At 30.9% G+C, this 72,089-nt stretch overlaps 1 protein-coding gene across 3 annotated transcripts; it reads left to right on the top strand.

The window, feature by feature from the left end:
• Positions 1–14,530: 14,530 nt before the first annotated feature.
• Positions 14,531–70,480, top strand: LOC103573659 (endochitinase). Of its 3 annotated transcripts, none has more exons than XM_053741934.1 (9): positions 14,531–14,718; positions 37,190–37,264; positions 37,561–37,899; positions 51,758–51,980; positions 69,080–69,203; positions 69,275–69,472; positions 69,534–69,824; positions 69,894–70,121; positions 70,199–70,480. In XM_053741934.1, the coding sequence occupies exons 2-9, from the start codon at positions 37,198–37,200 to the stop codon at positions 70,319–70,321; spliced, it is 1,593 nt and encodes a 530-aa protein (XP_053597909.1). In that variant the 5' UTR covers positions 14,531–14,718; positions 37,190–37,197; the 3' UTR covers positions 70,322–70,480. The 3 variants fall into 3 exon arrangements, with proteins under 3 accessions (XP_053597909.1, XP_053597910.1, XP_053597911.1); XM_053741935.1 differs by lacking the exon at positions 14,531–14,718 and adding an exon at positions 30,099–30,169; XM_053741936.1 differs by lacking the exons at positions 14,531–14,718; positions 37,190–37,264; positions 37,561–37,899 and adding an exon at positions 50,519–51,673.
• Positions 70,481–72,089: the final 1,609 nt, after the last annotated feature.

Raw genomic sequence — 72,089 nt, 5'->3', positions numbered from 1 at the left:
GTTTACAAAGGAAAACGCTTAGTCCAGTAGGTTGAACGATCGCTCAGCTCAGCTTCTAAGTTATAATTATTTTTCTGGCGTCTGGCGACGAGGAGTGCCTGATCGACTCCTCTGTCGTCACTCTGCGGGACTACACCTCCCGCGCGAGGGCGGATGCGCAAAATAAAAATAGCGCGAAATTTAATTTTTGCTGACCTGGCAGTCGAACACCAGGTCACCCCGTCACAGTTTAGTATTTAGATTATAGACGTACAAACATAAGTATATTGCTCAAAGCAAACGAATTTATAGAATAGTCTTAGCATTTATTGTAAAGGGACGCAGTACTCAACAAATATCATAGAAATTTAACTGAAGTCAAAAATTGACGTTGAACTTTCCAGCGGGCGAATCCAAGAGACCCCAGTGTACTAAGAAAGGTCACTGAAAGTACCCTTCCTTTGGGGGGGGGGGGGGTGCTGTTATATTCGGCTTGCCGTATATTTAAAGGGGCCTCTTTGCCGCGCTCGCTGTAAAGTGCAGCGTTAACACTTTTAGGGATAGCAACCTCGGCCAACACCTCGTTGCACGTCGTCAACGTTCCTCCAATCAGGAAATTACACTTGTCTGTATTCTGAATTCATCCAATTATGCATTCTAAATTATTCCCTCCAGAACCACGAACCGAGGTGATAAAAACAACGAACACCAAGGTGCGGCAGCCTATGACGCTTGAGAAGTTAATGTATCTTCCTTGCTGGCCCGCGTGAGTTCTAAACCGTGTTACGTTTAGGCAAACCCTTTTTCTATTTTCTAATTCTCTTAAACTGATTAGTTTCATTTTCATTCATAAAATCTAACCAGTCAAGTATACTATAAAATCCCACGGAAAGATCGTCTCGATATTGCACTCGAGGAGGAGTGGCAGGTTGCTTGTTACCGTTAAAATTTCTATTCAAAATTGTCTTTTCCAAAATATACTTTCTTATTCCAAAACCACCTCACGGAAAGTGATTTTTATAATAATTGTTAAGTGTGAAAATAGCGATTCTCGTCCGAGTGAATTGCTGGAGTCGGAGATGCAGACCGAACTCATATGAGCTAAAGACTCAATAAATTCAAAGTGTAAAAGCCGTAATTAAGTCTAATAGTTAAGTGTAAATCCAAGAGATTTAAGTTAAAGAAAGAACTTTAGTGTTAAGAACAATATAACATCTTGTGAACTGAGTACGGCGAGCCCATAGGGAAATATTTCAATAAACATCTATCATTGGGAAAACCGGCATATTAGATTATTTCTAATACTAAGAATCACATCCCTTTTCCCTGGACCAAATCACCTTTCGACCAGAGACCAACAGAAACCGTTCACGAGAGTTGCAGTCCAAAAACCAACTTGCCAGTAAGCAGCGAACGACGAAAGGTAAGTGGAAGTACCAATTTCACTAACTTAGTGCACCCAAATTCCGCATCGAAACTATTGAGAGGCCCCCACGGGGTTTATCGTTCGGTTCTCACAATAAAAAAATAAAACCTAGAGCTAATCCTCTAGGAAAATCACCCTGTTTGCCCGGTACCTCCCACTTGAGGCCCACGCGACCATTCCCAATAAATTAATTATTATTAATTAATTAAAACCGGACATAACATGGCCAAGCAACTTCTACTATATTGCGTAAAATTATTTCAAAAATGTGGTGACGACATGCGAGATACAATAAATCTCTTTGTAATTTTTGGGCTAATAAAGTGCATGTTCTGTTCTGAAGACCTACATTAAGATTAATATAAAAATTAAAAAAAATGTTTTGAAGTGGCATCATATTTTTACGAAACAACATTAATTTACAAATTTACAAACAAGTAATTCTATACCGAAAAAAAAGAATATAAACAATTTATAGAAAAAAGCAAAAAATGATATTTTTCGTCAATAATTAATAAATCTCGAAGATTAATACGAAATAGTTAGAAGCGGAATTTATCATCACTAATTAGTATTTTCATATATTCTATGCAAATTAGTTTATTCATTTTTGTGAATTTAAAATTACTACTATGAATTATCTTAAAAAGTAAATAAAAATCTTTGATTTTAGATATCAATTGATAATTAAAGTGTGAAATCTAATTAATTTATGACATACATCAATCAAATAAGTAATATTTATCAAATTAACTGTAGCGAATCATGAAGTTTGTTTTCTTATATGTTCCAAATTTTGATAAAAAGAAAATTCTATCTTTTATTAAATTATGGCCTTGTTTCAAAATTATTAGTATATAAATATGAATTCAAAGTAAAAAATATGTTGCCAAGTGATAAATTTTCGAGCCTTCTTTTTTCCTGTTCATATAATTAAATAATTTACCAGTGTTAACTCTGGGAGTGTCGAAACACATTGCTTTCACTCTATCAATAATATTCCACTCGTTCAACACCTCACGAATAACTTCAGATTGATTAAATACTGTTACATTGTCAAGTTTTGGAACGCCAAGTAGTTCAGTACCAACTCCGGAGACTACAATCGGAAGTCGTTCCATTTGTTTTTGCTTAAAACAGTGGGAAGTGATTTTCCATCCCAATGGACGACAAGACACTTAGCGATATTATGATCATTTTTTAATGCCTCCACAATATCTATTCTGAATTTATTACGAGCATTAAAAATGGTTGAATAGCTTAGATTAAAATCAACGATATCTAATCCAAGACTGCCGAGTACCGAAGCGATTATGTACATTGCTTGCCTATTGCTGGTTTGTGTACGATCTTATAACAGGGCTATGCTGTTACTCTGGTCGTCCTTAAATTACCTTTTCAAGGGCGCCACTGGAAGTGATAACGGCCTCCCAGAACCGGATCTTAAATCTTCAGGGTCGGTGTAATTTTATTTAATTGTAAGAGAAGGATGATGAAGGATAACTTATAAATAATTTACTTTTTCAATTCACAAGTTAAACCTTTTATTTTCCAATGACCTAATTAACCTTTATAATTTAACTTCACTTATGACTTTTTATAAACCTTATATTTTATAACTTTTATAAACCTTATAACTTCTTATATAAACCTTATTACATTAAACCTTAGAACCTTTATAACATTATGCCTTATAAACCTTAAATCTTAATTAACCTTATAACCTTTATTTATTTACCCGCAATAAATTTATTTAATAAAATCAGCCAACTACCTTTGGCGTTACCACACTCACACTTACAATAGTTAAAAATCGCTTAACCTTCGCGATACTTAATTACTAATATTTCTCCTTAATTTCTTATGTAATTCACTCACACACTCACTCTGTCCCCTGGACTTATTTTACACACACTTAATTTAAACTGATTTTCCCGCAATTAATAATTTAATTAATTTAGAGAATTATATAATTATTAATTAATTTATTAATTGATTTTTCTTTTATCGCTTCATTGATTACTATTTCCTTTTTCAATTTCTTATCACTTATTTTATTTCCATAATAACACGACCTTGACTCAGTAATTTAATGACACGTTTCTTTAGGTACTTTTATCACCACGATAATTATTCTTATATTATTTATGCCTTCTTTTTAATTAATTATAATTTCCTTAATTGCTTAATTTTCCTATTTAATTTTATGACGACTTCGACCGCAGACCTTTCTTATCTTTTTCGAGACAATTTTAATTGATTTTATTTATTTTATTATTTTTATTAATTTTTACTTATAATTAATTAATAATTGACTAGCGACTACGACTAAATTCGACAGTTCCGGTGCGCGAGTCACTCGACCTACCTGGAAACTTCTAAAACAATTCCGGCTACCTGCCTGGAAATATTTTATTAACGCAATGGCTCCGGCTACCTGCCTGGAGTTAATTAATTACTAAAATTTTTTTATTATGTCCGAGTTTAATTTATTAATTTTCTTTACGAAATTATTTAATTCGCGAGAATTTTGTTTAGACGCGACGATATCAAACGTATACTAAGTATTTGATAAAATTTTCCGGCTTCCTGCCTGGAATAAATTTTATAAATACCTCTCCAGTTAAAAACTCTCCAGATCTTTTCCTTGTCGTGTCTCTGTCCGGGTTTTGTCTGATTAATTGTCCTTGTTCTCGTTTTGGTCTAATCTGATTCCGTCTCTCTCTCTGTCTTCACTCTCCTCTTTCTCTCTCTCTTTACTCTCCTCTCTCTCTCTCTCCTCACTCTCCTTCAACCTGTTACAATCAGACGCAATCAGTGATGTTTATAAAAAATACCGGCTAACTGCCTGGTATTTGTTATAAATAATTGAAATTTCCATCGCTTGGTTCCACAATAAACTCAAGCTATTAATTAATTAATTACCTGTTATAATTAAATTCGGCGTCTATTTTTCGTCGGTTGTCTCGTCACTTTGTTCTCTCCACCTCTCTATTCGGACGTCCCGATGGTTAATGCCCGATTCTCGTTCCGGTCCCCGTTTATAATTGCTCGCTCACTCTTGACTATAGTTGTCCTTTTTTTTCTCCTACTTAACTCTAGGTGGGGTCGGCGGTCGAGCAAGTGAAATTTTCATTTCCGGACGACTAGTCGCTACCTACCCGGAATACCTGGAGTGGTAATATCACCTGACCGACAGTGCGCATAATAGATTTTATTTGAATTTACTTGAACGCGGTAAATATGATTTTACCCCGTTACAATCTAATGTGGAAACAAGGTCCGGTGTCATGATGTTTATTTTTTTAGTCTGAGCTGGAGGACTCTCATCCTCATAATCAGAATGAGCACGCTTAAAATTACTACATTTTGACGATTGACTACTGGCAATATCTGATATCAAAGACTGTGATAAATTTTGACTCATTTCTATGGATGAATCTTCCGGTAACTTATTTTCAATTGGTGCAGATTTATAACTCCTATTGTTTTCACGGCATTCTGTTAGATATTTACGCAAATGATCTGGCAAAATTTCAGTTTCTTTGTATTCAGCAATATCGAAAAATTGATCTAATTTTTCATTGAAACTTTTGATTATTTTTTGTTGAGTCGGTGATTTTTTTTTGTTGCGATTAACTTTTAATTCTTTATATAAGTTATAAAATTTTTTTATGTAATGTTGTATACGACCGATCGGAATACAAAATTTGTTCCATATACCGTGCACATCATTAATTACTTCAGTTGAGCTTTGTCGAATTGTAAAATTCAAATAACGATGCTTGTACATAAAAACATATATAATATCACGATAAGTCGGTAATTTATTTTCATTTAGTTTACTCGACTCGAATCCAATTAATTAATTGTATATTTTATTAATACTAATTTTTTCCGTCATAATTTAAGTATTTTTTTAACTGTATGAATGAATTATTTTAATATATTACGTAAACAAATAATATTGTTGATTTTTTAATTATTTACCTAGAGAAAATATTTATCTGCACGCACAGCAATTAACAGCAAAAAGTAACCTCAAAAACTGAATAATATAATTGAAGATATAGTCAATATAGTAAGGACCTTCAAGAAGAAATTTAATTTATTGAAAGCTCAAGTGCATAGCGATTAATCAAAAGCGCCTCTATTGTGAATAATTATAAAAAAATTCAAGGTCAAACAGCGGTGCGCTTGCAGTGCCTCCTTTCTGCAAGATTTCAATTTAGAATTTCATATCTTCTTAGACGAAAAAGGAGTTGACTTGCCAATCTCTGCACTAGCTATTATGTAGTATAGATTTTCATTGCCAAAAATAAAAGAGGAAAGTGCACACCAAAACATTCACGCAAATTATTATCTTGCTGTATATAAACATGAGAAAATAATAAAAAATGCATAATTTTTTAGTTTAAACCACATAAAATTTATTATTCTCTCAACATTTAATAAAAAAATTCTTAAATATTTTATATCTTTTAACCTATGGATTTTATGGATTTCATGAATGGGACCTTTTTTGTAGAGAATTCAACTTCCTACAAAATTTTTATTTTCTTTTTTTTCGTAACTCTAACCGTTTAGTCTTTACGTGCAAAAAATATAGTATTTTTTTTAAAATATGACTTCTATCTCGCATAAAAACTGAAATATACCAGTTATAATAAAATTGTCGTGAGCACATTTAAAGTGCAGCTAATTATCTAGAAATCACCCCTATGGGCATTATAGTGCCATGAAATGCCGCCAAGTTATAGGGAATTAAAAAAGAAAACCTAATATTCCTATGTATTTTAAATAGGAAAACTTCAAAATCAAAATAAAAGTACTTAGACGTAAGATTAAGGGCTGAAACTTTCAGGGATTTTTTTTTTATGTGTATAATGATATTCTGCTGTGGGAGCGAAAAAAAAAATGTTCGTTCAAAACGAATCACCCTAATATACATACTTGGAAATAATAATCACAAAATAATAGTTTAATACCTGTAAATTATCAGATCACTGGCACGTGATGTTCCAAAATAAAAAAAAAATATTCTTAAACTAATCTTCCAATATTCCCAGTAAATAGTTTCGTAAAATTTCCACTGGTGACTATTACGCAGTACTCATAATAATAGTACACTGAGAAAAAAAGTACTATTTTCGAAACAATAATTTCTTGGTTCAAGAAATCCGTTCAAAATATTTATTTTATTATTATTAATTATCAATTTCTTGAGAAAAGAGCATCAAATTTATTTTTGTTATTATATGAATTTGATATTATATTATGAGTAAACAAAAGAATAGCTTTACTTAAATTAAATAAAAATTATTTCCTTCAATTCTACGAATTCTTAAGACAAAATTATATATTCTTGAAAATTATCAAGAATATATGTTCTTGTATCAAGTAAATGTTCTTAACAAAAGTATTTTTTTTTTCAGTGTACTATCAGAAAATAATAGATATAACAATAATTATTAGAATCAATAATAATCATAAACTAAATAAATAATTATAGCAGTAAATAATAAAGAAAGAAAACCAAATATTTATCACAATCAATATTTGGTGATGATAAAATAATACTGAATAGTTATACTTATTGTATTAGTATTTACTGAGAACAATATAATCACGCATTCCATCATATGCTTATGAAAAATATTAATACTCAGAATGTACTATCTCGCTCTCACTCATATGAGACTACAAATGATCACCAACTCGGAAACCAAATTTCACGCCAATGTATTAGCCAAAAAAGTACTTACAGTTTATGTATTATTTAACTCCCTTGGTTGCAGGCTAATACGGTAAATGTATTTTCCGTTATGCGTTTTACCAAAATACTCAAATAATGCCGATAGGTTTATATTATCTCCTCAAATTACTAAATGGCGTCAAATGTATAATTATCTTAATGTAACAGAAGCACACACGCTAGCCTTACAGAGACTATCCCACGTCTGACCATTGCAGCACGTGAATCTCATGCCGGCACCTAGGCCGGCGCCATTTTGTTATATATCTCACTTCACCCAATGGAGATATATAATAACTGTCGCATGTTATTTCTTTACAGTACCACCAACATAATACATAACTTTGGCCGTGTAATTTATCCAGTTCCCGACGTTAAATGACCAGCTGCCTTTTTCATAACACCGGCACACAAAAAAAATTAAGTAGAATATGCATTTGACCGGACCTACCTACGGGTGCGTATTTTGGTCCGCTAAATCCGAATTCGAGGTCAGTTTGACCCCTACACCCTCGAAATTTCGAGAAAACTTCGAAAAACCGTAAAAATGATGAAAATCGGCAGTTGTAATGACAAAAAAATTTTTTGGAACTAAACTAAGCGTGATTTTCATGTATTTTGATCAGCTAAATATGAATCGAAACTTTATTAAGACCACGAGCCGTTTAAAATGTAAAAAAATCCCACATACCCTCCAAAATTTCGAAAAAAGTAATTTTTTTGGTTTTTTTACTCTCGTTTTTGACTTTTGAAGACTTGATTGCTTGTGACTGTAACCAGGGCACCTCCACGCGATAAGTACTTTACGATTAAGGTATCTACCCAGTATCGGCGTCTGGTCAGGGTGAGAAAGCAGGCTCGCAGGCGTCGTCATCAAGCGACTGCAGCTCTTCAGAAGTGGGAAACTTGGTTACTGGAGAGTATACTATTACAAGAAGTAATTCTCATCTGTGTAATAAAAGTCCTGATTCATTTTGTTACATTTGTGGAGAATTCAATTAGGAAAGGAATCGAAGATCGTTATCTGATAAGATCAAACAAATTTATGAAGAATGTTTTGGTCTCCAAATTACTAATTTGGATTCATCATGGGTTCCACATACGATTTGTAGTCGATATAACATGATGTTAACCCGATGGTAAAAAAACAAGAAACAGGACAACTTGAAATTCATAATACTAACGATATGGTCTTCACTAACTGGTTTACAGAATTGTTATATCTGTATGACAGATACTATCGGGTTCACCTGGAATACAAAAAACAAAATTGTATACGCCAATGTTTCATCAAAAAATAGAAGTTGTCAAGGAAATTAATACGGTTGAAGAAATAGATGTAGAAGAAGACGATACGCTAGTTGAAAAAAGTTCGGAAGAAGAATATTCAGAAGATGAAGAGTTCAGATGTTAAAGCTTTAGTTGATAAATTGAAACCGAACACGTATAAGGACGATGAGTGGAGACTTTTTATCGATTCATCGAAACGAAGTCTTAAAGCTGTTTTGCTTCATATTAGGAATGAATTTGCGCCGATTCCAATAGTTCATTCGAAAAAACTGAAAGAAACTTATGAAAATTTACAGATTGTATTGGAAAAAATGAAATATTTAAAGCATAATTGGAAAATTTGTGGAGATCTCAAAATTGCAACACTTCTTTTAGGTCAGCAATCGGGATTCACCAAATATCCTTGCTATTTATGTTTGTTTGATAGCAGAGACCGGAAAAATCACTATGTCAAAAAAGAATGGCCATCAAGATCTGCATTGAATCCAGGTTCCCATAACGTTATACGACCACCCTTAATTCAGTTTTCAAAATATTTTCTGCCACCACTGCATATCAAGTTGGGACTCATAAAACAGTACGTGAAAGCTCTGAATAAAGATGGTGATTGTTTTGCGTACTTGAGAGGAAAGTTCCCTGCAATAAGTGATGCGAAATTGAAAGAGGGAATTTTTGATGGACCCCAAATACGATCTTTATTTCAGGATGCAAATTTTGAAGGAACAATGAACGACACAGAAAAAGCAGCTTGGGTAAGCTTCAAAAATGTTTTACAAAACTTTTTGGGGAATAACAGAAGTGAGGATTACAGCACTTTAGCTGACGCATTGCTGGAAAACTACAAAAATTTGGGTTGTTTAATGAATCTCAAATTACACTTTTTAGATTCTCATCTTGACCACTTCCCTGACAATTGTGGAGACTATAGTGAAGGACAGGGAGAATGTTTTCACCAAGACATCAGTAAAATGGATAGTAGATACCAAGGAAATTGATGGCAGATTTTTGTTGGATGTTAAAAAGAGAAGTACCCGAATAAAATCGTAAACGAAAGAGAAATCCACAACGGAGATCATTTGAGGATAAAAGAGTGCGATACAAACGAAGGAAAGTATAGGATTCGTACAAATCATTTCTTTCTATCTTTTTATGTCTTGTGTTTTTCACAGATTTCAAGTCATTTGATATATCTACGTTATACAGTATTTATTTTAGGCATTAAATCATGTTTAATCAATTTTTTTTCTGTTATGAATGGTAATTTTTACAATTTTTTCGAATTTTTCTTGAAGACATCAAAAGGTATGAAATTTTATCTGAATTGGACCAACCGCCTTTTCATGATTTGGGACGATTAAATCTTAAAATCCATGGCGATTGTGACGATTGAAGACGGTTAATGATGAATTAATTTTAAATTGTTTTTAATCGTCACAAATCGTTTTGTTTAATCAGAGATACATTTTAGTTTCAGATTTACGTTATAAGAAATAAATATTTCTACAACTCGAAAAATCATCCTTCAACAATAAAAAATAATTTGCTCCATCAAGAAAATCGACTTAAAAAAATCCACATAAGTCACTATGAATTAATTCACCTATTTTTGTAGCACGTGATTGACTCTTTGAATGTGGCATCCTATGTTGCTTGCCTTTGATACAATCTCCACAAATCTTAATATCATCATAATCCGAAACTCAACATTATTTCTTTGAGAAATTTCCTTAACTTGTCCATAATTTTAGTGAACTAACTATTCATGCCATAATTTCAAATTTTCAACTTTAAATGCTTGAGATTTTCAAGAAATTTGAGAATTATTCACAAAATCTACACTAAAATTCATCTTGTATAGTTTTTCTTGTCTTGTTGCAATTGCTCCAACTTTACCTTTTTTTTTTATTAATTTACATTCACATTCATCTGAAATCATAACATACCCTTTATCAAGAGTTCGACTAGGAGAAAATAAGTTCGGGTAAGTGTTTAGATGTGTTGCTCCACCTATTTTTAAACATAAAAAATCCAATAATGAAGGTATCGAAAAATTTTTTTTTTTAAATTGTTCTTCTCTACGGCGGATTTATAGATCTGCTATCATTTATTATAGAATCTTGATATTTATAGTGTTTATAGTTTCAAAGTATGAAAAAAGCATTTTTTTCTGGTTTTTTATCAAAATTTTCGTGGTAAAATATTTGCGAGTTTTCAATTATTTGTTTTCTTAGAGAAGATGAAAAATAGAACAAATTCAAAAAAAAAAAAAAAAAAAAAAACGTCTCAATATCACAATTTGAATATTTTTATAGTCTTTTAAAAATTTCGAGTTTTTTAAAATCTCATAAAAAATTATTGGTTGAAAAAGTTACAAAAGTGGAAATAACGGGAACTTTTTGTTTCATGATTGTTCTTCTTCGCGGCGGATTTATGAATCTGCCATTAAAAATGATAAAATTTTTTATTTTTTTTTTTAGTTTTTAATTTTCTTAATTTCACACACATAAAATTAGTTAAAAAAAGACGCTATTTTTCGCACTTTTTTGTGTGTTGGTATATTTTCTTAAAAATAATTAGATATTGTACGGTTCACAATGCAAAGTATTGGAGATCGCTTCACTATCAAAAAATTTGTTTTACGTGAAAATTGATTGTTTTTATTTTATTAAAAAGATGAATAAAAACGGAACAGTTTTTAACAAATTATTTTTACGTAAAATAATTAACAAAAACAGAATATTTAATAACTCGGTATTAACTAATATATATAATTTTTAACTAATTAGATCAGTTAAATTACTAATTGATTGACTAGTTATTAATAGCCTTATTGAAATAATTGACTTTTACGTAAAATAACTAACAAAAATAAAATAATAATAAACAAAAACAAATTATTCATTAATTAATTGATCATAAAATTTATGTAAATTTGAAAAAAAACATGTAAACGTTGGCAGTGACTTGGGAATCGGGATCGAAAAATAAATTCAGCGATATAGCTGGACATATTTTCTTCATGTCTATCAGATGTTGGCATCGATTGACGCGCTGATCTCCAATTTCACTCTACGTTTTGTATATATGAGCTGACGTCTCTGGATCAACAAAATTCAAAGAATGATTAACGGTCAGATGTTTAAGACCTAATTGGAATAAAGTAAAGATAATTATAATTAATAAAACCAATAAAATTAATTTACCTTCTTTTTCTTGACAATCGTATGCTTTCTAGCAATCGGAAATAATTGTAGTCCCAGGTCAAATTTTTTCTTTAATTATTTTCAAAAGAGTTTCTTGTTTCCGATCTGGAACTGGAATCATGAAAAATGATTTTGACTCCCGCTCAATTCCGCCAGAAATCCACGGCCCTTCGATGACTCTACCCCAATTATATTTGCGCTTTCCAAATTTTGCCTCGTCAATTTTAACCGTTTTATTGCGGCCGCTGATTTTCGTAGAAGTATTTTCATACACACAGTACTCTCAAACTTCTCGTATGAATCCACTCCAATTACAAAATGTTGCTGATGCTATATACAACTCATCAATTTAATATTATTGGTGAGGCGGATTTAACAACAGATATTGTGTTATAAATGAGCAACATTTTTCTGGGGTGAGTCGTACGTTTGCAAACCAAGTATGAGTTCCCGTGAAAAATGAATCATACCCCAGTGAACACACCAACGTAACAGTGATATCACATCTATAGAACATGTAACGTAACAAAGTCAACGTAAATTTTACATGCTGATTATATAAATTATAATGTAAATGGTACGTCAAATTTGTGACATAAATGTGACATTAAGATTACATGCATGTTACTGACTGAGTGATATCACATTGGTGACCTTAATGTGACGTTATATTTATATCGCATACTAACATTAGCTATACATTCTAGATATTACCCCAAAATTACGTAACAAAATCGACTTATGAGTGACGTAATCTTGGTGATTCTATTTTATCGTCACATTTACATCACAATGTAATTTTTCCGATCTGTTCATACCATTACAGCACTCTTACATAAAAAAATAGTCATATCCATTTGACATCAAAAAATTTCATCACATTTATGTAAAAAATTTTACTTTTAAATGATGTACGTATTTCGACGGCATTGTGATAGAAAGGGTTATGCATAAAAAGTACGTATTTGTAATAATTAATATTTTTGTATTTTATTTATGTAAAAACTAATATTTAACATTGGAATGCGCTGAGGTTTATGTCGAATCGACGGAGTAAACGTTTTTATCAATTTATATAAATTTACATCTGTATTTTCATTTGCTTATAAATATATTTATTTTATTATTGGACATTTTCTTTGGTTTTTTAAATTTTTATTGTTATTATTCTTATTGATCCAATTAAATACAAATAAATAACGATGAAAATAATTATTTACAAGCAGGCGGAAAAAATTAATAAGGTGTCTGACGTGAGAGCATGCAGTTGCTGCACAATAAATATTTGATAGTTCAGGAATCCACCGCTAAGATATTCGTGGGCGCGCAAATTGTTCCGCCAAAGATACATGCGATCCACCTTTCATCCCTAATCGAATGCACATTCGAGGTAACCAGTACAACGGATACATTTTTGTCGTAGCGGCCCATGTAGGACGATACTTGAATAAAAACAAAATATTTCAGTATTGGAAAAAATAAACAAAAATAACATGGAGATTTTTAAATATTTATTAAAAAGAAATATACTTTCGTATAAAAAAATGTATGTATGTTTTTCAGCCAATAAATTAAATATTAATATCTCATATCTTTTCTTTATGATTTTATTTTTTTTTAATATTGCAAATATAATTTCTAACGCATAAAAGTGCTTTGTACAATTTAATAGAAAATGATGTCACTTAGAGATCACTGTTCTATAACCTCAACGTAAAATTTGTATTTCTTCATGGCTTCTGTGTTATGTAAATATGATATTCAAGTAAAATCACCGCTATATAACAATGTTACGTAAATGAGTGTGAAATTTTGACATACATGTTATGAAGATGGGATGTACTTGTCACTTACGATTTTACGTAACCGAAAGTTTTCATTCTATAAATGTGACATTCCTGTTACGTTGATGTGTTCACTGGGACATGGCCATGTATGAATGCTCCATACGTGGCCATGTATGAAAATTGTCCAGGCATGGCCATATATGACCATACATGGCCATGTATGATTCATTTTTTACGTGATGAGCGTTGGAGGCGTGCATTCCCATGAAAAATCAATCATACATGGAGCATATATGGCCATACATGGAGCATGGATGGCCATACGTGGACATACAAACTTTTTTAATACAGTCATACACGGCCATATACAGTCATACATAGTCATATAAGTCATATATGGTCATATACAGTCATAAAAGGCTATTTATGGCCATACATGGTTTTGTATGACTGTATATGGCCATGTATGACTGTGTCATGATATTTAAATATCGCGGCAGTCTTACATCAGGTCGGTGAGCAACAGATGGCAGCACACGCTGCTCACACGTCTCTACACTCATTAATATTATGATTATTTTGTTTATATGTAAAATTTTATTTTAATTATTACACTACTTGTACTTAATTAATTTATTAGGTGAAAACTGCGCTGAAGTCAGCAAAAATTACTGATCATGTTGATTTTACAAGTATATTTTATGAGGCTGGGCGATAATTATTCATTTTACTTATATGCTTGTAGCTATTATGGTTGGTCGGCGCATGCGTGGCGACGCAACAGTTGTCATCAACAAATTTATTATATTATAAATAAAATTTAGAATGACCATGCATAAGCCATTAATTGATTTGGCAATTTATACTACTGTTAATTATTAAAATGAGAAGTAACTGGGCATTTGACGTCGGGAATTGGCGAAGTTACAAAATTGACATCGGGTACGTGGTCGTTGGTATTATTTGAAATTAACATGAGACAGAGATAGTTTTCCATTGGCTAAAATGAGATGCAAATATACAATATGGCCGGTCGAGGGGCCGGCATGAAACTCACGTGCTGCTATGGTCAGACGTGGATAAACAATTGTACGGGCAAGGTGTGCTGCTGCATAATACAAGTTATTTTTCAAAGCTAGTTGAGTTAGTGCAGAAATATTTAATTAACAGTGCCATTTGAATCGGCATCCTTAGTGTACTCAATTAATAATTGATTTTTTCGTTATTTGTTAATAATAACGATGAATCCTGTTCGCCGGGTATTATCCAACGACGACTGTAAGTACCTTTGGTAATTCATTGGCGTGTAACTTTGCCGTCCCGCGTTGGTGGCCATTTGTAAGCGTGTGAATATCACGTAGTTGATGAGTGTTTATTGGTAGAATTTTACAGGCATATAATGAACTGAGTAATAATCGAGCCCAGTGAATGATTAATTTTTGATCGCAAATACTTATTATTATTTTGAATACCGAATATTTATTTTGGAAATATTTTGCTATAATTATTATTTTATGTCACGTGATGACAAAACATATGCGACTGGGTTTTCGATAGTCATTTATGTATATATACATGTATTACAGAATGCTGAGTTATTAAGTACTAATCTGAGTATTGACTATTATTCATTTGAGTTTTAATTATTATTTATTTGCGTATTGGTTATGAATTGCTAGTGATTTGCGTATTGATGATTATTAATTTGAGTTATTAATTATTATTTATTTGAGTATTATTTATGGATTATTATTAATTTGAGTGATGAATTATTATTAATTTGAGTTATTAATTATTATTTATTTGAGTATTAGTTATGAATTATTATTAATTTGAGTGATGAATTATTATTAATTTGAGTTATGAATTATTATTAGTATGAGGATTGGTTGTTGTCAACTTGAGTTATTATTTTTATTAATTTTAGTCTGAACTATTAAGGTATTATTTAATTATCACGCGAGAGTGATCAAGGTATAAATACCATTCATAATTATTTTACCCAAGACGTGGTATTTATTTTATTATTTGCGTCCAGAATAATATTATTTTGAAATACCGTAAATTCACCAGTGGAATTTACTGCGAAAGTTTACTGGAAATAATTTAACTGAAATTACTTATGTTCACGTGCGAGTGAAATATTAATTATTACCAGATGTGTTTTATAATACATTTATTGTTTATGTAGTATTATTATTATTTGAATTTTATATACGCATACTAGTATTATTATTGTTTGTCAGTGAGCTACTATTATTGTTCCGACTATTATTTATGTGAATATGCGATATAGTGGCTTAATTAATTAACTAATTGATAATTAAAAAACAAATGGTCATCAACCCGGTATTTATTTAACTTTATTATTTTAACTACTGCTATCTTTTCTTGCTATCCTTATTCCTAAATCTGAAATCACTATCCTGTTATTTATTTTAATTTCATTTTCATTTGTCTCCGTTGTGATTGTCAAATTAAATTTGTTCGTGGGGCACACGAACTGGCGCCCAACTAGGTTGTCTAACCCAGCCTGAGCAGAGCAGCTAGTCCAGGGAGATTCAGGATATCTCCAGGTGGGACATTTGTTTCTGGTCTTATTTTATTTTTTAGTTTTCCAACCAACGGAGAGCCATAACGGCTATTGAGCGCCAACCACACTCCGCCGTGGGACGCGTGAAATAGTAGAGAACGTTATAACTGTATTAAAAAAGTTTGTATGTCCACGTATGACCATATATGCTTCATATATGAGCCATATACGGCCATGCATGGCCATGTATGATTCACTTTTCACGGGTTTGGAATGATAGTTTGAAATAGCAACGCGAAACAATTACTTTTTTGTTTATAGTTTTTGATGTTCTTCTTTGACATCTTCACAATAACGTTTTTCATTCAAAACACATTCTTCCGAATAATTTGGACAAGTAATAGAATTAAAAACTGCATTATGTTGCATCATAAATTCAATTGTTTTCGATCGATCATTAAAAATTTGTGTAGCAGTTCCTAGTTTAACTTCACAACCTCTACACGACATTGTAATTCATATAATTATATTGATCAGATCAACGTATAATATAGACAGATGTATATTGATCCTTGTATAAAATAACTATGCCCGTTATGAATGTTTTTATCACTAAGTAATTAAGAAACACCACCAATAACACTGTTTTACACGAATGACAATCGGCATAACTTTATATCCCAGTGAACACATCCACGTAACAGGAATGTCACATTTCTAGAATGAAAACTTTCGGTTACGTAAAATCGTAAGTCACAAGTACATCCAATCTTCATAACAGGTATGTCAAAATTTCACACTCATTTACGTAACATTGTTACGTAACATAGTAAACGTAAATGTGATATTAATGTCACGTCCATGTTACATTGATTATTTAGCGGTGATGTTACTTAAATATCATATTTACATAACATAGAAGCCATGAAGAAATGCAAATTTTACGTTGAGGTTATAGAACAGTGATCTCTAAGTGACATCATTTTCTATTAAATTGTACAAAGCACTTTGATGCGCTAGAAATTATAATTGTAATATTAAAAAAAATTAAGATCATAAAGAAAAGATATGAGATATTAATATTTAATTTATTGGCTGAAAAACATACATACATTTTTTTATACGAAAGTATATTTCTTTTTAATAAATATTTAAAAATCTCCAAGTTCTTATTTTTGTTTATTTTTTCCAATACTGAAATATTTTGTTTTTATTCAAGTATCGTCCTATATGGGTCGATACGACAAAAATGTATTCGTTGTACTGGTTACCTCGAATGTGCATTCGATTAGGGGATAAAAGGTGGATCGCATGTATCTTTGGCGAAATAATTTGCGCGCCCACGAATATCTCAGTGGTGGATTCCTGAACTACCAAATATTTATTGTGCAGCAACTGCATGCACTCACATCAGACACTTTATTAATTTTTTCCGCCTGCTTGTAAATAATTATTTCAAAATTATTTTTATCGTAATTTATTTGTATTTAATTTAATCAATATGAATAATAACAATAAAAATAAAAAAAAAACAGAGAAAATCTCCAATAACAAAATAAATATATTTATAAGCAAATGAAGATACAGATGTAAATTTATATAAATTAATAAAAACGTTTACTCCATCGATTCGACATAAACCTCAAAGCGTTTCAGTGTTAAATATTAGTTTTTACATAAATACAATGCAAAAATATTAATTATTACAAATACATACTTTTTATTCATAACCCTTTCTATCGCAACGCCGTCGAAAAACGAACATCATTTTAAAATAAAATTTTTTACATAAATGTGATGAAATTTTTCGATGTAAAATAAATATAACTATTTTTTATGTAAGAATGCTGTAACAGTATGAACAGATCCGAAACAGTACATTGTGATGTAAATATGACGATTAAATAGAATCACCAAGATAATGTCACTTATTTATTTATTTTTTATTTATTAAATTATCGATCAGGAAGCTGCTGCTCCATATGATCATAAATCTACAATTATTAAGTTACATATAATGATGATGATGATGATGATGATGATGATGATGATGATGATGATGATGATGATGATGATGATGATGATATTATTATATTATTATATCATATATGATTATTTATTATATGATTATATTATTATATGATATTATTATATAATAATAATAATAATAATAATAATAATAATAATAATAATAATAATAATAATAATAATAATAATAATAATAATAATAATAATAATAATAATAATAATAATAATAATAATAATAATAATAATAATAATAATAATAATAATAATAATAATAATAATAATAATAATAATAATAATAATAATAATAATAATAATAATAATAATAATAATAATAATAATAATAATAATAATAATAATAATAATAATAATAATAATAATAATAATAATAATAATAATAATAATAATAATAATAATAATAATAATAATAATAATAATAATAATAATAATAATAATAATAATAATAATAATAATAATAATAATAATAATAATAATAATAATAATAATAATAATAATAATAATAATAATAATAATAATAATAATAATAATAATAATAATAATAATAATAATAATAATAATAATAATAATAATAATAATAATAATAATAATAATAATAATAATAATAATAATAATAATAATAATAATAATAATAATAATAATAATAATAATAATAATAATAATAATAATAATAATAATAATAATAATAATAATAATAATAATAATAATAATAATAATAATAATAATAATAATAATAATAATAATAATAATAATAATAATAATAATAATAATAATAATAATAATAATAATAATAATAATAATAATAATAATAATAATAATAATAATAATAATAATAATAATAATAATAATAATAATAATAATAATAATAATAATAATAATAATAATAATAATAATAATAATAATAATAATAATAATAATAATAATAATAATAATAATAATAATAATAATAATAATAATAATAATAATAATAATAATAATAATAATAATAATAATAATAATAATAATAATAATAATAATAATAATAATAATAATAATAATAATAATAATAATAATAATAATAATAATAATAATAATAATAATAATAATAATAATAATAATAATAATAATAATAATAATAATAATAATAATAATAATAATAATAATAATAATAATAATAATAATAATAATAATAATAATAATAATAATAATAATAATAATAATAATAATAATAATAATAATAATAATAATAATAATAATAATAATAATAATAATAATAATAATAATAATAATAATAATAATAATAATAATAATAATAATAATAATAATAATAATAATAATAATAATAATAATAATAATAATAATAATAATAATAATAATAATAATAATAATAATAATAATAATAATAATAATAATAATAATAATAATAATAATAATAATAATAATAATAATAATAATAATAATAATAATAATAATAATAATAATAATAATAATAATAATAATAATAATAATAATAATAATAATAATAATAATAATAATAATAATAATAATAATAATAATAATAATAATAATAATAATAATAATAATAATAATAATAATAATAATAATAATAATAATAATAATAATAATAATAATAATAATAATAATAATAATAATAATAATAATAATAATAATAATAATAATAATAATAATAATAATAATAATAATAATAATAATAATAATAATAATAATAATAATAATAATAATAATAATAATAATAATAATAATAATAATAATAATAATAATAATAATAATAATAATAATAATAATAATAATAATAATAATAATAATAATAATAATAATAATAATAATAATAATAATAATAATAATAATAATAATAATAATAATAATAATAATAATAATAATAATAATAATAATAATAATAATAATAATAATAATAATAATAATAATAATAATAATAATAATAATAATAATAATAATAATAATAATAATAATAATAATAATAATAATAATAATAATAATAATAATAATAATAATAATAATAATAATAATAATAATAATAATAATAATAATAATAATAATAATAATGGTTATTTTGAAACAATAGTTAACTTGTAATATAATCGATTAACTTATAGGATAGTAATAATTATGATTACTTTCAATCTTACAGACATCAACTCTAATTAATTAAGATCACTCAGTAAATCTAGCCCATTCTTCTCTCTTTCTAATAAATGTAAATAACATTTTTCTCTGAATTCAGCTAAAGTTTCTGATAACGTAATATCCGGTGGTAATGCATTCCAAAGTCTGCAACCTGTTACAATAAAAGAATTAAAGTATGTATTTGTACGTGCAAAAGGAACTTGCAGCGTATCAGTTCTGTTTGGATTTCATCGCGACGCAATATTAGGCCTTAATTTTAAATCTGAACTAAATAAACTAGGTCTCATAAGACATAAAATTTTATAAAATTTACACAATATTAATTTCGCTCTTCGACTATCTGGTCTTAACCATCCTTAACACCTTCTATGTCTTGAAATGTGAACATCTCGCCGCACACGTAAAACAAATCTTACACAATTGTTCAGCGGTATAGTTAAAGAATTATCTAGTTCTGCTTTTAAACACGTAAATAAACATGCGCAATAATCCTAAATTGGAAATCCAAGACTTATAACAAGTTGACGCTTAAGTTGCAAGCTTAAATTTGTATCGTTCATTCTAATTTTATGTAATGTAAATGCAGAGCGCTTTTTAATGTTAGATATATGTTGATTCCAAGACATATTACTATTAAAGGTAATCCCTAAGTATTTATGTGAAGAGACTATATCAATCAAGGTATTATTAACAATAATCTGAATTTCTTTATCTTCAATAAGTTCATTGATTCTAGAAATACTAATGCGATTACCGAAAAACATGGCCTTAGTCTTCGATTTATTTAATTTTAGATTACTTTGAGTACACCAATTTAATATACACTCAATATCCTCATTTAATCGTTTTATACAATCTACAATATTCGCTAGCTTAGAACTTACATATATCACTAAATCATCTGCATACAATAAATATGAACAGTATTTTATACTTTCTCCCAGGTTATTTATAAACAATGAAAAGAGCAAACGGCCCAGTATGCTGCCCTGAGGAACTCCGGAATTAATACTGACCCAATCAAAGCGTTTGTCATTTGAATATACTGCTTGTAAACGACCCCTAAGATATGAATGGAGCCACATCAAAGTGTTAATTGAAAAACCAAGTTTGTGCAGTCTTTGCAATAACAAAATATGATCAACAGTATCAAATGCTTTCGTTAAATCAAAGTTGACAGCTACAGTAATTTCTTTATTATCAAAAAAAAGAAGTATGTCATCCGAAAACCGCAGGACAACAGCCTGAGTTCCCATATGCTCCCTAAAACCTGTTTGTCTTTTGTATAATAAGTCATTGTCATTTAAGTATTTTACAATATGGTCATGAATGAGTCTTTCAAGCACTTTTGATAATGCACATAATATTGATATTGGGCGATATTCAGACGGCGATGACGGATGCCGCACTTTCCGCAGTGGTTTAACTAAAGCAATTTTCTATAACGCAGGGTATGCACAATCTAAGATAGAATTATTACAAATATCTAAAATATATGGTAGCAGGATATCTTGAAGTACCTTATTTACTTCAATTGAGAAGCCATCAAGGCCACTTGCACGAGTGGTAACTCGCGAAATGGCTTTTTTTACACTAGTTGAATTAACCTCACTTAAATTGAACTGCACATCACCTGACAAGCTACAATATTCACCAAAAACACAATCTTTAAAGCTAGGTAGTCTGTTCTTCGACGAAACCGATGCAAAATATCTATTCAGATCCATTGGCGAAATTAATGGCACATGGTGGACTTGAGATCCCTTATTTGTTAGTCCTAAATTATCTATTTCTTTCCAGAAAACTCTCGTATTGTGTGCCATTTCAAATTTCTTTTGTAAGTAATTATTCTTTGCTGCTGATAACTTGTGTTTAAATTTCCTTCTCAAGTAAACATATTTTTCAAATAGCGTGTTTGAGCCATATCTTCGAGAAGCGCGATAACAAGAATCTCGTTGCCTTCTTAGAAGTCGTAAGTTGTTATCTATCCACGGAGCTTTTACTGGGTTTACTATAATTGTTTTTATTGGTGCGACTTCACTTAATAGGTCTTCAAGAAAGGAATTAAATACACTTAGTTTACAATCCATATTTGGTTGATTATTATACGTGTCATTATCATGAAGAGACCAGAAATTGAAAGCATCTTCCATTATTATATTCTTTAATGGCCTATATGAGCAAATGTTTTGAATATTTCGTAACATATTGTATTTAACCGAAATGTACATCATGTCATGTCTCGATAGAAATGGCTGTTTTGATTGACTCCAAGCAGTCAATGAAGATAAATTGCTTACTGCACACACATCAATTGTAGTATTCGAAGTTCTGGTATGGTGGGTAGGCTCCAGCGGAACAATTCTTAATTTTTGAGATGAAAACATTTCTATTAGCTCAGTAGATTCACTACTAACAGTCTGGAGATTCGTATTGAAATCTCCAAGTATACAAGCAAATCGGTAATGCTTAACAAAACTTGCTAATTTTTCTTGAAATAATTCTAAAAAGCCTGCTCTAGGTGGTTTGTACATAACAGCGATCAGAATTTTTGACTGATTTTGACTCCAGCCTTCAGCTATTAGAAATTCTGGCACACCTCCATTTGGCAAGGCTGATGATGAAGCCAGTAGACGCACACAGAGCCCAACTCGTATATATAACATAACTCCACCTCCAGTTCTCTACGACGATCAACCCTCAGAATAGAATATGATGGCATTGCAATTTGAACATCTGAAATAGACTCATTCAGCCACGACTCAACTACAGCTATTATACTATATGGATTATGTTTTAAAAAATCTCTAAATTCATCAATATTTGATGATATTGATTGCGCATTAAGGTGACATATATTTATTATCGGCTCTGACGAAATAATATCTCGAGCTTTCTGAGCCGGTGAACTTGTTGTCGTTGTTGAAATATGAATAGAGTTGATATCTAAAGTGAGTTATAAATTCATCGACGCTAAGTTCGTATGAGGTAATATTTTTATGAGGTTTAGATGTTGAGTCTTTCCTTATGAATACAGCACCGTTACTCATCCAAATATGTTTGTTCTCAATATCTGGAAAATTCTTTTTAACTTCTTCTCGTAGTCGATAAAGTTCACGTGGTAAACGGTGATTAACGTTTACTTTACAATCAGGCAGATTAGAATCAATTTGAGCCGCTACAAGATTAATATTCTTTCTTCTTTCAATTATTTGGCTGCACTTCGAGGATGATGTAAGTTCAACTAATATGGCACGATATCTAACTTGACTCACATCAGGTGTGTCCAAGTTGATTGATTTCTTCCCCATTCGCTGAGCATTTATAATTTTATCTGAATCTAGTTTAACATTTAAAGCCTCTGCTAATGCAGGAATAACATTAGAAAGAAGTTCTTTTGATCTAATCGTATTCTCATTCTCGGGTATACCCGTAATAACAAGCTGGTTAGCAACACTTTGACACTCTAAGCGTAAAATTAACGAACGATCAATTGATGAGTTTGCAGAGGAAATTTCAGCCGAAATTATGTCTTCCACTATCTTCAGACAAGAACCATGAGACGTTACCTCCGATTCAATTTTATTAATAGTTTTCTTTACTGAGAACACATCAGCAGCAGTTTTTTAATAATCTCCTTTGTGCATAGCTAGATCCGAGTGAATTTTCTTATTTTCATCTTAGAGTGATTTAACATCACATGCTAAAGTTTCTAACATATTTTTCATTTCATCAATACCAGAGAGATGAAATTGATATCACTCAGTCAGTAATATGCATGTAATCTTAATGTCACATTTACGTCACAAATTTGACGTACCATTTACATTATAATTTATATAATCAGAATGTAAAATTTACGTTGACTTTGTTACGTTACATGTTCTCTAGATGTGATATCATTGTAACGTTGGTGTGTTCACTGGGATAAATTATAATTAATATGAAATATAAATTATATATATTATAAACCGCTACGTATAAATTTTCAAATTTGATATTCAATCTTATTGGAGAATAACGAAAAAAACCACTACTAGCGCCAGTCGATATCGGATGCTTTTAAATTTTTTGTGATATTGATAGTTGATGAAGTATAAAACATGTCAAAAACTTTAAAAAAAAAAATGTGTCGATATCATTATTTATTAATTTTTAATCACATACTCATGAATCCGCTGAAAATATGAACAATTTAAAAAAAAAAAAATTGTGTCGATATCATTATTTTTTTATTTTTTTCTTAAATTCATGAAAAAGTTTTTAATTATAATATTGAGACGTTTTTTTTTTAATTTGTTCTACTTTTCACTCTCTTTAAGAAAAAACATAATTGAAGGGTCGCAAAAAAATTTGTCGATATCATTATTTTTTTTTTAAATTCATAAAAAATTGTCTAATTATGATATTGGGATGTTTTATTTTTCATTTGTTCTATTGTTCATTCTTTTTAAAAAAAAAATAATTGAAGACTCGCAACAATTTTGCCACGAAAATTTCGAAAAAAAAACCGAAAAAAGTGCTTTTTTCATACTTTAAAACTACAAAAAGTAATTCAAATATCAAGATTCTATAAAAAATGATGGCAGATCCATAGTTCCGTCGTAGAGAAGAACAATTTTAAAAAAATAACTTTTTCGATATCGTTATTTTTCGATTTTTTATACCAATCACTCAAATTTTTTTTTTTTTTCATTTTTGGGATCCAAAAAGAGTATATTAGTTAAAAAGAGCTTGCTGTACGTCCAGAAACCATGATGTGGACTGTTACCATGAATATTACAGCGCAGTGGAGCAGTGTCTTTTTCATGAGAAGGAGAGCCATTCATGGAATCAAACAAATCATTACAAAACCGTAAAATTTCGGCAGCAAATAATGCCTCTCATTCTAATCTTTGCTCTCCATCGGTTGTCATGATAGGATCTGAAAACAAGCATGATAAAATAAAAATGATGATGAAACCACTACCGTTTGTGACACATAAAAGTGTGTCTATATAGTGTCTACATTTTATTAGTATAAGCAGGTCCAATGGGACTGACTATAGCCTAATGACATGGAGAACAAGTCTCCGTTCTTCACGATCAATAGATTTAAAAGAAGAGACGCATGCGCCAATTAGAGGCGAGATTTAAACATAGATATGTGATTGGTCGAAATTTAAAACGTCAGTCCGTTCTACGCAAATTTGAATAAATATGTTATTTTTAAAAATGAAAAAGGTGTAAAAAAGAAACCAAAACACAATATAGAAAATCAATTATCTGCAGAATCGATCAGAGTCTTAATTAAGTTGGAAGTAGTGACGCTACTAATTTGTGCAGCAGAAAGAACTCTCATTTTCCGTATTTTCTTCTCATAAATGTGTTCATCTGTGAGTTTTGTTATTCTGAAGCCCGTTGTTCTATTTTTGTCAATTCGATAAGCCTTTTCAATATACTTCCATGATGTATGAGAAGACCTGGAGTAGTTTTATCGATGAACTGGAACAAATTAAAAAAACCTATAACAGGGGTACTGTTACTTTGGTCGTCCTTAAATTTTTTTTTAAGGGCGCCACTGGAAGTATTAAACGGTCTTCCAGAACCGGTTCTTAATGTTCAGGGTTGGTGTAAATATTAATTGTAAGAAGAAGAGGAAGGACAATTATATAAATAAATTAGATTTATTTAATATCACAATTTTCACCTTTATTTATTTTACAAACCTTGTAAATAAAACCTTATAATTTAATAAACCTTATACCTTATAAACCTTTATACCTTATGACCTTATAATATAAACCTTATTCCTTATAAACCTTTTGACCTTTATACCCTATACACCTTTATCAATTACGTTTGACGACCAAATTTCTTAAACCTAATTAGCCAACTACTTTCGGAATTTCACACACACACGCACGCAAGTTAATTCTGCCAACTACGTTTCGATTTATAATTTTAAAATCATAATTTTAATTAAAATCGTTTTACCTGACGAATTAATTATTTATTGCAATATTTTCCATTAAAATTTGATTTACGTGATCAGTACACGTACACACTCACTCAAGTCCCCTAGACTTTTATTCACCCACACTGATTTTAATATGGCCGTTCCCGCCACGCTTTTCAATAAATAAATTAATTAAAGTTTAGAAAAATGATTATTATTAATTAATTAATTTTAATTTTACTCCTTTTCAATAACTAGTCGTTAATTTTTAAACTTAACATCGATCCGGAATCACAATAGTAAATACTTCGAGTTTTTATCCGTACTCAACATAACTCAGTGAACACATGACCTTGTTTCGACGTCATACGTAGGTCATCGAAATGTCACGACATCTTATGTAAATTTGATGTCAATGTGACGTTCTACATGACTTTAATATGATGTAAAAACTTGACATCATATTGATGTAATCATGACTCTTGCATGACGTCACAGTTATGACTTATATATTACGTACGCTTGACATCAAATTTACATCACATTGTTACGTAGTAATAAAGTCATTATTGTATATGATAATGACGTAATTTTAAAATCATACATTTATGTCAGTAGCAAAGTCACGGTTATACGTAATATGGATGTCACTCTTAAATCATATCTTTACATCAGTGACAAGTCAGTATTTTATGCAATGCTGATGTAATTTCTGAGTCATAGTGTTTTTATCTTCTATTTATTAAAATAAAACAATCATAGAATAAATTTAAAAAAATGTGTAAAAATAACAACTAAATGTCGAACATTTTTGTGGCCAAAGCAATCGATAAACTCGATAATAGATTTCAGACGTTTTAGATTAAAATATTTGCGTGAGCATAAAACAAGTAACTTTATTTTTTTAGATGACATACCGAAAATATCATTGAGGATGAAAAAGAAAATATGACGAAAGTTTGAACTTTTTTGATATTAAGATTGTAAAGTGTAGTATTGCAATTTTTCAATCGATTGAATTTCATACAATTTTGTGAAATTATTTAATGTTTCGCAAAATTTTATATAAGATTTTTTAAATTTGACATCACAACAGAAAATTAAAAAATTTGAAGAAACTTAATAAATTTTTATATAATTTTTCATAATTATCATCGAGGCCGACAAATATTATTTTTATAAAATTTCATAGAAGTTCATGGAGTTTTTTTAAATTTTGTAAAAATCCATCACGAAAACTTATGAACTCTGTCTTTACCGGCATTTCACTCTAAATACATCAATTAAGAACAAGACTTGAACTCTCATGACCAGTGATCAACGTTCAGGACTACCAGCCAAGAGGAGCTGTGTTCGAACCCAGCAGACTCCCAAGATTTTTTCATTATTTACTGCTATCAATTCGTACTTCTGAATTTGTGATGCGTTCGCGCGGTTATAATCAAATAAAAAATTCGATATTTATTTATTTATTTATTTCTTTTTTTTTTTTTTTTTCACAAATATTTTTTCCGGATTGATGATTTTGACATCACCCATATGTCATACTGACGTCATTAAGTGTCACACAAACATCACATTTACATCATTAGTTTTACATCATAATCTTACGTAAAAAAGTGTGAAATAATGAGTTACACCTTACTCATTCGTGACTTATATCTTACGTAAATTGTGACATAGCGTAAAATCACGCTGATGTCAAATTTACGTCAATGTGTTTACTGGGGACTCCGTTACCCGATTTTCACTTCACTCAAAGTTCCACCATCTTTATTTCTACTTATTTAACTTCTTTCTTTTCAGCCTTCATTTTTACTTATTACTATTTCATTTACGGTAATTTTATTAATTAACTTATATTACTAATCTTACTTATTAAATAATTAATATACCTCGGAAAATTTTATCAACCGTTTATTAAATTATTTATCGGTTTATTTATTGATGTAATTTATTTAAAATTTTCTGAATTTAAATAATTTAAATATATATTTTAATTGATAAATAATTTCACTTTAACACGGACTAGACCATGAAATATCTGGCTTGTGTTGTACACAATAGGCCTAGAAATTTCTAAGACGCAATAATTCCGGCAGTGGCCTGGAATTATGAACGACGCTCTGAATCCGGCTAATGGGCCTGGATCCGGTTAGACAAACGTCTGGCTTAATTTTAATTTAACGAATTCACGATTAATTACTTTACTAATGCCTAGACGCGGATTACCCCCACGAACGACTAAGAACTTTGATTAAATTAAAATTCTGGCCTAGGCCTAGAAAATTAATTTAATTGAATACCTGAATTTTATTCTTGGTAAGTTTCCTTGTCCTTTTCCTTCAGGTTCTTTAGTAGTCGTCTCGCTTGTCTCATCTCCGAACGTTCTCCGTTGAAATCTAAGGGACACGTATTTTTTTTACCTGCGGAAAAACATATCTAGGGGGTCAAACCACCCCTCAAAGTTTAGGCTCCAAAGGAGTGTTTTGCAAGTTTCGCATACTTGCAGTTTGAATAATCGAATGGGACCAACGGCATCATTTTCGGAGTGAAAAATAATGAAAAGTGCCATTGGTGTTATAATGAAAAAATTAATCGAACAAAAGTTATAAGTGTTGAAATTCACACAACTGTTATAAAAAAAAAAAACTATTCATTGGATTTTAACAAAACAAACGGTGATCGAAAGAGGAAAAAAAGTACAGGATACGTGTTTTTGAGTTTTTTCGAAAAATCAAGTTTAGAGGGTGAACAACCCCTAACTCTATTTACATTGGCCACCAAGAAAACATCAATATTTTTGTTAGCTTTGGTTTTAATTCATCGAGAATTATTTTTTTATACATTTTTAGCACCGAGGAAATAATAACAATATTATTTTTTTATATTTTACTTACCTTTCTACTTTTAATTCTTAATAGAAGATATGTCAGGTTGTCACCCCTTATTTCGCTACCGCTGAAATATGTTATCCTACATAAAATTCTAAGAGACTAGAACTTCGAAAGAGTAGAAAAAACAGTAGGTATCTGGTTTGGTATTAAAATATATATATATATATATATATATATATATATATATATATATATATATACATATATATATATATATATATATATATATATTAGAGTGATTCAAAAAATAATAATTTTTTTTTTTTTTTGCAAACAGGTTCAAAAGTTTCGTTTAGATAAAAAAAGACGTATGTGAAAATAAGAGCTCTTACTATTAACATTAATAGGTTCCGCATTGCACTTTTCTATTTTCCATAAGAATAACGAGGAAAAAAAATTTTTTTCGTCTTCTGATTTTTATCAGTAGCTAACGATGTATCATAGGAATAATTGACAGGCATATTTTTGTAGGTAATTGAATGCTCTACAAAAAAAGTTTCTTATCATTTTTTGATAAATCTATTTGTTCAAAAGTTATTTAAGGTTGAAGTCGAATTCATATTCAATTTTGAAATCTTTTTAGTTTTCCGGCTAAACTATCAGACCTATTACAAAATATCATAGGACCTTTTTTGTAGACAATATTATTCCCTAAAAGTTATTTTCATGAAGCTTATTCGAATTCCACATTGCATTCTTGTTATTTTAATTTTAATGTCAAGCTCATACAAGAAATAGTTTTCTGATCGATTTTAAGAGCTTGACATTAAAATAAAAATAACTTCTAGGGAATTAAGTTGTCTGCAAAGAATGTCCTCATGAAATTCATTTATTCTTATAAAATTTCTATGGGAATTTATAAGAATCTATTGAATTCAGTAAGATTTTTTAAACCGGGCTTGTAATAAACTCTAAAAATAACAAAATCAACTGTTTAAATATGTTAAGATTCTTTATGTTCAATATCTATTTAACGACCATTTTTTTGTTCGAACCGTAAAGTATAAAGCTGGTTTTACTAATGAGAGAGCGCAAAGGTCAATGGACCAGCGAGTGGTGTATATTCTGTGAACTTGAATTTTTGAAGGCCACAAGTCTGATAGCGACTGTGTATATATACTTCTACTTTCATATTCCGATAATTATATTTCTGAAGACTACTCTGCCAACAAGGTGAGTTTACTCTTATATTAGAATCTTTTTCTTTTGCTCACTTTTTTTCTTGTTTTTATTTTATATTTGTATTGTTATACAGTATTAATTTTTAAAATGAAATAAAAAAAATAATTTTCATAATCAATCATTTTCTGTAAGTTTTCAGAAAAAAATAGTCTCACTGTACAACACTAATTTTTTAGAAAAGCAGTCAAATGATATATTGCCTTTTAAGTAGAGAAATAATTTTATCACTTTAATTATACCGTACATTGTTAATAGAAAATACTTATGGGGTGAATTATTTATGATTACATTTTTGATCGATGGACATGAAAAGAATGTGACTTGAATAAAATTATTTACTTACATTTAATGCATTCTTGAGACTTCACTCACTAAAGTGCAACATAATACAGATGCACTTGAATTCAAAAAATCAAATTTTCACAGAAATCTAAAAAATTGACGATTTTTAATGATTTTGAATGATTTTCCAAATGCCGTGTCAACGAAAAAATAATGATCCGTAATTAACGTGAAAAACACTACTTCAACTCTTAAAATATAGAGTTTGTAAATTTTGACTTTTACATAGTATTCTGAACTCATTAATATTTATTATTCGAGTGGTCTTCCACTTTGGAAACTTCACATATTCAGAAAAATAAATCTAAAAGTTTATTCTTACTAGCTATTGGGAAAAAATCTAGAATTGTTAATATCAATCATTTCTGAACAGAGAATGTTGTAAAAAAGTCAATTACTGTTAAGCGAAAATAAATATCACTAATAGGGAAATTTATCTTGAATAGGAATGTAGGTTTTCTAAAATGATTTTGAAAATAGTGAAGAGATATCTTTTAGTTAAAAAATTTACTATTTTGCAGTTATATAATCTATCAAAATCACTCAAAACATGATTTTTCAAAAAAAATTGACGCCTAAGTGCAAGTAAGTAAAGAGCATTTTAAAATTTTGTAAACATTGTGAGAGATAATATAAGAGAAATATTATAATCTACAAAAGAGACCCTATAACATTTCGTGGTAAAACTGATATTTTTACCGAAGAAATTGAATAATGTTGTAACTTTATATGAATTCGTCTTTGACCTTGAATGACTTGGACAAATTAGATATATTATGAAATACTTTATTAGCGAAGCGTTTGATTTTCTATGAAATCTAGGCCATGAATTTTATCCATTGATCCATTGAAAAGTCACGAAAATTCCGAATTTGAAAAAAAAAAAATTTGTTTTTCCCATAATATTAAAAAAAGAACAAATAGAAAATTGCGATGAGGTGTTTGCTGATATTACTATTAAGAGCTCAACTTTCGACAGTATTTGTTTTTTGTCATATCGAACTATATATTCAATATAATTTTTGCAAAAAAAAAAAAAAAGTCAATTTTTTTCAATCTAGTCTAGTATAAATATCATTGGTATACATCCCAAAATAAAGTTCTTATAAAAAAAAAAATCGGCCTGTCAGCTGACCCTGCGGGCCAGCCCCAAAACTTCCCGCAGTTTTCAAGCTTCTTGAAAAATCTCTATGAATACATTTACGAGCTCTTTGAGCTCGAAAATACTTTTTTGTGCCTTCGTTAAAAAAAAAAAAAAACGTTTTTTACCATTTCTTCTACAACGATATCTCTCGAACGAATTAACCGATTGAGACAATCAAGGTGGCAATCGACGCGTTGTATTGAGTTCTAAAGCTGATCAGATTTTGAAACTGATTTATACAGTCGTTTTTGAAAAATTTCGAAAATACTAAAAAAAAAATGTTTTTTAACTTCCCGCTAAGAAAATCGACGATTTTCCAAAATTTCGGGAAGTTATTGTTTTCACCCCGATTTTCGAAAATCGAGTTTTCATCAGATGTCGACGTTTTGAGGTCCTAGGAAGCTGTTCTGACTATTTTCAGAATGATGTCCGAGTGTGTGTATGTATGTGTGTGTGTGTGTGTGTGTGTGTGTGTGTGTGTGTGTGTGTGTATGTAAACTCTTTGTAACTTTTGAACTAATGAATCGATTTGGATGGTTGAGGTGGCAATCGAAAGAGCTTGTTAGCCATCAACTTTTCTAAAAATTTCAGATTATTTGATCAAATAGACTTAAAAATATCTGTTAATTACGAAAAAAAAAAAAATTTTTTTTTTAGTTTTTTATTGATTTCTCAAAAACGACTCATACGATCGACTTCGAAATCTAATCAGCTCTAGTATTCAATAAAACGCGTCGATTGCTACCTCAAACATCAAAATCAGATAATTCGTTCGAGAGTTATCGCGGGAGAAAGAAATGGTGAAAAACGGTTTTTTCTAAATATTTTCGAAACGACTGACGCGATCGATTTCAAATTTTAATCAGCTACTAAATATATTTTATTTAGTAGCTGACTAAATATATTTTAGCAGACTAAATATATTTTATTTACCTTAATCTGTATAGTTAAATGTAAACAGACATAATACTACCAATGTGTAATAATTTATTTTCGGAAATATTTATATCTGCTTGGATAAAAGTTTTTAATTTTCGTATATTACTCAGATGTTCGTGTATAATTAAATAAAAAGTCTTATTCGCAGTAGAACTTTGACATTTCAACGATTCAAGAGCCTTACCTGTATTTAAATATTGTTGGATCTGATCAAATATGACTACATATGTACACACATTTTTGGATGTAGTCATAAATTCTTGGATATACGTATATCTGCGTGGATATGAATCATTTTTGCATCTGTATACCCACATACATACAGTTGGGTCTGAGCAGATAAAACTATATGTACTTGTATATGCTTGGATATAAGCATATCTGCATGGATGTCAATTTTTATATATGCTTATATATAGTTGGATCTGAGCAGATATATTTATATATGCTTGGATATACGTATATCTATTTGGATATCAATCTTAATACATCTCTATATCTGCTTATATATGATTAGATCTAAGCAGTTATATTTATATATGCTTATATCTAGCAAGATCAAATATTTGGATGTATTTGGATATAAACCGATATAACGAGATCCAGACATATCTGGTTGTATCTAAACGTTTTTTATCGGGTAAAATTTACTATAAATATTACACTTTAACTTTTATTAATATTCCACTGATGCATCCTAAGGTGGTATTCATAGTCAGAATTTACAGCTTAAAGCTGGACCGCACTTAACGGAATAAAAATCATCATCAAAAAGGGAAAAGCCCGAAATTGATGGACATTTAGCGAAAAATTCAAGGAAACTTTTGAAAAGTAAACTTATGCTAAGAAAACTGTGCTATCAGGACATACGAAATTGGCTAAAGTTTACTGAGCACATAATATTCCGATTTAACCACATCTATACATCAACTTTTGTTGCTCAGTTTTCTGACTATAGTGAGCATGCTGCAACCTATAGATCTATCAATATGTGTAACAGTTGACTTTAAATTGTTACCAATTTTTCCAGAAAGTCGTCGACAATCTACTGCCACAACTGTCGCTAACTTTCTGAGAGAAGAAGACTTTTCGTCAACTAATCGAATGTCAACTTTGACCAACAACTTTCTCGATAAGTTGGTAAACAGTTGCCATCAACTTATAGAAATGCCAATTTCGCAATTTGCAATTAACCATGACAAAATAACTGTACGGTCAAATATCAGTTGCCAAAAAAACGTCAAATCGATATATTTAAGTAACTAATCGATAATGGATAATTAGTAACTATCAAGTTTTGAAAGGTTTTATTATTGAAATTTACAATAATAATTTTATTATATAACAATATTAATGACCTGCAAATATAATGATCTAATGACATAAATTTTTTAAGTTTGTAAATACATTTAAATTATCGAGTATACATTTGTCATGATAAAATTACATTTAAATAGTCATTTATGACTATTGTATGTGTGCAATTACAAAAATATATGCACATACAAATAAGGTATAAAAAATAGTGCCCTTTTTTCACGAATTTTGTGTGTGTGTGTGTGATTATAAAAATATACCCACACGCAAAAAAGGGTGACAAATAGCACTAGAATCATGAACAAATCGCAAATGTTAATTTATTTCGGTGTAATTGCATACAGAAGACATTTTATAGTCAAAAATCGATGGAGCCTCACTTGAAGACCATTACCTTATAAATTTTACTTAAGGATATTTTGTCGTGAGGATATTTTGTCGTGCGGTTATTTTGTCCGGGATATTTTGTCGCCGTTATTTTGTCCGCATATATGTAGTCGTGGCACCCAATTTCGCAACCAACTTAATTATAAGTTGCTACAGTCTTTTGTCGCTAGCTTGCTACCAGTTAAACTATCAGGGTGGTCTTCATGGTTTGAGCAGAATTTACCAAGTATTTGTAAACTAAAATTTCCAATGAAATTAAGTTTTTAAGTTGACGAAAATAAGACTTTTTCTCGAATTTCACAGTTACCATAAACTATAAAATAATTACACATCAATCTTTATACAAACTAGTCGACCTGCCACCTGTCATTCAAAATTAACTATATTCAAAAAAGAACAGAAATTCCTGGAAAAAAATCATCATGCACGATTATGGTTGACCATGCATGATCGTGCATGATTGAGACATGATCCGCGATTCATGCAAAGGCACGCATGATCATGCAAAACTATGTTCAATCATGCATAACTAGGTAAGAATAGTCACGCATGATTCACGCAATGTCATGCATGACCAACCTCAATCATGAATGATTATTCATGTCACTGGACGAATTATGCAACGTCATACATAACCATGTAAAATCGGATTAAATCATGTTGATCATGGATGAGAATGTATAATATGTAGAGAATGATCATACAAAATTGAGAATAAGTTGGCATGAGCCTACCTGACTGTGTATAACTCATGTAAAGTCATCCTCGTCATGCATCACTACCTTAATCAAAAAGTCTATGTAGAATTGTATGGGACCCCTTAGGAATCCATATACAAAAGTATGGATTTATGTAAGAATCCGTAGGAATCAATGTAGGAGTGCATGGTTACAAAAGATTTTATGTAAGAAACCATAAGTATCCAAATTCCCATAAGGCAAATCTACATAGGAAATTTTGAGTACTTAGATTCCGATTTTGACATGGTGCACGTTCCTATAGGAAATTGAGGCCAAAATCTTTCTGAGATTCCATACGATTCCCATATGACGTTGGCATAGTATGGATTGCTATAGAAGCCCATGTGAAAGTTTACTTTGGGATTTATGCTGGATTACTACATAGGAAACCATATGATAATTCACCTGAAAATGACATGTTAGAACTCACATAAAAATCTACACTGTATTCCCATATGGATTTTTTAATAGTCCGGGAAAAAATCAGCATGCATGATTAAGACAAGACAAAGCATAGTAAAGTATGGATCATGCACGATCAAGCATGATTCCCGCAAAGTTATGTCTGATCGTGCAGAAAAATACAATCAAAATCCGATCGAGTTTCAATCGGATTTAATCGAAGTTTTTAATCAAGAATAATCAAACATTCTTGGTAAAAAAATTAAATAATTAAACGTTTATTTTTATTTTGACGTTAATAGTTGAAATTATTATGTTTTTTTTTATCGATCATAAAAATAAAATTTAATTTATAATTTATGATTCAATTTATAATGAAAATTAATCCGTTTTTTCTAAAAAATCATTAAAATAAATTTCATTAAAAATTTTTTTTACTTCTCGCTAAGAAAATCGATGATTTTCAAAAAATTCGGGAAATTATTGTTTTCACCCCGATTTTCAAAAAGCGAGTTTTCATCAGGTGTCGACGTTTTGAGGTCCCAGGAAGCTATTCTGACTATTTTCAGAATGATATCTGATCGTGTGTGTATGTGTGTGAACGGTCTATAACTTCTTAATTAATGAACTGATTTAGATGGTTAAGGCAGCAATCAAAAAAGTTTGTTGGCCATCAACTTTCCTGGAAATTTTAGATCATTTGATCAATTAGATTCGAAGATTTTTGCGAATTATAAAAAAAAAATTTTTTTTTTTATTTCTCAGAAACGATTCAAGCAATCGACTCTGAAATCTAGTCAGTCCTAGAACTTAGAAAAACACATCGATTGCCGCCTTAACCATCTCAATCGGTTAATGCGTTTGAGAGATATCGGTAGAGAAAGAAATGGTGAAAAACGGGTTTTTCAAATATCTTCGAAATCCCAAGGAGTTACTAGTATTAAATTTTATGTATTTTTATGAAATTTTATGAAGTTTTACGAAATTTCATAAAAGTTTATAAAATTTAAAAAAAACTTATGAAATTTTAACAGAAATTATGAGATAATTTTATGAAATGTAAAATTTCATAAAATTTTGGATAATATCATAAAGTTTTATGAAAATTTATAAAATTGTACATAATTCTCATAAAGATCTCAGTTTGTTTTTTTATTTTTGTTTACGAACATTTTCCGTCGAGTTACAACCTGTTATAAATCTTTCAAAAATTTGAATATTTCTTAATATCCCATAATTTTTGAAACTAGTTTATTTAAACTTATTTCAATTATAAAATTTCTTATTACAAATATTAATTTCCATATTTTCGACATCAAATAATCAAAAGTAAACCATGTTAATTCTTTGGTTGACCTTTTGTTTGGTTTATTGCATGATTTAATCATGAAACTTAATTATTGACAAAGAAAATACAATTACAAATTTGAATATTTCAATGAAATGAACAAAATTTCTGAATTAAGAAGAGATGTGAAAATTTTCACTGGAAAACAGGAAAATATATGGGAATTTTAAAATAATTTCTTTGTGGCCATACTGATTTAATTGTATAAACTCTTCTTTATTCGGGAAGAGGAATTGTATATGATTATAAAAATTCATACATAATTTTATCTAATTATATAAAATTTTTAATAGTTGGTTTAGTAAATCACAAACCTACTCTCGATTCTCTTTTGACTATTCTTATTTTATTACTATCATAACTTACGTACATCAAAGATTTTTTAATTTTAGGATCAATTATGTTCAGGCTCTTCAAGTTCATATTTGTGATTCTAATGGTTGCAGCATTAGTTGGGTCAATTCAGTGTAAGTTTCTCAATTTACGTCTACTCATTAGATACGAAGTATTTTCTTCGACCATCATAAAATCCTCAAAAATTATTCCTTTCATTTTTCTCATGACAATTTAGTAAGACCCTCTTATTGATCGCCTGGAAACTTCCTACTTATACAATTCTATCTCATCTAGTTTTCTTTTACTCAATTTATTTATCTATTTTTTATAAATTAATGGTTCTTTGCTTTAATTAATATTCATCCTATAGAATTTATTAATATATATCATTCATTTTGCCTCTTTTTGAAATTTATCTTTATTTCAGCAACAAAACAACCTGCTAGAGTTGTTTGTTATTTTAGCAATTGGGCTATCTATAGACCTGGACTTGGTAGCTACGGAATAAAGGATGTACGGGGTGATCTTTGCACGCATGTCATTTATTCATTTATTGGTATCAGTAATGTCACTTGGGAATATCTCATCTTGGATCCTGACATTGATGTAAAAAAAAATGGATTCTACGAATTTGTTGGTTTAAAGCGAAAATTTCCTGGATTAAAAACAGAGATCGCTATTGGAGGATGGGGCGAAGGCGGGAAAAAATACAGTTCTCTTGTGAGTAGCAGTGAACGACGAAGTATATTTATCAAAAGTATTGTTGGTAAGTAAATTTGTTACTTCGACTATACCAGCATTATCTTGTCAAAGCTCACAATCTATTGCATCATTCACAACAAATCACATCATACTTAAAAGGATCTTAACAGAACTGATTTTTCATACTTACAATGATGATAGTTGCATTTCTTCTAACTTTTTTTTTAACTAAATAAAATATTCAAATATTGCATCTCTTTCTGATTTTTTTGTTCAGTCTTATGGTCTTATTAATGGTCTGAGGTAAAAATTTTTTGAACTGAAAAAAAAATATTTTTTTTTCTCGGCTAAAAAAAAAGGCCCAGGTAGTGTACACGAGAGCGAAACTCGCTAGGCCGAAAAAAACCAAAGTTGAGCTGACCCTGAAGCTTAAAAAAGGCTGACATTTGAGACAAGGATTTATATTATTATAATTATTATTATTATTGTTATTTTCTTTTAAGTTCAATGCTCAGGGGGTTATCCCTGGTAGTCCAACTCTAACGAGGACCTTACCTGAAAGTCAAATCGTTACTCCTGCGATGCATCATCAACGAGATGATCAGCATGCGCAGCAAGCCAAGTTTCATTGCCTTAGAATACGGAGAAATCCGAAAATGACCGCCTTCTGCATCCGCGAAGCCAAAAACTCGACTTGTGATTAATCAGTTGGGATTTTAGTCAGTGCAGACACAAAAGTCTGTTTCATGCCTCCTAGGACGCCAACAATGAGTATGACAAGCTTGACACGGTAGCCTGGATAAAGTTTGCCAATTTCGAACAGGAGATCCTGATATATCTGGTGTTTGTGCTCTTCTTTAACGGTGATGTGATATTCAGCTGGAGCTGAAAACTCAATAACATAAATGTTACGAGCGGTTTTATCGAAGAGTACAATATTAGGTTTATTGTGGTCGATCTTCCGCGTTGTTGCGAATGGCACGTTCCAACAATTACGGCAACGGTCATTCTCAACAACTTGCGGAATATCTCCTGGCAGGTAAGGCAACACTGGTGTTTTATCGATACCGTGCGTATATCTAAGATGGAAGTAAAACACTCGCAGAGCAGCATTATGACGCTAGATGTATGCATTTTTTGCCAGCACAGGACATGCTGACAAAAGATGCATAAGCGTCTCAGGATGTTGCTTACACACCCTACACAGTGTGTTGGGTAGCTGCGTCTGGAGCACTCTTGCACGGTATTCGAGAGTGTTGATAACACCATCTTGGCAGGCAAAAATATATCCTTCGGTTTCGGACATCAGGCCAGCTGACTTAAGGAAGGAAAACGTCAGCTGGGTGGACAAGCTATAATCACGCACGTGTTTAAAGAACACGCTGTGCATGGACTTGTCCATATGTGTACTGAGCAGTTTTTGCTGCTCGGCGTTCCTGATGACCGTCTTAAATTCCTTTTTGGGAAGATCACTAAGAGGGTTTACTTTTCCAAGACCAAGGGATATTGTTGCGTACATTGCTACCTTATATAAAAACGCTCCCTTCTGCCCATTCTCATGAATATTAACAATGTGCATAAAGAAGTCGTTTTCATCTGCTGTGAAATTGACAACTTCGTATGTTAAACCCAAAACGAAACGATCGTTAAGACACTCCAAGTGCTGTAGACCTCACCCTCCGATGTGCCGGGAAAGGTATAATCTGGTGACTGAGAACTTAGGGTGCATGCTCCAATTCAAATTCATGGCTTTGCGTGTCTTGATATCGAGGTCTCTGAGCACTTTTCGGGTCCATTTAAGGACACCGAAAGAGTAGAAAAGTACCGAGACAGCAAGCATATTTGTTGCAGCGACGTTGTTTTTCCCGAAAAGTTCTGATGACCAGATTTTCCGGAGTCCCCGCACATATAGTCCGGGAGCCAGCGACAGATTTACACGACCAAGTTCCTCTCAAGCGATAGTTAGTAGAATGCATCAGAGTCTTGTATTATAAAGCTTCGTGAACGTCAGCTTCGGTTCCGTGGGTGGATTGAGCGGTGATAGCCTCCCACGCACGAAAAAAAATAGTATTTTCAATCATTTTCTCCTACCTGAAAATACGTCAAATTGTCGCTAAACCAACATCTTGAAGAAAGATAACAATCAGCTGACTATAACACGGTGTATTATATGTCAGCTGATCGCTAGAACGCGAAAAAAAAATTTATACTTTCAATCATTTCCTCTCAACTAAAAATTTACCTGATGGTAGCTTATACACAACTATGGATAACTATATATGTCTGCTGGCTGTATCTTGGTGGAAAAACCGTCAGCTGACACTTTGAAAGTTATAACGCAAGCGGTAGGTAGGAGCATCTAACGCCTATTTAAATGCATCAGCTGACGAGGTTTCCCTCGACTTACCGCCAGCTGATTTTTTTTATTAATTACAGCACACTATTAAAAATCAGCTCATAAATTTTTATCTGGGAGGAAATGACGTATCTTATTGTCTAAACATTTTTATTAGAAGTTATTTTTAAAGATTAAAGCAACTCATGCTAGCATAGCGTAGAGTACAAAAAGGTATACTTGGAGGGGATACGTTGTACCCATGATCTGGCTACGAAGGCCCTTTTGTGTAGTGCGTTTGTAAAAGATTTTTGGGGGAAGTAGAATATTGCATGTTTGCATGTTTTAGGTTTCCACTATATTAAATTGGTGTAATACCGTACGATGGACGGTGTGGCTCAATAAGTTATAGATGAAATTGAACGGAATATAGTATAGTGCCGGATAGCTCAACTGGTAGAGCACTCGGCGCGATACCGACATGGTCTGGGTTCGATTCCCAGTTCGGGCTATCTATATTTTTCTCAATTTATCTATAAATTGTCTTATTGAGAAGGTTTGCATGTTTTAGGTTTCCACTATATTAAATTGGATTTTTTGAATTAAATTGGAAAAAAATGTTCAAGGCTGTCTGAAGGTGTTCCTCATCAAGAGCATATACCTTCAGATCATCCATGTAGAGTAAGTGGGTGATCGAATACTTCCAATCAGTTAGTGGGCCCACTGAGTATCCACGGGTATGGCGTAGCGCAACAGATACTGGCAGCAATGAGATCCAAAACAGCAGAGGGCTCAGAGAATCTCCCTGAAAGACTCCTCTTTTGTACTGTACAGCTTTGGTCACATGTTTGTCATTGCCACATGAGATGTGAAACCGTGTTCACCAAAGTTGCATCGTACGCTGAATGTATCCCACTGTATCGCGATTGACTCCAAGACATTTGAGCAAAAAGAGAATAAGCTCATGAGGTGTTGAGTCAAATGCTTTACGGTAGTCAATCCAGGCAATTGACAGGTTGCGCTGATAGATGATCGCGTTTTGAATAATACTACGATCAACTAGGAGATTCTCTTTGCAACCTGACAAGCGTCTTTTACTGACAAGCTATTCATATATCTGCTACCACACAGTATCTATCACCTGCAGAATTGCTTAAGATTTTTGTAAAAATCTTATGAACCGCATTCAGACAGGTAATAAGTCTGTAGTTTTGCGGGTCGGACAAGTCACCTTTCTTAAGGATTAGCACGGTTCGCCCTTTTATAAGCCAGCATGGAATAGGTTTGTCACCTCTGATGAACGTTAAAATCCGGGCCAGACGACTATGGATAGAAGTTAGTTTCTTCCACCAAAATAAGTTAATGCCATCCGAACCCAGAGAAGCTCAGTTCTTACCATTATTTAGAGCTGAACGAACTTCTTCTACGCTGACCCGTCTCCAACTTATTTTTATAAGTGAACAACCAATTTTAAATATAGTAGAAACCTAAACATGCAAACCTTCTCAATAAGACAATTTATAGATAAATTGAGAAAAATAGAAATAGCCCGAACTGGGAATCGTTCCCATATCGAATATATATTAGACTAGCCCAAAAAAACCGACTATTTTTGGTTCGAGTCTTTTATGACAATTTGTTGGCTTACGATGTATTAAGAAGCCTCTCCAAAAATCAGCTCGATAAACAAGGTTCAAGAGGTCGCTCATGAATTTTTAAAATATCAAAAATAATTTAAATCCGGATTTTTCACTTCTAAATTTTTTCTCTCTTGTGGCAGCAATAGTTTATATTTGTAAAATCATGTCTATGCTGAAAATTTCAGCCCAAAATCTAAGTATTCAAACGGTGTTAAAGAATTTTGAATACTAACTGATAATATGTAACGCATACTTTGAATCATTTTTTGTATTTTTTTGTAACTCAATTATTGTCATTTTACTAAAATATAATTTTTGCATGTGTAACATTCTGGCTTATCTATTAATTAGACAGAATAATTTTAAATTGACCAGGTTGACGTCGTTAGGGTGTCAATAGACCCCAGGTGCGTCAGCTGTTGACCTTCCTTTATTTTATGCGAAAATGTTTTGATGACTTACCATGGTGGAGATTATGGGCCCCATAAGTCGGCCCAACTAATCCCTTTCTGACGTAGTTTCTTCTCCTCCGCCGGTGCGTACTCGTCCTTGCCGGTGGCCTTGAAATAGGCCTCAGAATAATACCCGTAACGAGGGTCGTGGAAAGGGATGCTCCCACTAGGCGGACGGACGGATGGAACGTCCACTGGAATCAACTGCCAACCCTCTCTGATACCAGTCCAGAAGACTGTGTTCTCCCTTGATGCTTCCTCTGGACAAGACGAGCCTGGAGGGCCCGGTTCCTCCTTAAGGGCGAGTGACTCCAGCTGTTGAATAATACCACCAGAACCCGACGGGTCACGAACTTCTCTCGACGCGATACCAGAACTTGGTAACTTATTAACCGGGTTTGGAATGACCAACGTTACCGGATCGATGAGGACTTCCTCGGCAACGATCTCTAGGCGGGAACGTTGGTGAACTGAACGACCGAGATCCTCGTGGATCGTTCGAATGATCCGGCGGAACTGGGCCTTTTTGCCTGACCTTCGGCTTCTCGGCATGAATTTTTGGGATGCGGAAGGGAAGTGCTTAGGCTGCCGGTATCAGCGCCCAAAACAGATGAGAGTATTAGGCTGCCGGTAGCAGCGCCCAATATGAGGTATGAGATTATTAGGCTGCCGATGACAGCACCCAAAGTTTAAAATAAGGAGTGCGTATTTGGTAAAGTACGGATATATATTTTTGCCTTAAAGTCCGAGTGACAGGATCAAGCCAGCAGTTTTATGTAAAGTTCTTAGCTCTTCTAGATCTTGTGATCGACTGCCTTGATTCTGTCTCTCCTTGGTATTATACATTATCAAAAGTGCTAACGTTGCATCTCAGGTTTCCTATGAGAGAATCGTCGTGGCCCGGGTCTCATGCGTCGTCATCTGTTTAGACTATCCGCGAGCCACGGCGACTTTCTTATCGCAAGAGATTTCCGTTACATTGTTGGTGATGAATAAAATAATATCGCCAACAAAGTAACGATTTATTGATTTATTATTTAATTATAATTCTAAGAAGTGTCGAACCGTTTATTCGCCCACCGTGGCGAATAAATAATTCGAGACTTCAAAAAAAAATTTCCAAAAAAATTTTATTTAAATTTAATTAGAGCCAGAACGTAACACATGACCAAAAATATACAGGACAGTCTTAAACAATAAAATTTAGTGTTTTAAATAAGCGAAAATACCTAAAAATTGAATTAAAAAATAAAAAAGTATGTAAATAACTCATTATTTCTATTTCTTCGGTTATATTTTCATTAATTGTGATGCAAATTGATAGTGAAAAAATCAAGAAGTTTTATTATTAATATTCAAGGGTCACTTGAAAATGTTCAGAAGACAGCACTTGGAAACATTCAAAATTCTTGAGCGAGGTTTAAACATTTCAATTTTGGGCTCAAATTTCTTGCGTAGTCATGATTTCACAAATATAAACCATTGCTGCTACGAGAAAGAAAAAATTTGAAATAAAAAATTCAAATTTCGATCATTTTCCATAATTTGAAAATTCGTGAGTGACCTCTTGAAAATTTTTTATCGAGCTGATTTTTGGAGAGGCTTCTTAAAAGATCGTAAACCACTAAATTTTCATAAGAGACTCGAAAAGAAAATAGTCGGTTTTTTTGGGCAACCCTAATAATATATATTTGGGCGATCATTAGGGTGAAGTTTGAAGATCGGCTTAATCGTTTGATTAGTTTAGAAGTTATGGCTGCTTGAAATTTTCACAATTTTTCGAAAAAATCAGTTTTTATCCACTCGTACGCAATATATATGAAATCACATGAGAGAAAACATATATAAAAATATAATAAAATCGGCCATAATATATATAATTCTATACAAGATTTCATGTGTTGTCACATATATATTTTTATATCTGTAACATATTATTTTTGATATATGGTTACCATATGTGATATTTTTGTGCGGTATTCCTGATTGAGAAATCTAAATCGAAATGATTTGAGATTACGTAACTCTAAATCATTTGGAATCATTCCAAATCGTCTGAATTATTTTGCTTTCGAGTATAAATTTCGGAACGAATCATTTCAAATTAAATCAAATTAGAAAATAATATTACAATAACTGGTTTCTCGAATAATTCAAAATTATTTGAAGTAATTTGAACTCTTGAATCACTTTAAATTAAATCCAATTAGAAAATAATATTGCAATTTCTGGTTCATATCTTTATGATTTAAAATAATTCAAAGTTAAGAATTTTTAATTATTTTGAATTATCTCAAATTATAATTTTATGATATGATACAATATGAAATGATTTAGATTTTTCAAATCATTTCTAATTAGATGTTTAAATCAGGGATAGCTGTTTGAAATTTTCATAATTTTCAAAGAAATCACTTTATATTCACTGTTAAAGTTTATATAATTTCGAAACTAAAACTCAGACAATTTTTGTAAAAAGTATCTTAAAGCTTGCTTACTAAACTTTAATTTTATACCTTAAACTTTATGTTTTGACTATTACTTCCGATAATTTGATAGCCTTGAATATTTGGACAGAATCAAGAAAATCAGAAAATATGGTTTTTATTCCTGATTACTCATGCATTTCTCATTATAATCCTATTTCATCATTTATATTTTATTGTGATCTTGTAATTATGAGGGTTTGTATGACTTCAAATTTAAATATTTTAGACAATTTTTATCCAATGTATCTTAAAGCTGACTTGATAACCTTCGAATTTGTACTTTAAATGACATTTTTTGATACTTTTGAAACATTGAAAATTTTTTTTAGTAAAGAAACCAATATCTTTTATGGTTTTAACTTTTAATAACATACATTGCATATTAAAATCTATTTTCATTAAATTTTTCTTGCCGCTACTAAAATAGACTTTTAATTTAACTACACTGAAAGATAAGATTATGCTAATAGTTATACCGTTAGGTTATAGCAACCATCTAAAGTTTAGATGACCATTGTAGATTATGAATACCGCAATACTTTATTTGCGTGAAGGTTAGATTAATATATTACCTATGCAATGTTTTCTCAAATCAACTACCTATAAAGTTCTCCGAGAAAGTAAGTTACTGTCCTTTTTTACCCTCAGTCTTAGAAAACGAGCCTCATTCCATACGATGACTACACACTAACATGTATCACAAAATATGTATGTTTGAAACTAACTTTTTATATTGATTGAGTGAGAAATCTACTTTCCATTTCAGCTGCCGAATGACCTTTTTTCCCTTATTTTTGTTGTTATGTATTTCAATATTATAGTTTCATATTTAACGAAATTTAGTTTCAGGTGACAGATTGCATAAAATTTGGTGACCTTATTTAATATTTCTTCTAATCTTTGGTATATTCACTGTGGCATTTTTCTAGACGTGTAGAATATGGTATTATGGGCGTCTACCATTGAGTAGGTAATGTTCTTTGTCTTAATGCAGAACATGAAATATTGCAAGTATATTGTCTTAAAATATTGCAAGTACATATGTTGAATAGGTTTGGCGAGTTTAATAGACAGATTGACTTCCTCTGAAATGATGCACTTACTTTTGGTAATTTGCCGCATGACTCTTATCAGTGGTGTTGAAAACTTTTTTCTTATCAGAATGAATATCAGTACAAATATCTGTACTGAGTCAAAAGCTTTTTCTAAGTCTATTAGTGTTACTTTCACTATCTCTTCGTTTACTAAGTGTGTGTTGACGTCTGGCAGTAGCTTGTGGGTTGCATAGACAGTGGAATGCTGGTATCAGAAATCAAACTAATAATCTGGTATAATTTTTTCTGCTTTGTAATGTACTTATACATCGTTATGAATGGGTAGCTTGTTCAAAAGTAACTGAATAAATTAGCGCGGACTACGGCAAAATCAATCATGGACCGTGGAGAAAGAGAGCTCTCTCACTCCCGCAATTCTAGGCGTCTCATTGCGCTCGACCCCCTTATTCTCAATCCAGCCACCTCACTGGAGCAGCTATCCATAACTCTCACTTAAGCTCTGAACGTTGTGGAAGCCGTCTCAAGAGTATATAAAGAGAGACCCTAACAGCGAAACCGTATTCATGTTTCGCCAGCCTGACGGGTAAGAACTCTCCAGATAACGTGCAAGGTTATAAGCGATCTACACCTTTACTGATATTCAAGAGCACAAAGCTTGAATATTTTTCACTAACAACTAACTAAAATCATCAGTTTTTTTACGGCTAGCTCATACAGCTCTTCTTAGGGCTATTCTCCGGGGTCTTTTCAAGACTACACTAAGAATTCTCTTCAAACGGTTCTTCTCAGGACCAACTAAAACTCTTAAGGTAAACTCAAGACTCTTCTCAAGCAGTCTTTCTAAAGATTACAACGGTCATTTTCAAGACCACCCAAATATTTTTTATCGTAAGAATTCCCCTTCAGCAAAAAAAACTCTACCGGAAATACTCTCCTCAAACATACCTCATATACTTTGCTGATGTTTGTTGTGAGACGTATTGGCTCGTAGTTCACTATTGAGCTTAGAAACTTTCCTTTTTTATGAATGGATAGTGTTTCAGCTATGTTCTCTGCTTTCAAAAAGTGTTTTGTATTTAATGCGTTGGTAAAAATTACCGAATAATCTTTCATAATTCTTGGTGGAAGGTGCTTGAGTGCTGTAGCTAGTATGTTATTTATTCCTGTGGGTGTTTTGTTTGACAGTTTCTTATTAAATTTAAAATTGCCTCGTCTATTTAAACTAACAAAGAGAGCAGCGCTAGCTAATGATGCTCGAGGTGGTGAGCATACGTCACCACCAATCAATCAGAAAATTCAAAGTATAACGTAAACTGTTTTTATTTCGCGACGGAGACGCGAAAAAAATCCGGGATCCGTGTGTGGTCACCCACGTGTAATAAAAATTATAAATAATAATTTTAAATATCACTCGAAATAATGAATAAAATCAAAGTGTTCCTAAAACAGCTCTTGAGGCTAGGTTAGTACACGAGGGCGCTAACCTATTTTCACAAAACGGACAAAAATACTAACAAATCAGCGGAAAGATCATGGAACAAAATTTTGAGCGAGAATGTATGCACCAAGTGGAAAGACAACCAAATAAATATAATGAATAAAAATCATAAGGAATAATTATTACTAAAATATATCTAGAAAATAAGCAAACAAATTTTGGCTATCACTGGATTCCTTTTACTAAATTATTTAATTCAAATATATTTATAAATATAATTCCACTGAATTACTACAATACCAAATATCTGCCATGGTACATTAATTATTTATCACAAACTTCATTAAATAATTATATACTCATTACAGCCAAATAATGATAATAATTAATTTGAATTAAATTATCCACTAGGGAATTCAAATTACAAATTACAAATATTTACTCAATATAAATTGTACATAAATAAAAAAACTAATCTTTTCTTTATTTTATATTATTTACTCTGGGGAGAGAAAGACACGGGTACTCAATATATATTTGGCAACACTGGGCTGCATCTCAAAAAGTTCTTAGGGCGCCACTAAGAGTAAGTTGCACGATCTCTCAGTATCAAGTGCAAGGTAACAAAGCAGAGAAAAAGAAATCTCAAGGACGAGTTCCAAAATTTCCTTATCGTGGCTGGACCTCACCGCTGCAGAGTTAGGTTCAAATACAATGAGTTCAATCCCTTAATAAGCAGTCGGTAGACTCAGCGTCATTAATCGATCGAGAATAATTATTTCAGTTAATGTTAATTTAATAAAATATATCCAAGTTTATTTATAATAATTTTGTGGCAACAGATATGCTTTCTAATTCAATATTAAATGTTTTGACAATAATAAAATTTTTAATGTCCCGACAATATTAACGTATTTTAAAATTCAATTAGTTTTAAATTTAATATAAATTTCTTAAGTTATAATAACAATTATCATCTCGTTTATTTAAAACAATTTGCTGGCGAGGCAAAAATTTATTTTAATTCACATTTACCCACACACTGTCCGCAATTATAAAATTTTATTTGACGCCTAAAGTTCTGGGTTGACTTTCCACCCTGAATTTTATTTTATTTTAATTTTATCCTAATGAATTTTACTTAAATAACGTTTCCAGTGGAGTGGTCGGTGAGACTCAGCACCAAGGTTGCAATATTTAATAAGACGCTACCAAACTAAATTTCAGCACCTTCTAGAGAACGGTCTGTGAGACTCAGTATCTCTAGAAGAATGCCTGCTAAATTAAATTAAATTTAAATTCCACAATTATTAACTATTAATTAATTAATCAGTGGTCGTTAGACTCAACTGAATTAATTATTCAATATGACGCTAGCTAATAAAGACGAACCCAAAACCGATTACAAAATGGCGACCGAATGCTCTCGAACCCACCCCACGATAACAATAAATTTAAACTCATCTATATATATATATATATATATATATATATATATATATATATATATATATAATTTTACTCAATTTCAATTTAAAATTTATTTATAGAATAAAAAATTTAATTATCCAAGGCGGCTTCCATAAATTACCAAATTAGTCGATGGTGTTGATGATGACGCCACGAGGGAAGAAACGGGACGTCGCTCGTGCTTCTTGACGCCGGATACTGCTGACTGTCGAATCCTTTCAGCTGCGAGAAATCAATTCATTTAACTGATTACGCGGTTGCCAAACTCAGCGCAATTTTTTAATTGGTAAACGGAATCGCAACAAGAGCTACATCAACCGTGGATTATGAGATGGTGCGTCCGGGGTCAGACTTAGACTCACCGTTCAGACAGTTGTTGTTTCTCGAGACAAAAACCGGGGTCTTCTGACTCACCGTATGCTCTATGGACGGGGTCTCACGACTCACCGTAAATTTGATTTAATTTATTATGGTTTTGGTGAAAATTTTCTAATGATTTTATTGGCGACTAATCACTAGTAGCTCCAGGCACTGAGTGAGGCTCGAGTGCGTCTCAGTGCGCTGCGAAGCTGGTAGTCCCCACTCTCAATCTTATCCCAGGCTCGTACCATCCAGATTTTAATGAATTTTTTGGTTCTAGAAACGACGGGACTCGGGGCCCCCGTAGAGTACCCGTTCGTCACGCGGCCAAGCATACCAACCACTTAGTAGAGTCCCATGTTATCGATTTCCAGGCGTGGGGGCAACGACGATGCGTGGGCCTAGAGCGCAGTCGAACGCAAGTTTAAATTTATATTTATAAATAAAATTAATTCATATAAATAAATTACTGTTATAATCAAATAAAAAAAAGAATTTTACCCAGAGAAATAGTATTTTAAATACTATTATAAGACAAGGAGCCAAATACGCTATTCTTGTCTAATTTACTCATGAATTTATTCGGCACGTTTACATAAGTATGCGCCAAACTCTAGAACGTACGCCGAATATATTTAACTTATTATTACAATAATGACTCAGGTTCAATTATTAAATTATTTATCGCGATCAACTCTATTGAAAGTCCAGCGATAGCCGATGCAACAAATGAAAATGCAATTTTCTTACCGGCGTTGACAATAATTTACTTCTGGAGCTTTTCAATTATGAGTAATAGGTAAACGGTACTTTTAATTTATATAAAAAAATATTAATAAACCAAATTAACTTTCTTTACAATTTAATAACTGCAACTGGGCCAGAACAATTTTATGAGAATTCACGGCAACAAAACGTCCTATCTTTACAATATCCCGGTCCTCTCTGACTATCTTTCCGTCGGTTTAACGAGGGTTGAATATCACTCACGTGTTATCCCCTCTAATGACCTTGGACCCGAAATTATTAATTAAAATAAAATATTTAAATTTGTCACTTGACCTGAGTTCTATCATAATAACAATTAAATAATATTTTTTATTAATAATCATAAACAATATAATTATTAACTCTTTCAACAATAAAACAATAATTAATTCAGTGCACCACCTGGCTGGCGAAAAATATTGATTTTTATCCCTACTATATCGACTTATTCTCCCTTCGGTCGATATTTTTATGTATAGTATGCACACACGTGAGCTACTGACTGTAATGAAAATATCAATTCAATACATAAAACTCAAAATAATTATTGAAACATAAATATAAAAAACAATAATATTTATACTCCTTGAATAAATCATAATTAAATAATTAATAGAAATGATATAAATACTTAAATAATAAAATATTATAATAATTAGCTAGAAGGTGTTGTTAAATTCACGGTGAAATGGAAAAGCGCACGTAGCGATTCACGTTTGAATAGCTACGTGACAATAACTAGTGACGTGGTTTTCTTCTACATTATTATCAAATTATCATCATTAGTTCAGCAATCTTAACTCATACTTACGTTCAGTTTTAGTTATTGTCATTCATTTTTAAAGTTATTGTTGTACCTTTGTAAATCGATTCAATCAACTTAATTAAATAATCAAGAGACTGCTCATCAACTATTTATACTGATTTGACGTCAACTCATTATCGCAAGGTTGATCAGACAACTCAACCCGGCTTATTTAGCTAAGTGATTTATGACCACAAGGTATCAAGAAGTAATAATCCAGTAAAATAAATTATCCAGTTAACTTCCAATAATTGTTAAAACTCAGTATTATTACAACATACTTAGTCAATTTAATTGAGATAATTATTTATTCAGTGCAACATTAAAATTTCACCTTAATTCGACATGTGCCTTACAATCACGCGGTTGGACATTCAATCTATTTTATTTTGATGACTCAATAGTTTTGTTTGCTAAATTCAATCAATCCCATACACTCAAGTGTCATTAAGATTTCTTGATAAATAATTTAATAAATTCAGTATATGCAAATGCAAATGCAATCAATCAAATAATCAGTATTTAAGTATCAGTGTATGCTTGCAATGATAGTTAAATGAAAAATACTTGTATTTTTGTGAATCACCATCTCTTAATAATCCTTAATCCTGGCCCTGTTCTCCTCATTAGTTTTGAAGCTATTCAATTAACATTCAGTGCATGTGCTTTTTTTGCGGCTGAAAAGGTGGTCATTGTTTTATTGGCTCATGCATTGTTAAATTGCGTTTTCAAAAAAAAGAAGATGGCAAATTAAATTGCTTCTAAGATTCTAAATTTGAAACTAAAAACTCGTTGACAACCTGAAATATTAAAGATGACAAATTATTAATAACCTGGCTCCACTATGAATTCTGTGTGATCATTTATAATGATATCCTACCAAGATCTCGTTCTGAGCAACAATAAAATAATAGAAATATTTTTGGATAGCAATGTCTATTGGAAAATTTTTTAAGTATTCACTATGCATTAACTTCACTCTCTATTTGTTGTGTTTGATGTTTATTATTTCATATTTGGTCCAGAGTAACTTTTTTCATAATTATGTGTACTTAAAGTACTAATCATTGTTATTGCACTTAATCGACATATTTCCTGATTTTAAATTAGCATTAATGAATCAATATGGATTCGACGGATTTGACTTGGACTGGGAGTACCCAGGTGCAACAGATCGAGGTGGTAAATACTCTGATAAAAATAATTTTTACTACTTGGTCGAAGAACTTCGACGAGCATTTACAAGGGAACGTAAAGGTTGGGAGATTACGATGGCAGTACCAGTAGCTAAATTCAGGCTTGCTGAAGGATATCATGTTCCAGAAATTTGTGAGTAAGTTGATCCGTAAAATTTATCCATTTTAATAAGTACCCGGGAAAAAATCTCTCTATATAATTATATATCTCTCTATATAACTATATATAATTATGTATAACTATAAACAATTGTATATAATTATTTCTATTAAATAAGAAAATCAATGAAAAAAATTCGGGCAAGTACAGGATTTGAACCATGGACCTCACGCTCGAAAGTTTGACCCGCTACCCGGTGACTTTACAAGGTAACATACCCAGGTGTCCTCCTCCGATTTCGATATAACTGAGAATTGTTATTCTCCGTCGAAATCTAAGAGACACGAATTTTTTTAACGGCGGAAAAACTATATCTAGGAGGTGAAATCACCCATCAAAGCTTAAATTCCAAAGGGATGTTTTGCAAGTTTCGCATACTTGCGGTTTAAATAATCGAATGAGACCAATATCATCATTTTCGGGGTAAAAAATGATGAAAAGCGCGATTGGTATTATATTAAAAATATAAATAGAACAAAAGTTATAAGGGTTGAAATTCACAAAACTTTTATTCAAAAAAATCTATCAAACGGATTTTGACGGAACCAACGGCGATCGAAAGAGGAAAAAAAGTAGAGCATATGTCTTTTTTGGTTTTTCTGAAAAATCGAGATTAGAGGGTGAACCATGCATAAGCCCACCTGTGAAAAATGAATCATACATGGCCATGTATGAGTGCTCCATATATTGTCATAAATGGAAATTGGCCAGACGTGGCCATATATGACCATGCGTAGCAATGTATGTACATTGGCCAGGTATGGCCATGTATGTTCATTAGGGTGATTGAAAAAAAAAGTTTAATTTTTTTTGGCTCTTACCCCCTGAAATGTTAGTGATTGCCGAGAAAAAAATCTTCCCAAAAGGTAGGCTCTGTAGCTTAACTCTAAGAGGTCGCTATTTTAATTTTAATTTCCCATCTAATGAACATGGAAAAATTAATTTTTTCCTTGAAACGGTAATTACTTGTAAACTGCTCAATATTTTTCGATTTTATGCATAGATATTTAAAGCTGATTCTTCAAGCTTTCTAAAACCCTATGATGTCATAATTCTCATAATTAAATCGCCAATTTAAGCTATCTGAAAAGTATCGATTTTGAATTTCAGAATGAAATAGTTCATTTTCATTTTTATTTTTGTTATCTTCAATTGGCGATAGTTTTGACTTGTCATAGGGTTTTAGAAAGATAATTGCATTCCTAATCGAATTAGAAATTTTAAATTTAGAGAAAAAACGCTAGACTTATTAATGATTGCACCTACTTTAGTAGGATTCGAACTCGGAACCTTACGCACGAAAGAACAACGCTTCAATGACTGCGCTACACAACTGATAGTGACAACTATGTTTAGTTGACCTTCGTAAGATTAAAAGAATATGTTCACTTTTCAAAAAGCAGAATGTTATCATCAATCTGCTATTAGTAATATCAAAAAATTCCTTATTTTTTTAACTTCCCGCTAAGAAAATCGACGATTTTCAAAAATTTCGGGAAGTTATTGTTTTCACCCCGATTTTTGAAAATCGAGTTTTCATCAGATGTCGACGTTTTAAGGTTCTAGGAAGCTATTCTGACTATTTTCAGAATGATGTCCGAGTGTGTGTGTGTGTGTGTGTGTGTGTGTGTGTGTGTGTGTGTGTGTGTGTGTGTGTGTGTGTGTGTGTATGTATGTAAACTCTTGGTAACTTTTTAACTAATGAATCGATTTGGAAGGTTGAGGTGGCAATCGAAAGAGCTTGTTAGCCGTCAACTTTTCTGAAAATTAAATGTATAAACTAATCACCTCATAAATTCTAATGTTTATGATCCAACTGAAAAAAATTGGCACACTTTTTGTTCAATGTATTAAGTTAACATTGAATTCCAGTTCAATGTTATATCCGGCTTGCCGTATATTTAAAGGGGCCTCTTTGCTGCGCTCGCTGTAAAGTGCAGCGTTAACAATTTTAGGGATAGCAACCTCGGCCAACACCTCGTTGCACGTCGTCAACGTTCCTCCAATCAGGAAATTACACTTGTCTGTATTCTGAATTCATCCAATTATGCATTCTAAATTATTCCATCCAGAACCGCGAACCGAGGTGATAAAAACAACGAACACCAAGGTGCGGCAGCCTATGACGCTTGAGAAGTTAATGTATCTTCCTTGCTGGCCCGCGTGAGTTCTAAACCGTGTTACGTTTAGGCAACCCTTTTTCTATTTTCTATTTCTCTTAAACCGATTAGTTTCATTTTCATTCATAAAAATCTAACCAGTCAAGTATACTATAAAATCCCACGGGAAGATCGTCTCGATATTGCACTCGAGGAGGCGTGGCAAGTTGCTTGTTACCGTTAAAATTTCTATTTAAAATTGTCTTTTCAAAAATATGCTTTCTTATTCCAAAGTCACCTCACGGGAAGTGATTTTTATAATAATTGTTAAGTGTGAAAATAGCGATTCTCGTCCGAGTGAATTGCTGGAGTCGGAGATTCAGACCGAACTCATATGAGCTAAAGACTCAATAAATTCAAAGTGTAAAAGCCATAAGTAAGTCTAATAGTTAAGTTTAAATCCAAGAGATTTAAGTTAATGAAAGAACTTTAGTGTTAAGAACAATATAACATCTTGTGAACTGAGTACGGCGAGCCCATAGGAAAATATTTCAATAAACATCTATCATTGGGAAAACCGGCATATTAGATTATTTCTAATATTAAGAACCACATCCCTTTTCCCTGGACCAAATCATCTTTCGACCAGAGACCAACAGAAGCCGTTCACGAGAGTTGCAGTCCAAAAACCAACTTGCCAGTAAGCAGCGAACAACGAAACGTAAGTGGAATTATCAATTTCACTAACTTATTGCATCCAAATTCTGGATCGAAACTATAGAGAGGCCCCCACGGAGTTTATCGTTCGAGTTCTCACAATAAAAATAAAACCTAGAGCTAATCCTCTAGGAAAATTACCCTGTTTGCCCGATGCCTCCCCCTTGAGGCCCACGCGACCATTTCCAATAATTAATTATTATTAATTAATTAAATCCGGATATAACATAATAACTTTTGTCTTTAAATTTTAACAAATTTTTGAATTTGAATTCGTGTGACTCGAACGCCATGTTCCTTGAGATTTATGAAACGTCTAGTGAATTATCTTGAAAGTTCGTCACCTGAGTAATATTTACAAACACTGAGTTGATGAAAAAGTGCCAAGAGTTCATGTCATGTTAGAACTTAATTTTTTAAAAGGTATGTCATAAATTGTCTTGTCGATACCGTAGTATTGACAAACTTCATTAACCATTAATTTTTTTTTGAACAAAATATCAAATTCTTGTACTTAATACCAGTCTAAACTTTACAGTCAATAGATATTATCAAATACGTAACCAAATAATTACAGTTGTTATTTAAAATGAAACTGTCAGTATCGTGTCTGTCAGTACCATGTTAAATAATAATAAAAATAACATATAGTTATAATAATTAGTTGTAAAATTATTTTAATCATTAATTAAAATTTTTTTAATGCAGATGGCACCAATACTTTTTGCTAGAAAGGTACCTGATACAAGTGACAATTAATTTATTCAATGTTTATTAATTCAATTAATTAATTTATTTTTTAGTAAATTCTATAAATTAAATCATAGGTGCTACAAATTCTAAAGTTAATCGTTATTAATCATCATTAATGTGTTAAATAATTATTGAAAAAAGATTTTAAGTGTTACAACAGAATTTATAAATGAATTTAATAAGTTTCTCAAATAATTTCTACCGAATTTATTTTATATCAGTACCATGGAACGCAAAATTTGAAATTTGTTTCTCGTTCTTGACGCTTTCAAGCTGTAGTAAAATCCTCTCAGATTTTCATTTTTACACTAAAATAGATGAATAATGTGCATAAAAAAATTGAAAAAGTTTAACTTCAAAATCTTAAAAATTTTAATAAAAAAAATCACAGTTAGAACGGAATCACCCATATATGTTTCATCTTTCACGGGCATCTACATTGACCAACAAGAAAACATGAATATTGTTATTAGCGTTGGTTTTAAGTCGTCGAGAATTATTTTTTCATACATTTCTAGCAGCGAGATCATCATAATAGTATTATTTTTTAATATTTAACTTACTTTCTTACTTTTAATTCCAAACTTGATTGTTTGCATCAGAATATCAAGTATTGTAAATATTAACACATCTTAATTTTAAGGTACATTTTTTTTTGTCAGTGATCCAAATAGCTTCTTACAGACACTTTTAAAAAAACAGTTGATTAAATTTTTAATATATATGAGTCAGTAAGGAGAAAAAATCATTATATAAATAAACTCATCTTTCTGAAAATAGTTTAGTTGCTGCGATGTACTTAATTTTTCACAATTGAGTGTCGAAATCTTGTAATTTTATCAAGTAAATAATTTAAAATTATTCGATAATTTCTATTCTTTGCATTGAGAAAAATGAATGCCAATCCCATAAAGATTATAAGACTTCTCTTAACAACATTTCAAGCCATGAACATTACAGAATAACCTGTAAGTAATGAAGAAATACAAATAAACGAAAGTTTCAGATATATTCTACTCAGCGCTATGAATGAATGATCCGGAGCAAAAATGATCGGCGAAAATTCTTTATATTTCCAAGAACTATTCAAAGATTGGACAATGGAAGTAGTGGAAGACAAAGAGTAAGCAAATGCACTAGTGAATTGAGAAACACCTTCCTATTAAAGCATAGCGAGTGTCAGACAAAAATTTAAGAGGCTGCAATCTGTGCGTCAGTTACGACGGTGGGCTCACCCACTTTGAACCTAGAAGAGACTTATAGAGAAAAATTAGCAAAAATTCGTAAACATACATAAGAAAATTTCAAAGCAGCTGTAGATGCAGGTTTAATAGTACATGATCGCGATTTAAAAAGATAGGCCTTACAAGCTCGAAAAGAAATTGGTGCCGAAAATTTCTGTTCCAAAACATCGCCAAATTGGATCCTATAATTCAAACGAGCACGTCGTATTGTATCAAGGAGAGTAAATGAGTTTATCATGTCCAAAAACAATTGAAGATGGGAAATTATTAAAAGAGCAGGCTGAAAAATTTCTCAATGATGTGAAACAAAAAATTAAAATTTACAAATTACTAAATCTATACAATTTAGATCAAAGCGGTTTTCAGTTGGAAATGAATTCCTGACGAACTTCAGCTACTGCAAGAGAAAAGCAAGTTTAATGTTAAGTACAATCTGTTACTTCTACGACACATAGTTACACAGTTTAACCAACTGTGTCCACTGATAGAAAGCTTTAACCCCCACTATTTTGGGTTTTAAAAGATCCGTTTTGGGCCAATAGTTGACACGACTATTTTTAGACCACAAAATATATACCTAGAAGCATCAAAACCAAGGAAACTTACGTCAGGTACAAATTATTTTTTACTTTTTTAGATTAAACTCAAACAATTGTTATTAAAATTACTTCATAATTGTTATTAAAATTACTTCATAATTCTTAATTTTCAGATCATTTCAAAAATTTAGTTAGAGAGGTTATTTTTGCCAAATGTTCGTCCAAAATCTTTATTTTTAAGTGATTCATAGACTGGACATTGTCTTAAAATTGTACGAAGCGTTAAACCAGTAAATAAAGATGTTGAAAGAATGATCATGCCTAAAAGTACATCTGGAAAAATTCAACCGCTTGATGTTTTTGGATTCCGAGTATGGAAAAATTTTGTTCGACATTTCTCGGATTGTACAATTTTACTGAATTTGGACATAAGTTTGCATTTACGAAATAGCATTGTAAGATTGCAATCGCTTACTCATATCTCGTTATCATTGCCTATTACCCGTTTGCTTCGCTGCAAATTTTCTAATGTTAAATGATTGAATATTTTTTTTTTTTTATTATTGATATCAAAATCCTAGCATTTAACGTTTAAACATACCTAAATATTCTTAGTATTCCGCATTTTTTTTTTATATAAAATGAAGTTGTAGGTGGTAATAATGCAGTATTGCGTTACTTTTTAATACCATTGATAACCCCATAACAGTCAGTCATATTTAAAAAAAAAAAAAATGCACCAATGAATTTCCAGTTAGGTAAACAATGAACATTTCAAGTTTTAAGCCTATAGGTCTTTAAAATCGAAAAAGTGAAAATTTTCATTTTTTACGTCCCCACAAACCTCAATAAATGTTAACTTTTTGAAAAAAATTCACGCCATCTATTTTCTATTTTCGAAGCAAATATTTGTTCTAAATTGTGAGTTAACGTATCGTGGTTCATAAATGAAGGAGTTCGAATTCTGAACACCCTCTCCATCGCTCCTAAAAATAAATTGCCGATAAAACATTTTCAATATTAATTTTCTTATTTCGTAACTGAAATTCATTTTGAATTTCAATATTGGCAGTGTTTTTGTCAAAATAGAAACCTTTCAAGTATACTCTTACAAAAACCTAAATAAAACTCGATTCGTTGAGAAAAAATAATTTGGATCATTGATTTTTTGGTGTTGTAATGATGCAACACTTTCGTCCGAAAATCAGATAAAGTTACATTTTGACGCCCTGATAAACCGCTGAAAAAATAAATCTTCTAAAAAATGATTACGTTATTGACTTCCTTGTTTCGTAAATAATATTCATTTGTAAGTCCGATTCTGTAAGTCTTTTAGCTAAACAACATAAATATTTATAGTTTTTACGCTCCCACAAACTCTATAAGAGTCTATTTTACAGAAAAAATTGACGTTGTTGAATTCCTCGTATCGTTCATAATGTACCCTTGAACTGTAAGTAAAATCGTACTGTTTAGAAAAGGTGGGAAAAGTGACCTTGTGATTGGTAATCAGCAATTGTAAGAGTAACAACCCTTGAAGTAGGAAGGGGCACTGTGAGAAAGGATAGGCAAGAGGAAAGAGCGAGATATTAGAAAGGCTAGAAATTATTTAGAAAAAACTGGAGACACCATATGATATTCACGTAGGCTTGGGACGAAAGGCGTTTATAGGAAAAAGGCAATAAAGTAATTTAGTTCAGCTGGACGATGTCGTCTGGGAAAATAAGTTTAAATTTTACTTGGGAATAGTTTTTAAGCGGATTTTAGGATTAAGTTGTAAATTATCTAAACTCAAATTCAAAGAAACTCACATTTTAAAGTTTTACAATACAGAAAAAAAGAAGGTCTTAAATCATAAAACTAAAATATAATCAAACAATGGTATTAAATTTGGCTATGCTCTCAACGCCGATGGTTATCTTAAAAACATTTGGAATAAAATAAAAATTACAAAAAATGGTCGAAATACAATATTATAAAAATCAGTCATAACTTTCAACAATATTAATTAATTATTATGCCTGTATTCTGCCTTATTATTTGATTTCTTTACATTAAGTTAATTATTTTTATAAACTAAATAGAATAGTGGTAAAGGAATTTAGTAAGTGTTTCATCTATTGTTTATTTGAACGAGTGCGGGTTTTTCTCTTGTAAGAACCCACCTGCGTTGTCTGAGTAGATTAAAAATTTTGTAGAGGCCGGATTAAGCCAGGATTCAACCCGCGACTTATGATGGCTGGGAGTTAAAATCGCGAAGATAAAAGCGATTGGTCTCAATATATATATATATATATATATATATATATATATATATATATATATATATATATGTATTGTAGACTGTGCCAAATGAAATCGATATTTTTTTTTGGTCCTATACGAAAATGGGGTTGTGTTATACAAAAAAAAAATCGTGTTAAAATTTCAGCTCAATATGTCCATTTTTCAGTTAGCGCTCGTGTAAATAAGAATTTTCCGAAAAAAAAATTGGTTGTCCCAACTTAATGATCTATAACTTATTGAATATAACTGATTAAAAAATGTCCAAGGTGCCATTTTGTAAGGAATGAAATTCTCTACATAAGTAACTTTTGATCGAATGAAAAAAATCAACCACTTTTTTACTGCAGTCATTTGAACCTAATTTTTTTTAAGAATTTACATTTATATTTATTATAAAATGCTTATGAAACGATGTTACTATGTATGAAACCCATCGAATTAAATTTTTTTAGGAATCTTTATGATCTAAAAAAAAATAGCTTTCATACTTGAAGTAATAAAACTAACATTAAACTATTGATATTGACGATTTTTCCAACAATACTTTTCTCTCGTTTTGACGTATTTCACATTTAATTTTTCTATTGATTTTTATCTGCATTAGAATATCGTTATAATAATAATTGTAATTTTGAGATTCTCATACCGTTTATCAAAAATTATTACTTTATTGATAAAAATATACATTGTTTATGATAATACAATACCTATAAAAATCCAATTTAAGGAAAAAGTGATCTTCGAGTGTGCAAAAAATTTTCTTTCAATTCTGTTACTAGTTTTTACCCGATTAGAATTTTCATGAAGACCTGACGCGATCCCTATCAGGTTGACCTTATTTCAAGTAAGGTCCCGATTAGAATATCGTGACGAAAAACTGATGTCGATGTAACGCTTAAGACCCATGAGTTAGTTAACAGGATTGCCTTATCAGGTCCTTATCAGGATATCCTCATCGAATCCTTATCAGGATTACTTTATCAGGTCCTTACCAGGATATCCTGAAAAATCCTTATCATGGTGGCCTTATTAGTTATAAATTTTGAAAAAATATTAAATTGCGAAAAAAAAATAAGATAATGTTAATTCGATCGGAAATATTATCTATTGTATTGAGGGCATTAGTTAGAAGAAGTGAACATTTTTTTTATCGACGAAAAAATCCTGATAACTGCTGGGCTCGAACCGGTGTCCTTCCGATTCGACGTCCTTGATGCTATCCACTGCGCTGACATACATATATGATCTTGTAAAGATAGATATTATATTGACTATGATGTCGAAGAATATCTGATGAAGAAGTAAAAAATCCGTGCTGCAATGATTGACGCGATTTTTATATAATATTTATTTACACTTTGTTTAATTTTTAGCCTGTAAATAAAATATTTAAAGGGATTGGATAACTATTTCCTGAATAAAGATATCCTGATGAGGTCCTGACAAGGAACTTGTCAGGTTTGCTCTAATAAGACAGACCTTATATTAATCTGACAAGGTTCTTATGGTGCTTCAGGCAAATGAGGAAAAAATTCAAGTCGTAATAAGAGCTTATGATTTTTTGGCAGAACCTATTGCAAACAATCTGGAATTTGCTTACAATGAGCAGCAACAACTTGTAGTAGGAATTATTTTATTAATTTATTTGTTTCCTAATTAATTAATTAGCTTGTAGCAGGTACAGTTGATCTTTGCAATATGTTTTTCTGACAAATCATTAGCTCTCAAAAACTTGTAATAGAATTGAAAGAAATTTTTTTGCACACTCGCAGATCACTTTTTCCTTTAATTGAATTTTAATGGGTATTGTATTATCATAAACAATGTATATTTTTATTAATAAAATAATAATTTTTGATAAACGGTATGAGAATCTCAAAATCACAATTATGAAAGATATTTTAATGTAGATAAGAATCAATAGAAGTATTAAATGCGAAATACGTCAAAACGAGAGAAAAGTATTATTAGAAAAATCGTTAATACCAATAGTTTGATGTTAGTTTCATTACTTCAAGTATGAAAATTATTTTTTTTTTCAGATCATAAAGGTTCCTAGAACAATTAATTCGATGGGTTTCATATATAGTAACATCGTTTTTTAAGCATTTTATAATAAATATAAATGTAAATTCTTAAGAAAAATGAGGTTCAAATGACTGAAGTAAAAAAGTGGTTGATTTTTTTCATTCAATCAAAAATTACTTTTGTAGAGAATGTCATTTCCTACAAAATGGCACATTGGACATTTTTCAATCAGTTATATTTAATAAGTTATAGAACATTAAGTTGGGACAAAAAATTTTTTTGATGGAAAATTTTTATTTACGCGAGCGCTAACTGAAAAATGTACATCTTGAGCTGAGATTTCAACACGATTTTTTTTTGTATGACACAACTTAATTTTCGTATGGGACCGAAAAATAAAAATCTCGATTTCATTTGGCACAGTCTAATATATTGTAACGGGTTTCTTACCACCGTTCACACAAATCAATGGAATGAATTTCGACTCTCGTGAATAGTCAGATACATCTATACAAGACCGTACATGATCAAGTATGATTATTCATGATCACCGCTAGAAGTCATTTAGTATTAAATACGAGAGGCAGAAAGTCAGGGATGATCATGCATGGTCGTGTATAAACAATGCTCAAGGTTTCCTAATGTCTTTCTTAAGGAAGTCTTATGTCAATTTGTATCATAAGACCAGCAAGATCTGTATCAGCAGTCTTGGGTGAGGCAAGATACTTCCTCTATAACTTAAGTACATCTGCAGTAATACTTGGTCAAGATGAATGCCTCAGATTCATTAGTTTAGACTTACTGCACACTTTCTTGAGATAACTGCGCATGGCTATCCTTACTTTGTGAGCCATCATTTCAGCATTATTATAGTAAATTCGGAGGTGATTACTCGATGAGGTCTCGCGAAAATATGAATTTTGAACAATTACAATAATTAAAATGTTTTTTTTTTTTTCAAGTTATGACTGAATAAATGTTTTCTGATGAATGTAGGCCAAATTCAGAATGATTTCTAATATATATTCAATGAAAATATTTGAACTCATTGTAAAATGACGTCAACATGAAATTTTTAAATAATAATAAGAAATTTAATTTTGTAAAGTGTACGAGATGAATGTAATGCTGTCGTTTGATTCAAAAATAAATTTTTACGTCTTGATGGGATAATAATTCCTTTGACCCAACTGTACAAAAACATCATTCGAATACAACGCCTCAATTAGTAGGAGGGTCTGCGATTAGTGTTTAAATTTAAAATATGGACATTCTGAAACAGAAATTTTTTGAACTTTTACATTCAATATATCACTAGCAACTGGTGAACGAATATTTTTTACAACCATGCAGAAACAACAAAAAGGTCGTGAAAAGAAATAAAATTGCTCGGCTTGTCGCAAAAAAAAATTCTGAAAAAAATCAATTTTGGACTTTTTTGCTTTGATCAATGATAACTCCGCATTAAATCATCGTATCGACTACTTGAAGAGGACAAATTGAAGGGCATTAAATTGCCTAAATAAGCTTCAATGTTAGATTATCAACAAAAAATTATTGAAACCCATAAACCTTTTTTAAGACGAGCAAAAATTAGGAAAATTATTTTTGCGGTGGTTTTCTTAGGATTATTCTGGAACCGTGCATGACAAAAAATTTTAAATTCCAGATCTGAATTAGATGTTCGAAGCTATAATTCTTTTTTTAATATTCGCTGTATGACTATTAAGAAAATAAACAAACAATTGCCATTTGGTTTATTTTCAACCAAGTCACGGGCTTTCGCAAAAGAAGCATATCGCTATTGAAATTTTCTTGACAGAATAAAAGAAAACAATAAAAAAGACAAACTTAGTGAAAATAACGGTATTTTTTAAAAAAAGCCAAAATTTCATGGAGTTAAATATCTTAGAATTTTTTTGTATTTTTTTTTTGAAAAGTATATTCACAGAAAAAAATTAACAAAAAAAAAGTCCCGATTAGTCAATTTTTGAAGAAGTTATAGCTATTCGAAAAAATAAAAGCTATTTTTTAAAAAACTCGTAACTTTTTTTGGGTTGGGTAAAAAAATTTTAAAAGGGCATAGTAGGATAAGTATAGTAAAATTGCCCCGGGAAAATATTATATTCCTACTTCGAGGTTATGTAGGTACTGATAAAAGACAATTACTGTCAAAATATCAGACATCTAACTCAACGATTTATCAAGTAAATAAAAAAATACTGAAAATCAGAAAATTATGTTTTTCTTGAGAACGGCTCAATCGATTTTATAAAAATTTACTATGTCATAGAAATATACAAAGACTTCCTCGTGACAGAGTAGCAGCTATACAGTACTTCATTATACTATAAAAAAAATGAAGTTGATTTTTTAAATGTTTTGTTTAAGCATGATATTATTTTAGCAGAATTATGAAATTATTTTTTCTAGAAGCTTTATACTCTTTCACAAAACATACATATTTTTTAATAAATTCGGAATGGTGCGCCATAGTAAAAAAAATTTTAACTACTTTTTTCTGTAGTTTTCTCGTTATTTTGATAATTATTCATCATTATTGTATAGTAATGATAAATATACTATAAACTTGTATTAAAAAAAAAACTAAAATTAACTCACCAAAATCTGTAAAAAACTTTTCAGATGAATTTATTAATTTTTATTTACTAGAACTATTTTTACGATTTATTATTAACTGGATAACTCATTCACAATAACATTAAGAAAAACTTTATCTTTGTCCGTACGAATATCAATAAAAACAATTCCTCATACAATAAAAAAAAATCTGAGCGTCGGTTGACCCTGGGGGCCAGACCCAAAACTTCCCGCTGTTTTCGAGCTCAAAGAGCGATTTTTTTGTTGATAATATGATTTAAACTAATAACCAAGTTCGATGACATTATATGATCAAAAGAAACCATAAAAAAGATGAGTTGGTATGATATCAGGCACATTTTAGTACGTTATATTATGATTTATCCGGAAACAATAACAAAATGTTATTTTTTTAACTTTTCAACGCCGATATCTTTTGAACTAATCAATCGATTTTGATAGTTGACGTGGCAATCGGCGCGTTTTATTGAGTTCTAGAGCTGATTAAAATTTGAAATCGATCGCGTCAGTCGTTTCGAAAATATTTAGAAAAACACGTTTTTCACCATTTCTTTCTCCCGCGATAACTCTCGAACGAATTATCCAATTTAGATGTTTGAGGTGGTAATCGACGCGTTTTATTGAGTACTAGAGCTAATTAGATTTTGAAGTCGATCGTATAAGTCGTTTTTGAGAAATCAATAAAAAACTAAAAAAAAAATTTTTTTTTTTCGTAATTCACAAATATTTTCGAGTCTATTCGATCAAATAATCTGAAATTTTCAGGAAAGTTGATGGCCAACAAGCTCTTTCGGTTGCCACCCAAACCATCCAAATCGATTCATTAGTTCAAAAGTTACAAAGAGTTTACATACACACACACACACACACACACACACATACACACACTCGGACATCATTCTGAAAATAGTCAGAATAGCTTCCTAGGACCTCAAAACGTCGACATCTGATAAAAACTCGATTTTCAAAAATTTGGGGTGAAAACAATAATTTCCCGAAATTTTTGAAAATCGTCGATTTTCTTAGCGGGAAGTTAAAAACATGAACAACTTCATGAAAAACATGAAGACTTCGATTGAAATTTCCAAGTCAGAATCAAGGCGTTTGTTAAATTTGTTGTAGAGGAATGAGGCGATTTTGTAATAATGACCTATTTTTGGAAACATTTTATTGTCGAACGTGTTGCTTCGACCACCCAACAAATTTTGGTTACATATCGTGACTCATTTGATTCCGCAGTGGTTAATTGTTCACGCTTCCCCTTTAATGCTGGCATTAGAACTCGATAGCCTTTACTTTTCAAATAAGCTCACTTCTCGAAGACCGCGATCAACAACAAAAACATCTTCAGGCTTTATTAATGAGCTTAAACCATTTAGATCGTCAATAATGTGTTTCATTATTTCAACATCATTTTGATTCACGTAACAGGGCCACATTATATTGACTGATGTAACTTTTTTGGTGGCGTGCTCAAGTCTCATCGCAAATCAAAATGAGTTTATTATCTAACTCATTATATAATTTTTTTGCAGTTAAAGCTATTTGATGGTAAATAAGATCCTCCCTAGAAGCCACCAAAAAACCCAATTATGATGGAAGAATGTCATTTTCAAAAGATTGAATTATTTGAGCTGAATAATGAGACACTAGCTGTTCTTCCTCTAGTTGTAAAATAGATAATAACAAATTATTAGAATTTTTAGTTTTCAGTTTAAACAGAAATTCAACTAGTGTCTGAGTGACACTACTACGAGTATCACTATCACGCATTGATTTGCGAAGACCTCATAATTTAATTAATTTTTTACAATTGATGCGAGTGAAGATACGAAGTTGCTGTTCGGACAAACAAAAGTCACCTATTTGATGAAGTAGAGTAGAATTACATTAGACGGCAATGTCGTCCATGCACTCGAATAATTCTGATGCAGATTTGAGTTCAATTTGGATAAACTTTTATGCTATTATCATCATCTTCGTATAAAGGTTTATGGATAAGATTTTGATTACAGCCCTCGCGGTTTTGGATCACCCTTGAAATACTCTGGAAACACGGTGGAATCACGGTGGATCCATGGCGGTTATACGGTGGGTTTTTACCATGTTATCGCTATGATTCCACGGTGGTTACGTGGTGTACCCACCGTGATTCCACGAAAGTTACACGGTGTACCCACCGTGATTCCACGATAGTTACATGGTGTACCCACCGTGATTCCACGTACACCACGTAATCACCATGGATACACCGTGGAGTCTTGGTGAATACACCGTGGAATCAAGGTGAGTACACCGTGGAATCGAGAATGTAAAGCTAGTGTTAGTATGCGATATAAATATAACGTCACATTAAGGTCACCAATGTGATATTACTCGGTCAGAAACATGCATGTAATCTTAATGTCACATTTATGTCACAAATTTAACGTACCATTTACATTACAATTTATATAATCAGAATGTAAAATTTACGTTGACTTTGTTACGTTACATGTTCTCTAGATGTGATATCACTGTTACGTTGGTATGTTCACTGGTTAGTGATATATAATTATGTATAGCTATATACAATTATTTCTATAAAAAATAAAAAAAAACAATTCGGGCTTGTGCAATATTTGAGGCGTGGATTTTGCGCTCGAAAGTTTAACCCGCTATCCGTTGACCTAAGAGATCGACTTAAAAAGTGAGTTTCGTATGAACTTCAAGCAATAAAAATCTCATACATGATAGATTCTTGGTCAAAAAAATTTTATATCTTATACATGATAGATTTTTGGTCGACAAAATATTATATCTAATTTATTATTTATGGATTTATAGTTATATGAAATTATATATAAGTTATATATAATTATAACTACGTTAGCTATATATAATTATAACTAAGTTAGTTATATATAATTATAAATACGTTAGCTATATATAATTATAACTAAGTTAGTTATATTTAATTATAACTAAGATTTCAAATTTATCCCCATTTATCAGGTTGGATCAGACATGAACAGGCATAAACAGATATGATCAGGCCTGAGCGTATTTAACGCTTCAGATATGAACAGACATGAGCAGGCATAGATAGGTATGATCAGGCCTGAGTGTATTTAACGCTACAGACATGAACAGATATGAATAGACATGAGCAGGCATGGACAGGTATGATCAGGCCTGAGCGTATTTAACGCTTTAGACATGAACAGGCTTGGCAAGTATGACTAGGCCTGATCATGTCTAATTTCAGACCTGATCACACATGAATAGGCATGATCAGGTCTGATCATTTTTTCCGCAATTATATAAAATGACTTATATCTATTAGAAAAATTTATTTTACAAAATTTGCATGATTTTATATTATTTTTATCAATTTTGCACACTTCAGTTACAAGATCCGGATAGATATCTAGTGTTACAGACACAACCACATACAGAAAAGTTAATCCACCGTGTAGCAGAACACTTGAAAAAAATTTAATTATAGATATTTAAAGTGTAGGCATTTGGAATTTTGGAAAATTTGTGCAGCCCCACTTGTATACAAATACCAATTTTTTTACAGATTTGAGTAAGTTAATTTTGGTCTTTTTTTATACAAATTAATAGTATATTGAGAATTTTATATAATAATAATTAATAATTACCAAAATAACAAAAAAACTACAGAAAAAAATAGTTATAATTTTTTTAGTATGGTGCACCATTTCGAATTTATTAAAAAATATGTATGTTTTGTAAAAGAGTACAAAGCTTCTAGAAAAAATAATTTTATAATTCTGCTAAAAGAATATCATACTTAAACAAAACATTTAAAAAATAAAATGTTTTTTTTTATAGTATAATGAAATCCTGTATGGCTGTTACTCTGTCTCGAGAAAGCCTTTGTATACCCTTGTAACATAGTAAATTTTCATTAGATCGGTTGAGCTGTTCTCAAGAAAAACATTATTTTCTTTTTAGTATTTTTTTTATTTACTCGATAAAGCGTTGAGTTAGATGTCTGATTTTTTGATAGTGATTGTCTTTTATAACTACCTTAATATCCTCGAAGTAGGAATAAAATATTTTCCCGAGGCAATTTCACCATACTTATCCCTCAATACTCTCTTCTAAAAAATGATTTTAATAAGTCAGAAAAGGGAAAGAAATTTTCAGCTAAATCAAAAATGTTCGGGTTCAAAAGTCGTCGATTTGACGTGGAATACCCCATATATAGTTCAATAAAATTATTTTTCATCGGATTATTCTTTCTCTTTTTTATTTGTTATAATCAATAAATTTTAGTGGCATTTTTTAACGAATTACTTTTGTATGGAGACTTTTTACAATGTGATGGATAATAAAAAATAATGATTATTTTCGTAGGAAACTTGAAGCACTACAGAATAATTTTCAATTTTAAAATTACTAGCTTTAAACTGTTGTTTATTCTAATCACACGCCTCTAATATTACACTTTGTTTAGTATTAAAATGAAGAAATAAATACTTCAACAGATAAAAGAATTTCACATTATTGTAATTCAGAAATTTTGCCTAAATAATGAAAGTCAGAACAGCGCAATTTTTTGTTTGTCAAGCTTACTCCATTTTACCGGAGAAGTGTGAGTGCTATCTATAATTATAATTTGAGAGGTAGAATTATATACTTGTTATGAAAACAGTAATAAATATCTATCGTTATGCTTAGTCTTCATCTTATTTACTAAACAAAAAGAAAGTATTCGTGAGATATGTACCGATGGTTTTGCGAAGCTTTCATAATCGATCATTATCGGTATTTCAGTAACGTAGATGCAATTCACGTCATGGCGTATGATCTTCGAGGGAACTGGGTTGGATTTGCCGATGTTCATAGTCCACTTTACAAACGTCCTCATGATCACTATGCTTACGAAACACTTAATGTTGTATGTTAAACTCATTTCATCATGATCTGTAGATTTTTTATATCTATTTTTAAGAAATGTGGTTATTTCAGAACGATGGTCTCCAATTATGGGTTGATTCAGGTTGTCCACCAAATAAGCTTGTTGTCGGCATTCCTTTTTATGGACGGAGTTATACTCTTAGTGCAAGTAATAATAATTATCACCTCGGTACTTATATAAATAAAGAAGCAGGAGGTGGGATGGCTGGGAAATATACAGGAGCCAAAGGCTTCTTAGCTTACTACGAGGTAAAATATATCGTACTATTCTTTAAATCATTGAAAAAATATTAAATATGCCTTTCTGTAGATTTGTCCACTTATTCGAGGTGCCGATAAATGGGTAAAAAAATGGGATAATGTAGGTAAAGTTCCATATGCCTATAAAGATACACAGTGGGTTGGATATGAAGATCCTGAAAGTATTCAAATAAAGGTGGATTGGATTAAATCGAAAGGATACGCTGGCGCTATGGTTTGGGCTCTTGATATGGATGATTTCTATGGGCTCTGCGGTGAAAAAGATATTCTAATCAAAATAATTCATGAAAACATTAAAAATTATTATGTCCCGATGCCCACGACTAGTACAACACCAAGAGTACACTATTTAACTCTAAGCCCCGAACTTAATGCGAAACTTGTATTAAATGATTTTTTTTTTCAACAGCCTGAATGGGATAGGCCACCTAGCACGACCTTAGTAACTAATGGATATGTTACTACTCCACCTCTATTGGAAACTGAAAAAATCTTTCCATCAAATTTTGATAACAAAACAACAAATTCACCCAATACGGTTCAAAATTTAATAGTTGACATTATTCAAATTGATAACGAAACAAATAATATTCAGTGTGATAAATATGATTTTCTACCTTCAAAAAATTGTCACGTGGTAAGAATTTTTTCTGAGTATACATACATTTTTGAGGGTAACTCGAAATTTATTTCAAAATGAAATTTGAATTCCAGTACTATCGTTGCATTCATGGAAAACCTCTCTTATTTCAATGCCCTAATCGATTGATTTACAATCCTGCAACGCATGCTTGTGACCTGTCAGCAAACGTCAACCGCTTCGATTGTAAGAAATAAATAAAAATTGTCATTATTGAAGTAATATTAATGACTACTTAAAATCCAGCTTAAACCATTTAAATTATAGTTTATAAATAATAGTTCGAAACTGTCAATGACATCTTAACATAATGATATAACGATATGACCAATAAACGCCTGCTTAATTACACGTTATACTATCGTTGTTGACTTTTAAACCCATAGATTATAAATTAATATTAACTGTCACCCACAGATGTTTAATGAACTCGAATGATAAAGAAGTTACAGTACGTCTTTTCAATTGTTGTAAACTCTGACAAACACTATGACGAAACGATTTTTCTGCTCGCGAGTAGAGTTTTTGAGTTAGTTAACCGATGTCACGACAACCAAGAGGCCTCAAAATCGTATATTGACTTTCTGTCGTTCACATTTAACTCCAGACTCCCATTAATATGTAGGAGGCGAAGTCTGTATTACTCCCAGGGGGCACGACGCCCGACCTCAGAGCTCCTAAGTCAACCCACTGAAACAGACTCAATGGATAGAGATAAATTGATCGGAACATGGCTCGAATAGATCGACTAGAAAGGTACTCAGCGCGTAACCGACATGGTCTGGGTTCGATTTCCAGTTCGAACTGTCCATATTTTTCTGAATTTATTTATAGACTTTCTTTTGAGGAAGTTCCTTCCCTATCCTGTCCGATTCCCTTCAATCCTCATTCTCTTTCCCCATAATACGGAAAAGTGTGGAACGCTACACATATAGATTCTCTATGTGTGTGTGACAACACATATTTTTCCTGCTCAACACCATTATTTAAATATTTGAAAATGTTTTAACTAATTTCAACAATGTTGATGAAAAGAAAAGTATATGTGGTTTGACAGACACATACGAGACTATATACGTAAAGCCTTCCACACTTTTCCGTATAGTGGGAAAGGAAAAGTAGAACAGGAGGGGATTGGGCAGGATAATTGATTAATATAATGAGACCGAAGTCCACCTCCGTTTTACTGGAGGCCGTTCTGCGCTCTTTTCGGCATACACACGCTGCGAGGTCATCCCCATCTTTCGACTCAGTTGACACTTTTAGCCGAAAAATATAATCAAGTGACGACTAAGGTGGACATTAATCGTAGGTATAATCAAAATTCCTCATTGCGCGTGGTATCTAACCACAGCCACCACGAGTCCTACCTCTGCGGGCCAAACACCCCGACCATCTCAGATATAAATAGACTCTGATCGAAGTGGGTTTGGAAAAGCCCCCCGTAGTACTAGTCTCCCAGTGCTGGTCAACACGATCGCTTATGGATAAATGGTGGGACGCAACTTATCTCCAAACCCTATGTAAAAGAGCTTCCTTCACTTGTTCTCTTTCGGTTTCCCAACAAGATATTATCTGCTTGTTCAGTCCCTTATGAATTTTCTACTTTCAGAGCTGTTGGCGCTTCGATTATTCAAGCCAAATTGAAAATGAGGGAAAGCTCAGGGATTGGGCAGGATAAGGAAGGAACTTTCTCAATGGAAAATCTTTAAAAAATTCAGAAAAATATGGATAGTTCGAACTTGGAATCCAACCCTGGTTACGCGCTGAGTGGTCTTCTAGTTAATCTATCCGAGCCTATGCCATATTCCGTTCAATTTATCTATATCTATTGAGTCTTACCGTTCATCGTATGGGAACGTTTGTGAATAATTTGAATAATACTGTCAAGCAGGAATGTATATGTGTTTTACTCACACATTCGGGACTTTATTCGTGAATTTGGAATGAAGAAAGTTTAGCCTA

This window comes from Microplitis demolitor, chromosome 9 (assembly GCF_026212275.2).
Source record: "Microplitis demolitor isolate Queensland-Clemson2020A chromosome 9, iyMicDemo2.1a, whole genome shotgun sequence".
In the NCBI taxonomy this organism is placed as follows: Eukaryota; Metazoa; Arthropoda; class Insecta; order Hymenoptera; family Braconidae; genus Microplitis; species Microplitis demolitor.
This window is presented reverse-complemented; position numbering and strand designations above follow the sequence as displayed.

Coding starts and splice junctions, on each gene's coding strand:
- LOC103573659 (XM_053741934.1), top strand. CDS start 37,198: ATGTTCAGGCTCTTCAAGTTCATATTTGTGATTCTAATGGTTGCAGCA. Junction 37,900..51,757: donor ATTTATCAAAAGTATTGTTG/GTAAGTAAATTT, acceptor ATTTTAAATTAG/CATTAATGAATCAATATGGA. Junction 70,122..70,198: donor CTTCAAAAAATTGTCACGTG/GTAAGAATTTTT, acceptor TTTGAATTCCAG/TACTATCGTTGCATTCATGG.